This window comes from Crassostrea angulata, chromosome 5, assembly GCF_025612915.1.
Source record: "Crassostrea angulata isolate pt1a10 chromosome 5, ASM2561291v2, whole genome shotgun sequence".
NCBI classification, from domain to species: Eukaryota; Metazoa; Mollusca; class Bivalvia; order Ostreida; family Ostreidae; genus Magallana; species Magallana angulata.
This window is the reverse complement of record NC_069115.1, coordinates 19,174,537-19,246,625: the sequence shown is the minus strand read 5'-3', so window position 1 is coordinate 19,246,625 and position 72,089 is coordinate 19,174,537. Positions and strand designations below refer to the sequence as shown.

The 72,089-nt window shown below is 31.2% G+C and overlaps 2 protein-coding genes and 1 pseudogene across 2 annotated transcripts; all 3 read left to right on the top strand.

Annotated features, from left to right (window-relative positions):
* The window catches only part of LOC128183364 (uncharacterized), a 4,425-nt pseudogene extending 238 nt beyond the window's left edge, over positions 1-4,187 (top strand).
* Positions 4,188-12,478: 8,291 nt separating this feature from the next.
* On the top strand, positions 12,479-48,320 carry LOC128185192 (uncharacterized). Its single transcript, XM_052854851.1, has 5 exons — positions 12,479-12,725; positions 17,466-17,650; positions 18,420-18,681; positions 21,629-21,760; positions 47,806-48,320. Exons 1-5 carry the CDS (start codon positions 12,479-12,481, stop codon positions 48,318-48,320), a joined length of 1,341 nt encoding a protein of 446 aa, XP_052710811.1.
* Positions 48,321-50,002: 1,682 nt separating this feature from the next.
* On the top strand, positions 50,003-69,288 carry LOC128183495 (uncharacterized). The gene is made up of 7 exons (XM_052852516.1): positions 50,003-50,045; positions 50,140-50,325; positions 59,952-60,145; positions 67,706-67,967; positions 68,115-68,215; positions 68,412-68,518; positions 68,631-69,288. Exons 1-7 carry the CDS (start codon positions 50,003-50,005, stop codon positions 69,127-69,129), a joined length of 1,392 nt encoding a protein of 463 aa, XP_052708476.1. The 3' UTR covers positions 69,130-69,288.
* Positions 69,289-72,089: the final 2,801 nt, after the last annotated feature.

Below are 72,089 nucleotides of genomic sequence, written 5' to 3'. Positions count from 1 at the left end.
AGTGAATATCATTGTTTTAATTTATTTAAACTCTTTCATAAAACTTTTATATCGTCTTTTTAATAATTTGGATTTAAATGAATATATTTGTGACATTCAAATGAAAAAAATCTACATTTCTATATGAATTCTTAAATGAATTGATAAGGAAGTGAACTATTAAAACTATACTTTCGATTCATTTTAACCAGGAATACCTGTAATATATGTCGACTATGATGCTTTGTGGACATTCGAAGATGTTCAACCGTCATCATGTTACAATATTGAAATGCAACTCAACAATTCAGTTGATGTTATTGAGAAAGAATATTGCAATATTTGCCAGGAGTTCCCTCTAAATGCTATCGAAATGTTTACCTATTCAATGGTTGACTAAGATGTGTGTTTGAATTAAACTTTAAGACATTTTTTTTTCTTAATTGTGTCTTTATAATCTAAATAAAATTACAGTTTGCTTACAAAACAAAATTACCTCAGCGGGTAATGACATAAAAAATAGTTTGGAAAATTTATTTTTAATAATTGTTCTAATAATCCGTTTACAGGAAAAGTGATGTATCATGACAATGATTTATTCATGTGGGTGATATTGTTTAATTTTTTAATGAATTTAACATGCATCTTTTTTCTTTTCGATAATTGGAAGATTTAAAGTAGAGTATTAAAACTTTTCCAGTTGGTTTCATATTGAAACATGCATTGATTTCACAACAATATCCTTTAAAAATAAGCAAATCTACAAGTCTTTGTTTGATAATGTAACATGTGGGAAAGAAAACATGGAACTGAGATACAGTATCAGAAGGAATCTCTACAACATAAGTATCCATTTACATTGCAATAATACTTCGGAAGTCCATAACGTGACAAGGTCTACCGATGGAACTTTATTGCGGTAAACCGTATTTTCTTTTCTTTTTCCATGTTTAAACAAACGAAACGATAATGATTTGACGCTTCAACAGTGAAGGGACCCAACAAGCAACTCCAAGTTTTTTTTTGCGTTTCTTGGGATGGCTTTGGATGTGTTTTTGCGTTTCTTGGGATGGTTTTGGATGTGTGAAAAATGTACGTTTGCTTCAAGTTTACTTCCCGTTCCCCTGCGATCTGCTCTGTTAAATTGGAGTGCCCGTTTTAGATGCTCGCTTTACGCACTGAAAAGGCGAGGCGATTTAATTCAGAAAGAATTCATATAAAAATCTCGTCTACTTTTTTCTGATATGAAGAACTTGAACAAACATTTTGTTTGTCAAAATTCCATGAAATTCTCAAAATAAACGCGGCGTTTGAAAGGTCATAAAGATACACATGTGGCTAAATCTAAATATTGCCTTATTTCCAAATTTAGGCATTTTGTTAAAACAAACATTCTGTAGTTGATTAATAATAAGAGAGCGGCTTATATGTTGACATGTTCATTTTTTTTGGGGGGGGGGGGGGGTTGGGGGGTTAGAAGGGTCTAAAAACTGAATATATATTATAAGTTAATACATGTACTCCCTAATAAATTGGGGTTTTTTCTTCTTTTACATGTATATGTGGACATTTTTTAAAATAAAAAAATGATTAAAAAAACTAATAGAAATAAATATTCAGTCATGTAAAAAAATTATGTGATTCAAATATTTTTATTTTTTAAATCATTTTAAAATCAAAACATGTAGCAATATTTATATTAAACGGATGTTTATAATTTTTATAGTAATAGTCTTGTACATGTGTCACGGGCACCTGACGTTATGAGTTGTTGTCATAATAAAAATAAATACCCTTTGGCCTGCCTAATAATACACAAGGTACCCATCGCTGCCATCTTGGATGTTTTTCAGACTGTCACATCAGGTGCAATATTTGCTTAAAACTCATCGGGAAAATTATTTTGCCATCCTCTTCGTCTCTCGATCGGTGGTTCAACACCTTAGCTTACATCTGATTTAACTCTAACGGTGGGTAACACCTGTGTTTAATAAAATCCATCCATTATTCTGCGTTTACTGACTTTGTTATGCGATAATTGTCTAAAGGGTGACGGAAGTTGTCACAATATGCAAATGAAATTTTCTTGCACCGTGTGTTTGTTTCAATATTTCCAAATATATGGGTTTATAAACATGTTTTTATAAACTTTGTGTAATAAAAGTTTTAATTTATAGTTTACAGAATCCGAATCCCGTTTTTTTTAAATTTTAACTTGTATTGTGATAGATTTCAAAATCAACGCCTCTGAATATTTGTATCAGTGCAATATTTGGAAGGTATTACCCTGAGTATGACGCAATTATGTCAACTTTCGTCCACTCTTTAACCTTTTGTCGCATATATAAAGCAGTAGATGCAGTTTGAAGGAGGATTAATGACAAGTGAGACACACCGTTTTGGTTGAATTGGTTTTAATCTTGTTGTTAAATTACCGATCAGGAGACGGAGAGGATCTCAAAATAATTTTACCGATGTTTTTGTTTTGACAAAAATAAGGTGTCCTGTGTCCTGTGTCCTGTGTTTAATATCTTACAAATAAATGAAAATGACGATAGTAAATTTCAGTTTATACATGTACAACTCTCCATAGATACATGTAATAAAATAGTTCTTAAGCAGATTTTCAAATCAGAATAATTGTTCAGTTTCTTTTTTTCAGTGCAAGAAATAAATGGTACATGTATACCTAAAATGGCCTATAATCAAATTCAGCTAGATGTAAAAATAAAAACTGCAGCCATATGAATTTGCATTGGATAAATCGAACAAAAAGAAAAAACAAGACCTTAATTAATGTTTAATTATTCCCATGATACGAATAACAACATGAAAACAAACTATTTTACGTACATGCTCATGCAAACAACACTTTGTAATAAAACAATGTTCTCGAAAAGTTTTATAAAGGTTTTTTTTCAATTTTAAACCGAATCGAGCAATTGCTTTCTGAAACCGCCAGGGTTCGAGTTTTCGTCTGCTCGGGACTCGAGTCTTGGCGAATCAGAGGCGAACCCCAGATTGACACAGAAAGGGAACCTTATATAAATAGTTTTTTTTTTCTGTTACGTTGTGTGAGGTCAATACTAAAGGCATTTCTGCCTGTCTGTACATACAAGTTCTTTTTAAATATATATACTTATTTGGCATTTTACGTATATTTTTAGAAGTGATATCGTAAATAACGAATAATTAATATGTATGGACAATTTATTGTTTATTTTTTAGATTCTAATGAGTTTGGGTCATCGATTCAAAATGTTACAACCGAAACTGCATTTTGGACTACAAAGGGTACAACTTTCTTTTGATATCATTGTTAGGTTATTTTAATATTTAATTTTATTTGATACAATCTAAAGTATTTGATATAACATTTGCAAAATAAGTTTAGATAAAAATTGAGGATATATTCAAATATTAAGGTTAAGTTAAAAAATCAATCATTGCTCATGATATCTTTTGAAATATATCGTAAACCTGAAAAATATCACAATGATTAAAGTTCACTATGTATTTATTACTTGTTCATGAATTTTTAACTAAGATTAGCTGACAATGCGTTATTTCTAACAAACTACCGAGAAAGATTGTTAGAACTATATTTTATTTATCAATAATCGGAAAAAATATCATATCAATATGCACAAGGATAGTGTTAGATAATACTGTACAGTTGATAGTGGATCAAATGAAAGATGTGTTTTCAGTTTGACCATCTCTATGTAAACGACGGTCAATCAATCGAGACGTATTATTTATTAAACAGTCATACAATAATTGAAACCTATATTCATATTCTTAGTATATTAAATCATTATTTTATGTATATACATTTTGTTTGTTTTAGCAATTTACATCGCTACATCGTCTATTGGATCTTCCTGTTATCGGCATACTATTAGCTTGCTGTATTAAGCGGTATGGGGCTTGGTCTACGTAAAAACTTACTTACCGTCAATATTCTCTTTAAAGTATGCCAAATGTTTAGATATATTTTTGTTATTTTGGACTTACAGATTTAAAACGCCAAAAAGACCATCTGGAGAAAAAGAAATTTCTTGCAAGTGCAACGTAACACTCCAAGGACTCAAAGATGACTTCAGAGGAGAACTTATTGAAAACGAGCTTTACCAAAGCGCTGATAATATGATTTAGTAAACGAAGGATACTGATAGGTGTACTTATGAAATTTAGTTAAACTTTGTAGTTACACTACAGCAAAGATGACTTACCAAAATGTAAAATTTGAGAAGATAAATGGCTCGTATTAACTAGATTTATTACAAAAACTTGAAAACAACAAAAAGACACAACAAAAGGTGAATATATAGAGAGAATACAGCAAAATGTTTTTTGCTCTTTTCAAATTGCTGCAGATTACAACTCAAATCATAAAGCTGATAAATGACAGAAGACAATGAAACATCACTTATGCCTTTTGATATTGAATCTTTCTCTTTCTAATATGTTCGTTATTTTCTTATTCTTACTTAAATATTTTGAAAATGGTTTAACCTATCATGTAATAAGGAATGTCGTTAGGTATAATAAATAGTTTATAGCATGATTATCGGGATATATGGCGATTTATAACCTTGAGTTTCCCTCGGGAAATATGATTTTTCTGGAGGGAATAACTCTTCTTATCCTTCTCATCATCATGCTGTAAATGTATAGTATCAATAAATGTATGTGGTTAAAGAACTGGGTACGCTAAGTATAACATATCGGCCCTGTCGAAATGTGAAAAATCAAACACATGATATCTTTAAAATGTTCGCCGGAATAATTCATGTAGGACACCCCATGCATGAAAGTAACTTTCGTTTGCTAAAATCCACGTGCGTTTGGTAATTGTAAACTCCGAAACCGGACCTTGTTTACGGATTTTGTAAAATATATGGGTTTTTGTAATGTTTGATCTGATATTTTTATAAGGCCGCATTCGAGTACATACACCTATATTTCAGAATAGCATAATTTTAGACTGCTTATTAACATAGAAACGGAAAAAAATATGTACATGACTGCGGCCACTTTCGTTTTTTATTTTTTTCTATTTTCAAGATGCACAAAAAATGAATGTTTTCATTGGTTAGCTAAGACGTAAGATGAGTTTCTTTAATATGACAATGCCTAAATAAATACTTAACTGTAAAAATAGACTTATGTTGACAATTGACTTTAATTAAAGAAAAATAAAACCGTTCCATGGAAAAATTGGAGTATTTTTATTAGTTTATTAGTCCTGAGACACAGTGTATTTGAATTACTCACAATTACATACCGTTTATTGCAGATAAAATGGTCAACATTATACAGTTGTTGACTGGGGTCGAGGGCAACAGTTGATCTGTCGGACCGGCTCGCAAACTGTTGCCCAAGGCCGAAGGCCGCGGGCAACAGTTTGCGAGCCGGTCCGACAGATCAACTGTTGCCCGAGACACAGTCAACAACTGTTTTGTTATACCCCTTCTAATCAATAACACGTTTTCCCGGAATGTGACGTCACCGGTCAACAGTCTTTTTTAACAGTCGATTTTAACAGTTCTATCTAACAGTTCCAGTCCAACAGTCAAAATGCTGGACTTTTTTTTCGTATAGAGTTATATAGTAACTGTTTTACAGGGGTATAACAATGTTGTTTAGTAAAAACAAATATACAATATTGATTTCAGGATGGATATAAGAAGAAATATTTTTTTTAAAAACCTCAACATTTCTTTTAATTTGCTATTTAATGAATATAAAGTTATCTGTGTGTCGTTGTACTCTACATAAATGACGTAACAAGTGTAAACAAATGACTTCATAAAGTAGCTGAGAGAGAGAGAGAGAGAGAGAGAGAGAGAGAGAGAGAGAGAGAGAGAGAGAGAGGAGTTTATACAGATACATTTAAAATTTCAGAACAGTTTTATTATCAAATCAGAAGTCAGATTCAAAACATTATATTTGTGTAGATCTATATAGTTGGTACAAAGTTATTAGAAATATATACTAGTAAATCAGACACTGAATGGTTGCCGATCCTGTTGAAGTAATTAAATCAAACTTAAAAAAAAAATATTTTCACAAGAAAAATATGATAGTGATCATATTCCTATATGCATGCATTTTAAGCGCCCAGTATATTTACTAGTACATGGATGTCATTTAAGTCTCTGTAACGGGACATGTGTCTAGGGGTTAGTCGCGTACATATTCTACAGTATTTAAAAAAATACAACATTTTGCGTAAGAATGTAGGAATTCAAAACTAATGATAGATCTAGCTGTGTTTAGCTTTTTAAATGACAACTTTAATTCTAGAAAATACATTAAATACTGTTTTTTACATCGTTCACGGATGTCTTGCGTTAATTATTTCTTGATCGATCTAAACTATCTATTACGGTAGAATGTTGGTAATGATTGGTGTTGGGTTATCATTATTAACAAAAAATAATCAGTTTAGATTAAAACATTGTCAAATATATATTTATGTCGCTGGAATATTTACTGGAGGAATTAAATCGCCGAACAGGGGTATGTCCCGATTTTTGATCAATTGATCGATTTCATTCATCTTGAAAAGATATACATGTAACTCGCGTGTCTTTCTAAATGTACATTAACCAATTAGTAGTCAAGTGTGCATAGTGTTTCTTCGATAAATTTCTTCTAAAACATTCAATCTAAAGTATAATATATATAGTTGTTACAAAACAAATGTAAAAAAAAATCATTTGACCCCCTCCCAATGGATTTATTCAAAACATTGGAGATCTAATCCTTTGAGTGTTAGGTAATTTAAAAGCAGGTCTTCGCGCGATAACTTCACATGAATTCATAATGTGTGCGTGCCGATTAGTGGACGGGATCATGAGAGTACTCCAGAGCACACCGTGTGTACACATGCAGCTTTATAAATACTTGAATAACCAAAACTGTTTCTATTACTTCCCTATCGTTGGAAATGACAAAAAGGCCTTTGATTTTTCATCTTAATATAACAAATACAATTTAACTGCTTTATCTTTCAAGCTTACATGCAATTTTTTGATACATGTACACTTCAAAATAATTTGAAATAAGTAAATAAATTAATTTCAAATAATATACATGTACATGCTCCAGCTATTATGGTGTTCCGATGGGGCCACTTCGACTTTCGCCTTGAGGGCGAAGATGCGAAAGTGTGAAGTTGCGAAGGTGCGAAGGCGAAGGAGCGAAGATGCGAAGATGCGAAGGCGAGAGTGCGAAGGCGAAGGAGCGATACTACTATCGCTCTTTCGCCCATGCAACTTCGCACATTCGCTCCTTCGCAACTTAGCACTTTCACCTTCGTCTTTTTTTTTATTGCATTCAGCATGAGGTATCGGTCGATTCCAATATTTATGGAATCGAATTTGTTGCAGTCACCGTACACGCCCGAGGTTTGCCGATTAATCTCAGATGTTATTGATACCCATGCGCTATAGGCCATTGTGCTTACTATGAAAGTTTATTAATATTTTACTGTGTTATGTGACATATATGTTTACCGGTGCTCACTTTGCCTAATCATTATATACATGTACTCCTCATAAAATGTAATGTCCGCAATAATGTGTACACATACAATTCCAGACTCCCGTCACTTATCAGCTGTCTGTTTACCTTAAACTAACATCGTGGTTCAAACACATTACCATTTTAATTTAATTATGCGACATTCCTCTTTCATGCACGGATGAGCTGGAGAGGGGCCCGGACCCCACCCCCCCCCCCTTTCCCCCACGGAAAATTAATTTCACACAGTAATGGAGTGAGGGTCGGACACCTCCCCCCCTCCAAAATTTAGTATTATTGATTTCACATAGTAAAATTACCAAAAATATGCCTCGGACCTCCCCCCCCCCCCCCCCCGACTAGTACAATAGGACAATTATCTCTCGGATCCCCCCTCCTCACTAGAAATAATGAAAATATTGATCTGCGCGGGGTGATGAAAATAAATTCTCAAAAGTTAATCTTCTGCCAAAGATGTTATTTTATACAGCTAAAAATATCTTTAAACGATAGAGAGCTCAAAAACCATAAAAAGGCGAAGGTAAAAGTGCGAAGGCGAGAATGCGAAGTTGCGAGGGCGAAAGAGTGATAGTAGTATCGCTATATATCGAAGAAAAAGACCGAATTTTCTACTTCCGTTTATGAATTTATGAACAACAGCGAAAATTAAAATTCATGTCATAAGATACGGTAGCCCTTGAATTATTTTGTTTAGTCCAGCAAGCTTTTTGGAAGGCTATTATTTGTACAGCTTACACTTCTGTCAACACTGGAGAAATAGTATGTCACATGCTCAAAACAAGGATGACAGGCACGTGTTATTGCTGTTTTCATTCCCTTGTCTAATCATCTTAAAGAGAGGACAAGCATTGTGGGCAAGTTTATAAGATTATAGGAGTTGACACTGCTGCTGATTTCTATAAAACCGGCGATCAATCTGGAGCGGGCAAAACCTGCCCTTTCAATTTTTCAAAAATTCGTCAAACTAGATAATGTAATCATGCAGTTTATGATTTTAACCTCGGCTAAAAAGCTCTTACAGTAACTTTGAAAGAAAGATGTTCAGATGCATTAGACATTTAAATTGATTTTAGATAAAAAAAAAAATGATTTTAAATACATTTTGCCCTTCGTCTCAATTTGTACATTAATCTTGTACATTCGGCGTTGTCAGAGCTGCAAGCGAAAGTTTCGCAACACGACCTCTGTTGAGAGAATGCAAACTATTATGATGATGATGTATAAATTTATATAGCATGAAATATAATTAATTCCTTACTGCAAAAGGCAAAGAAATAATGGATTAAATATGTCTTTATATACATTATATACCAGAACATCCTTTCTATAATTATTATTTGAAGAACGTTGTCAATACATTTCATGACGTCATGACGTTTTTGGTTAACTGAATAGCTATAAACAATGCTATGTTTAGATAACTATTATATGGAAACCGTAAAAGATATTTTCAAAAATCAAACTGTTTTGAAACTGGTTAATTCTCCAAATATTTCACTCAAAATTTCATTAACTTTGAAAACAGGGCCGATTTTGCTGCTTACCGTACCCAGTTCTTTGCCTAAACTTGACAACAGTTATCTAATTATCAGGCATTTATACATGTATAAAGCACAGCAGAAGCGGAGTTAAAATTCATGTACACGTATAGGACCAACAGGCACATTTTTTGAAGCAATCGCAAGATTAAGAATTGTATAAGGAGATACGCATGTACATGTATGCACAAGACACTTCTTAGGTTGATGGGCAGTTTCCCAATCAATCATAAGTTAAGATATGTTCTATCAATTGCCTTAAGCTTATGATTATTTCTTAATAAGCTTATAGTAGTGCAAATTGCTCAATTCTGTAAGTCACGATAGATGTCACTTTTCTCATCTTCTTCTGTCGTCACACAAAACTATTTCTTTATAAAAGTTTTGTTGAGATGATATGTGCATACAACGTATTTAAATTTTTCCAAAAGAATTAGATATTATATATTTTTCCCAGACAACAATAAAAGACTACCTAAAACTCTTTGTTTGGTACCGGTGATGGTCTTCAAAGAAATTGTTACCAAAATTGTAACGTTTTGGTACTTTTACGAAAGAGGATTTGACACATACAATATATTGCTGTACCATTTATTAGTAAACAACTAAAATATGAAGAAACAAACTACTCATTTGACGTACTAATCTATTAGCAGTTTTTTTTTAGAGAATAGTTTCATAAAAATAAATGTTTGCTACAAGATTAATAGACTGACACTACGGAAGATGTACTCAAATTTCTTGTGACCTCATCTCCATTGTAAGGGAATCTTTTTTATTTCTATTTATTTCATTTTTGGCAAAATCACTCATTAAATGTAAGTAAAAATCAAAGACGTCCTCAATATTGTTAAATCTGTTAGGATAAATAAATGAAATCAAACTCTTATGAATAGATTTACAATTTAAGATTATATAAATCTAGAAGGAATAGAGGAAATAATGGTTCTTAAAGATGTATGCCCTACTACCATTTTACACGCGTGGTTATCTTCTAACATTGTAATTTTTTCTTTACGCCGTGCATTGAAAATAGATTTGATCAAATGGATTTCAAAGCGTTCAATCTTATTTCCAAAAACTTATAAACATTGTTTTTAAGTACTAATTCAATATTTTCACAAGATTCTGTGGACTATGTGTTTTTGAAAGTCCTGGCGTTGTTAAGTCATAGAATATAGATACTTTATTAATTTGTGTCATTGTTACATAGGCAAATGGTTGGACTTGATAACGAAATAACACCTGATATAACAGACTAATTCACACTTTGCAAACCGCGGGGATTACATTGTAAGTTGTTTTTATTTTCGGGATCAACTCTAAAGTCAACATAAAAGAAAAGTCTTCTTCTTTATACTACTGTCTACTAAATGTTTCGTATGATTTGAATAAATGTATCTAGCCCCATCCAAATTACAAGACAAAAACGTTGTTTTAATGTCAAATTTTACAAGCCCTTGATCTACAATCGCAACTGTAAGAAATTTATGTTTTCACACAAAGATGTCGACCAATGTACATACCTTTTGTAAAATGTGGATTGGTCTATTATCTATCTATCTGACATGCAAGATAGAAAAAGAATTGTTTGCAAACGAATGGTAAAAAATATTCAGCGTGATTGTTAATATTCTTAAAAGAAAAAAAATAAATCATGTGGGATTTATTGTAAGCCTTCATTTGAAAAGGTGTTTAAAATTGTTATTTCAGTCACATCAAACAAAGTCCAACATACTCTAAAATAGTGTTTAAAATAAAATGTTATCAGCGATTTAATTTGTTTATGATATATTTTAATCATTTTTATTGCTAAGTTATTACAAGTTTTAAACAACAAGAGTGATTTTTAATTTTCCGCAATTCAATAAATGTTTCCCTTACATGTATGAAATTTGAATATTATAGCTATTTTCATTAAATCGCTATACAAATTTGAAGCTGGGAAAAGCCTGCTCACGTTTCGAAACAGGAAAATGTGAAATATAAGAAACATTGTGGGCGAACTACCTATTTTAGAACACGTAATACAATAGTCTTAGGTGTTTAAAATTAATGATTTCATGATCAGTGTCTCGTTTCACAGTATTTTATAACAGATATAAATATTAAACTTTTTTTTAATATAATTGGCTTTTGACTTTAGCTACGTGCTGATAATATTCGTTATATATATATATATATATATATATATATATATATATATATATATATATATATATATATATATATATATATATATATATATATATATATATATATATTGTGCTCTTTCAGCTGCTAGTGACAAACCGCTGTTTAGCATTTAACATTGCCATTTTGATAGTTAGTGGTCGAACTGTTTCAAAATTTATGAGCCAGCACAACAGAGATGATCAAGACGTAAACAAATTAGATATGATAGTCTTTATTCAGATGAAAAGGTTTCCTTTCAACACCTATTACTGACACAACATAGTAGACAAGTGAAATGTACAAGTTTTCTACTTAATTGTTCTTTTAAAAAAACAATGTTTAATATATAATAATATCCTCCAATTTAGAAAGGAGTCGGCAAATATTTAACAAACTTCGGATAAACATCGTAAGCATGTTAGGGTTGTTATTAATATAGCTTGACGAGATTTGCGCGCCCAAGGCAAGCATGTAACAATCATTTTGTCGTATGGTCTATGTTTCTTGATTGAATGATTAAACTTATCAGGGTGTGATTGGTAAGATTGGTTAGATAAACAGTCAACAGTGTTCCGAGATATATTCACTCTGGTCAAATCTTATAGCTGACCCTAGTGATTTTTCAAATGATTAATAAGTAAACACTTTCAATTCAAAAAGATCCGTGCAAGCTTCAACAATATACATGTACATGTACATGGAAATTTGCAATTATTAATGTGGAACCATGCGACAAATACATGTACTTGAAACTTTTATATTTGCTTTTTAATAATCACAATTATCCCAACATGAAAAAGGTTTTGATATTCATGTTGCAATATAAAGGACAATAATAGAGAACATAAGAAACTGAAATGAACTACTCTTTAAAAACAAATTATCTGTAATATAGAAAAAAACCATGTGCTTAACGAATGCAAAATGAAATGAAAAGTATAAGGAAATAAACGAGTAAAGTTTAAAGATATGAAATTATATCGTTAAATAAAAAACAGAGCAGCTAACAAAAGACCTATATGTTAGGCGGTTTTAGAAGGAAATATTGCTTTACTTTTTTATTTAAGCGTTTTACGTGCACAAAATCGTTTAACTTACATGGCGACACGTTTCTAATGGAAGTTTTTTATGTTGAGAGATAAATTTTCCTTGTTAAAATGAGCGTACCCTATACGGTGATTTTCTGTTTGATCCAATCTACAGGTTATTTTTTTCAATTTTTAAAACGAATCATGACGCGTAGAAGTGTCGCCTTTAGTATGTGTATTTTAATTTATTGGTGTATTTTTACAGTCTTAGCCAGTAGTTGCTCAGTGAATGATTTCGACATTGCTGCAGACAACGCTGTTATAACTTGTATGACCAATGTGTCGTGTGAGGCTGGGTGTTATCGTGGTTACATATTTCCGAATGGGCGGACTAATGAATCATATATTTGTCAGGATGAGTTGTGGACACCGGTGATATCGACATGCAAACGTAATTATTTGTTTTTTTTCTTCAAATTTTGAGTCAAGCTCCTTTATAATCCGTTCAATTTTCCTTGATATTATCTAACCTTTCTAGATCAAGATCAACTGTTCACTGGCTGATTAAGACTTCTTCGCAAATCATATGTACTGTTGGTTTTGTTTTCAAAGTTGTCGATTGAAATATTGATCTCACTGTTAACATAGAAATGTTTAATAAGGTGTGGGACACCTGTCAAAACAGTTGCGGGTAAAAGTACATGATAATCAATATTCTTTGACTGGTTTTGAAAACCTAAATTTTACAATCTTTGAGCAAAAATTACGTTTTAATTTTTTTAAAAAGTAAAAATTTTAAAAGCCCCAATTGGATGACTTACACATTTGTAGTTAACACTCTTACACATTGCGCTAGCCGTTAGATAACCATTTTGGGAAAGAAAAAATTTAGAAAATTATATTGTTTTTTATGATTTTGATCAGAAGTACGTCAGAAAATGGAAGTGCAGCATACCACTTTAACGAATAAGTACATCTATAAAGGGATACTTAGGTTTTCTTGATTGGATGGAAAAGTTGGTTCTGTTATAAAGATCTGCTTAGGAGTTCTTCAAATAATATTGTCAACTGTGAAATATTTCATTAATGTTCCAAAGAATTGATTCATCTCAGTGACATTATTTACAGTTTGCAATTGCAATAAAAATAGTAATATTTAAAAGAATACAGGGGCCCGTTTCACAAAGATTTCCTAAGATGTTTCCTAAGATAGAACTTAAGATATGCCTAAGTTGTAACTTAGGAAGTTCCTAAGATTTGTCATAGCTGTTTCACAAAACTTTCTTTGCATAACAGTTGACTAAGTCTTATCTTAAGATACACTGTAAGCCACGTTCATATCATATTATTTATTCTAAATTAATTCCGATCGTGTAAATTCGTTTCAATATGAGACGAATATAGACTAAATATAATTGAATATAAAAACTCATTCCCTTATTCACCTAGAAACTTCTTAGAAAAAAGTAAAATGTATAAATAGAGTGGAAATAGTGTAGTGTCTTTGTGCATGTACTAAATTGTGAATATTAGTTTACTTTCACATGCATACACGAGAAGATAAGAATTACGTAATAACTTGTATATTCTTAAAAAAACGGTATTTTTGGAATTTGAGATAGTATGTATTGATCGTAGTGTCTTTCTTGTTTATTGCTACATAACGTTATACATATATTTCTTTATCTTAAATATTGTTTGAATATGACCGCATTTATCAATTGATAACATTGGTTACTGGTAGAAATTTTGTTATTCTTTATAAATGATCGAGTGCATTTCATTCTCTACTTTGGTTCATTATATAACCCGTGTAAACATATACAGCTATGAGTAAACCTAAGTTAAAAGGTTCGTTGATAATCTAAATTTTACGATTTTACTATATCATACTATATATTCCAAACGAAAAACAGTAATCACATGTAGTGACAAGTAGCATTTAAAGTGAAACTTTTAGACTTAGTTAAATGTAATTAGTGGTTTTTTTTGGTAATGGTTGATATATAAATGCGGTGGGTTTTTTTTTTTACTTAAAGAAAACATCGCAAATGAATGTATCTCTGCTAAGAGAAGAAACGAGGATAAAATGCAACAATTTCTGAATGAAACAGCATTCCCATGAAGGATTTAGCACCGACATTTCTGACCCACTTCCCGGTTACTACTACCCCCCCCCCCCCCCCCACACACACACACACACACGACCAAAAAATAAAATGAACAACCCACCAAACCCATCAAAGAAAACATCTAAAATTTCTCCCCCAAAAATATAGTTTATTTCGTGGAGGGATAGGACAAATCATCCAGTCATTATATAATTGAGTATTTATTTAGTATTTATTTCAGTTGAAGATATTAGTGATTCTTGCGCATGAATAATTTAATTATCATCTGTGCACTAGCAATAACTATACCTGCTATCCATCTGCGCGTGCGACCAGATAATCTAAACAAATCTTTACCATTGAAAGAAAGTAATTTAAGAAATATATGTATATTTTGATAGTTCTAAAGTAAAGTGAAAAAGGTCTTAATGATACGTGTATTCTGGTATTTTTGTTCAACTTTAATGTGCATAAAATTTATTTCAATACAAAACATAAACTGTCGCCATGTTAAGTTTGTTCCTAAGACATCGATTTACCTGTCTTAAAGTTAAGACATAACTTAGGAATTTCATAAGATAAGACTGGAATAGTGAAACGGATAAGTAATGAACTTAGGAAAAAGTTCTTTCCTAAGATATAACTTAGTCCTAAATATGCTTTGTGAAACGGGCCCCAGGAATATAAACTTGAAAAGCACATGATCAAATCAACTGAAAAAAAACCAAACTTTTATCTTTACAAATTTGACCACGTGACCACCAAAGAACTTTATACCAATAATATTTATTTTACTGTGAGACAATTAACCTGAGTAAGGTTTACCTACATGCATTTGAAATCACTTGAATCACTTGCGCTTTCAGCTGTTAGCAAACAACTTTTTTTCTATATATTTAACATTAGTCTGTTATAAGTATTTGATTTATTCTTTTTGACATAAAATAAATGAATATTTCTTTAAATGGATTTTATTACATGCAATTCCATCATGCTTTTATGCAGTTATCGAATTTCTTAGAAATAAAGTTATTGTAATACAACACCTGAGTTTCAAATAAATTTAATTTTTTTGAAACTCAGGTGTTGTATTACAATAACTTTATTTCTAAGAAATTCGATAACTGCCTAAAAGCATGTATTTCCATAACTTTAATATGCAGGGTGTCCCATAATATCTAATACCATTTGTAATTCATATGAATTAATTAATGTTTGACCAAATATTGTAAACTGTGACTACAACAAAAAGTAAAATACATATAGTTTGAATTTTAAATAAAAAAGTTTATGAAAAAAACTTGCCTCACATTGAATTATGATGTCTCAATATTGCATCATATTTCTTTGGTTGAATTGAATTTTATTTAAGATGAGCCGGACAAGAGTGAAGGCATCTTCCATGCATAATCTGTATTTTAAAACACAAACTTGAGAAATACTAGTACTTAAACTATTATGAACTAGAACTTTCCTAAGGGGACTAATACCCCGGTAAGGTTAATTTCAAATGGGACAACTAATTGAATTGAAAAATAAATGTTTGGAACACATACAAATAAAGAAAAATATAGAACTGTAAAAAAAATAAACAAAAAAAGTTAACAAAGAAAAATTAAAATAAAAGTTGTCAGAATTTCACTGTAAATGCATAAGTTTAACAGTAATACATTTACAAATTTATGTATCTGGTGATATTTTTTTTTTAAAATTGAATTGATTTAAAGGAAAACCAACAAAATGACAATAATCCCCTCCTTTGCAATAAATGGAAATACCGGTAGCCAAGCAATGCTCTTGTGTTGATAAAACTTTGAATATGAATATCTTTCTAATAGGAGTCTTGACAGATGCAATTAGTTCTTTCAAATTTTCCTCAATTTTCCCTATGGTACAATGGAACTCCATATCAGAAAATTGATCCCATAGGACTATGGTTTTCTTTGCTCAGCTTATTAAATTCAATAAACTCCCAAAACATTACCATAATTGCCATACTATGTAAAAATATGTAAAAAAAAATAAATATATGTTTTAATATTGTTTTAGTGTTGTAATAGTGTATTGTGATAGTGTTTTAATACTATTAATTAATTAATAAAATCTATAAGGATTGTCTCCCTTACTTTTCAACAGCAGTGTACGATATTTATAGAATAAGGAAAATGAAAACTCTCATAAAATCATTAATCTTCTCTGATCTAAAAAAAAATTGCAGGTGCACATCTTCAGATGGTGATCAACATATGTAAAAATTTTCAGACTGCTCAATGCAATAGTAAAAATTCTATAAGGGGGACAATGTTGCGTCTACAGACAGAAGGACAAACGGACAGACAGACAGACGGACAGGGTGAAACCAATATACCCCCTAAACTTCGTTTGCGGGGGTATAAATAAAAACACTTTGAGGAAAAACAACTCAAAAAGCAATAGGTTCTTTAAATAGTGAGATCATTTGAGAAAATATGATCCGTACAATGATTGTTGTGAGGAATTTTCCTCATCCAATTGACGATGTCATTAATAAAAAAAGGATATTAGACGCACTCTCCTTTATGTTATTTTTTTTTTAAAATGCTTAATTTGTCAAAAACTTACGTTCGTGAAATTTGTTGTGTGAAAATTTGCATTATATACAGTAATGTATATTCCTTTTATAATTTGTAAAATTAATTCGTTCAAAAGTTATTTAAAGAGTAAATGATAGCAGATATTCTGAGACACCCTTTATTTTGGGATATCTTGTTTATTTCATTCAATGACATACATCTTAAAATCATATATGAATGGTACCTTAGAAATTACAGTGCACTAAATTCAATTTCTTTCGATTCAAATTTCAAATATCATAAATCATATAAATATAACAATTTTCGACAAAAAGTTGTAATTCCTTTCATTATATCCAGAGGAATAATTAAACAGTTTATAGATATATAACTTACATTTATCGATGGCGTAGTAAACTTTTTGTGCAATGCTACACCTGTACCATCATAATACTATTGTAACAAAGGTTTGCATTTTTCGTTGTGAAAATAAGCTTAATATATAACATATCAATCTTTTACATTCAGCAATTCCTGAAGTTTCTGTAAAGTATGCAGTCACTTGGTTTTTTTCGGAAGTTGTGCCATACCAATGTGGGAATATCACAGCAAAATTTAATGATTCAAAAGAAATACTAGAGAAGACATTTGCATCCGTGTGCAAAACAATTAATAAGACTATCTTTTTCACGTATTCTACGCTGTCATTTACGGTATGTATTATTTAATGTCTTGGCCTTTTATTTAAACCTAGTAATGACTGTTTATACAGGTTTTTTTTTCAGGACACCCCTGAATTATTTGTGATATTATGTTTAGGCCTATACTAGTATCTTAACAAACATTTATTTAAACCTAATTATGACGATAACAAGCTTTGGCTTTTTTTATGGGTTTTTTTTTTAAATTTTTCTAATACATGCTGAATCCTTTTGGAAAACAAGACTGATATATAATTACTCAGGAAACAATATTAATCACGAAATTCATAAAGGATATGAAAATATCTTTTGTTATTTGGAAGGGACTGAATGGCGAAATTAGGCCACAATGACTGACAAGAAAACCTGAGGACAATATTAAGATGTAATGCTTCAGATTTATACAAAATTGATGATTAAAAAGGGGTAGGGGAAATATACATTATATATGTAAATATCTTAAATAATCACACCTGACTCTAATTATGTGCTAGTTGTACAAAACTACAAAAACTAAAGTTCAATTGGAAATATTAATGAAATTGAAAAAAAAAACAGATAAAAATTAAACTTAAAAATGTGAAAAATATGATTAAAACAAAAATAAATAAGGTTGGTATTGTTTATTTTCTTCATACTTTATTCCGAACGCCAACCATGCAAAAGTATCTCATAATTAGAAAAAGAATGAGTATGATTTAGACCTTTGAGGGTTCATAAACATAATACATTTACTCATTATGACAAAAGAACTGTTTTTGTTTTTTGTTTTTTTTTTTAGATTACTGCAACATTTACTGCAAAATACAACAATTTCTCAAACTGGAATGCACTTGAAAAGTGTAAAACTTTGACCATCATATCGTTTAAAAAACTATCAGTCATTAAGACAATATTTGACAATGTATCTTGCGGAAACTCCCACCTAAATCGCACGATTTTGAAAGAATTCCGTATTGAAGACAGTCATGAGCAATGTTCAAATGGAATGGAAATTCACAACGTGACAAGATCATCGGGTGGAACCTTTGGTGTATATTGTGGTAATACCATCAACATCATCATCTCTCTCTCTCTCTCTCTCTCTCTCTCTCTCTCTCTCTGTCTCATTTTTTATAAAAAAATCTTGCATGTACACGTGAGTTATCACATCATTTATTTTGGTGATTGAATTTGTGTTACTTAGTTTGGTACTTTCGAAGTTAACATCAGTTCTATATAAAAATCAATAATTTATAAGAGGGTCTGGCCACGCACGCATAGTGACCATTTTTTTTTTATATTTCATTCATGGACACATTCAGGTGTAAAACGCAAAATGACACTATGAAAGACATAAACAATTTTGGAACTATTGTCAATTCTTATTTTAGAGAACAAAATTGATGGAGAAATCAATACTTTTAAAATCTTACCATGGAAACCGTTAGACATTTTTGAAATTGGTCTTTTGCATTTTTTTATTAGCTGAAAAGGGAAATTATTAATTTTTATATCCTTATCAATGTCCATGCGAAATACATTTTATGTATGAAATTGACACCCGTTGCTATGGTAACAAGGCCAAGAAATCGAAAAAAAACTGAAAAATTGTAGATGATTTTGAAATACTGTAAATCCTAAATTTAGAAATTTTAGCAGATGCTTTTTGTTGGAACTTGTAAAGCTATTCATAAAGTTTTACTGTATACAATGTAAACTTTGTAATTCAGCATAAAAGCTTTATTGCTATGGAATGAAAGTTGCGTAGAAAATCACACAGCAATTCTTACTTTTAGAAAAGTCCATAGCAACGGCAATTATTTTCGGCAAATGTCAGATTTGTTTCAAATTGCTTTCAAGTCTAAGTTATACTTGATTTTTTCTCACCAATTCATATAATTTATCTATACTTTATATATGAGTATTACCCATTCAAAAATGCCTCGAATTAACAGAAAATACCTTATTTTTCAGTTTGTTACCAAAGCAACGGTTCTAAATTTTTATTTTTAAAATCTTAATTGAAAAAAAAACCCATAATAGTGTATGCCAAAAAACTCAAGATTTGCAATAATTAATCAAACTAAATGAAAAAATCATATTTTGAAATTTCCTTTGTGTTACAATGGAAACATTATTGAAAATATGTGTTTCTCAATAATTTTTTTTTTTTTTTGAAAAAAATGACAATTTTGTTTAAAAATATATTCTACTCTAACTTGAAGCCCCAAATTGTGCACATTACTCACAGTTAGTTCTCAAATTAGCATTAAGATGTCCTTTCTTTAACACCGAGTAGATAGAATAACATTGATATGTCACATTATAGGAATGGAATCTTTTTTCAATAGAATTAAGGCGTAATACTAGACTCTATACATGTATGATAAATTAAAACAATGATCTATTGTAAGAAGATCGTTATACAGCTTCTTTTTTTCTCCTTTACAAAATTAATACATTACACATAAAAAAAACCTGACAGTTAAACTGTTAAATGAAACATCGAAGATATAGTTCATTTAAAGACAGTCTACCGGCTTCCCTTTACTTTAAAACTCATTTAATATATTGACAATCTATTGCATTTTCTATTGGGAAATATGGTAATGAATGTAAAACAAAACAGTTTTTATCCATGAACCTATCAATTAACTGTATATAGAATCCACTAGGTTTAGAAGCTCATAAAATGTTAAGATTATATTAATTAGAAGCTAAACCTAAACGTATAAGTTCTGTGATTTTTATTGGTTTGCCTTTTTAACTTCATATTTTGTGGAAAGACAAGTTGCTTAGATTTTTGCACAACAATTATTATTAAAAAAATTGAATCATATCTTACCTTAGGGTCAAGATCTATAAAATAAAAGAAAGTTATATGCCTGGAGTAAAACATTTGAAAAATATGGTCTTTAAATCATGCTTCGTATTAAAATGCAAGGTGTATCCGAGGTTGAATTATAGGTTGATATGTTAGAGCACCGTGGTTTACATCTTGTCCTCTCAATGTCATATGTTAAAAAAACTGGTTACAAATCTCATATTTTTTCTGTGTCTGACGAATGAAATACAACCATCATGCCTACAACAGTATATATTATCTTCTTGACTTCCTCTTTAAATGATATTTCTTTATGTGCTTTTAAAAGAAATCCATATATTCCGGTGTAAAATATGTCAAAAATTATGACGTTACAAAAGGATCTAGCATCAAAAAGACACTTTGAATTATTTCTTTATCTTGATATAAATATGCATGACTTACTTGACAGTAAAATGTTAATTTAAATAAAATTGACATTGTTAAATTTACGTGCAGATCAATAGTGGCAATTTTTATGAATAAACATATACATGTACAGCATCACTCTAAGGGGTTAGTGTAGATGTTAAAAAAAAATTAGTGTCAATTTGATAAAGTAACGACGTAAGAGGTCAAATGTATTCAATTTTACAAAGCAAATACATTTTCCATATACTATTTCATAATTTATCAGCAAAAAGGTAGAAAAATCAAAAGACTTGCAAATGATTACATGTGTGAACAATTGCTCTACAATCTATCACCAATAATTTCCACAAAGTACATTTATGCAGTTACATCGGCAAATTTGAAGTTCATTTTATTCATATTATTTGAGTATACTTATAACGAGGGACCATTACAAAATTGATAAAAATATAATTACATTACAACATGACACTTATCTAATGATATAAATAGTAATTCGTCATCCTAAATCTGGTTCAAAATCAGACAATCTTTGTTACATGATTCTACTATAGTATAGGACTCATTTTTTTTATTTGAGAAAACTAGTTTTTAGGTAAATAGTTTGATTTTTTTTCAAAATATTATACAACATAAAACTGAGTAATTCGCGTTCTTCGAAACATTATGCAGTATTACTGTATTACATGTACATGTAAATAGAAATTGAAAGAGAATTGCTTAACATAAATGTATCTGTGTATTTATCATTTTATGTTGTTTTGATTATACAGATTGTATTGTGCCTGAGATGACTGAAGAAGTAAATACCACAAGTAGTTTGAGCATTCGTAAATGCACCACTTCTGTCACTGAAACTACAAAATTCAACACAACTACGAAAGTTGGTCTTTCATTAAGATCAAGTACGTTTAAGTCTTATGTTAAATTATGGTGCTACATTGTAAAAGATACAGAGAGAGTTTGGTCATAATAAAAGAAGACTTTTAAAGTATTGATAAAAACGATATATATATATATATATATATATATATATATATATATATATATATATATATATATATATATATATATATATATATATATATATATATATATATATATATAAATGCAACATTGTAATAGCAAACATATGCTTTTCGGATTTAGATATAAAATATGAATATGAATTTGTGATGATTATACTTTAATAGAAAATTACAGAAAATCAATTATTTTTTAAACTTTCAAAATTTCAAAATCCCAAGGCATTACATGTTTTACACTGCCTTCCCTTTTCGGCACTGTTATTTCTTTTACTGGAGATGTCACGCCTACCACAAAGATTGTCTGGGATTGACTAGCTGTATTCATCAGTCTCACTGCCACTCTCTGACGAGTTAACAAGTGATCTTGCTAACAGTGCTTTGCCACTGTCCTGAAATCTAGCACATGGTTTAATTAGCAGTGGTGTCGGCAAACTTTCGGGTATGTCCAACATTTGACCTGGACATATAATTTCGCTCCTCGGGGGGATAGATATTGTTTCACATAGACTTACTCTAAAGCAACCAATATTTCCTTGCAAATCCAATCCATGTTCTCTGTGTAACTGGAGGAAATTTATTTTCACCAGTTTTTACTAATTCAGCATGCAATCTATAGGAAAGAATGGTAAGGCTAGCACCAGTGTCTTACAATAAGGTACACTGAACGCCATTTACCATCGCACTTATAAACAACCTAAGTTCTGGCAAATGCATATTGCCGTGTTTCTCTCAGCATAGCCCGATATAGTTCTGTTTGATAAGCTTGCGCAAATCTTGACTCAAGTGCATCACAAAACTCGGTATAGGTACCATTTGAACCTGTTCTCATGTTACCAAGAACAGTTTGATCCTGTCCCCTTAATGATGATGCTAGGTGCAGGCATTTCCGTTGTGAATTTCACGAGTTAATGTCGTTGCATGCTTCAAAATAAGGTTTAAAATCTATCAAGACCCAGATCCATGGTTTCATTATCGTTTTCCAGTAAGAATTTTCTTTCGGCATTGTATTTTGATCATTATCATTCAAAGACATACCAGGGCTACGAAGTTCATGAACTGGGTTATGTTTACTTGACCATGTAACAGTGGACGTAGCTATTGACGTTACAGTGCTTCGAGTATTTAAGGAAGAAGTTGGTGTCAAATATGTATCTGTAAATACTGGCTGTCTTAATGTTCCAAAACTTGAACATCTATTATCTTCTTCTTTTGGAAAATCTCGGCCGTCGGTCTGTTTATCTTTGTACAATGTGTAACCGGGCTCTGGAAGTCTCATGTGCCCAAGTCTATCTCCTGTGTTTCTTGGTGTTCTGCACTCAAATTCATCCAAACTATTGTCAAAGATCTCTTGCCCGACATCTCCTTCGGAATCTGGTACCAATGAAGACTTGGTATTCTGTGGTGTTGTTTTTAATTTCTTTAACGCTTCTCTGAGTTTTTCCCTTCTGGCATCTATTGCATTGAGGTCGGATATCAAATCATCTTCTATGTTACTCATTCTGATTTCATTTGATACCAAGTTTTCTTTTTTTTAATAAATTGCAGAAAGTGTATACTTTGTAAACTTTACTCGGTAACTTTACTTGGTAATGCATGATAGCAAGACTCAGACTCTACTTAATACTACTTAATAGACATATACCTGCTAAAATTTGCAAAGCACCTACTTGGTACAATAACACCAGGTAAAATAAAATTACGAATGAATTCAAATAAACAATTAGACTACTGAATTAAATCACATTAGTATTTTATCGCTTAACCGGCTGCCACCAAAATGTAACGTGTTTCTCTAATTACAATAAATGTAAGGGTTCAATTTAAGTGATATATATATATATATATATATATATATATATATATATATATATATATATATATATATATATATATATATATATATATATATATATAATTTTCCTAAGATACTCTGAGTATTTTGATTGATCCTATTATAAAATACTGTCTTCTACTCTTCCTGAGTTCTATTAAAATGAATTATCAGAGACTTTATATTACCAGGTATTCTAAAGACGTAATTTTTCTATTTTTGTTTCAAGGTTAACGCAAACTTTACAGCAGTGTATCGAAATTATACAACCAGGTGAATACTTAACATTTGTTTTGAATATACCGTCCTTAGATATACACATTATCTAAACTTCACAACGACGTTTAACGATGTTACTTGCAAAGGTTCAAACTTAAGCAACACTATCTATAAATCAATGTATGTCAGTGAAAGGCTTGAATATTGCTTAAATGGTTCGGAGGTCCATAATTTTCAACGTCTAGCTCCCACGAAATGGAACAATATTGTGGTAAACTCTCTCTCTCTCTCTCTCTCTCTCTCTCTCTCTCTCTCTCTCTCTCTCTCCCCTGAGATGTATTGATTAGTTTCAAAGCAAGTTTTATATATGAAAAAAATCTTATATATGTATTATAATTTTTGTGAAATGAGGTAAAGTCATGGCATGTATTTTACATTTAATGTATTTTACTTTTTAAATATAGTTCATATAACAAAGATTTATTATTGAACTTCTTTTTGCTCCTCTGTGCTTGTTTGAAATTACGCCATCTGAATTTACATTTGCCGAATGTTATAATTTAACCCATCAACATTGATTACAGACTTTAAAGACAAAACAACAGCTATTGAAACAATAATCCAAGGAAATTTAACTTCTCTAAGTACTTCTGATTTTTCAACATGCATGAACATGCATCAAACTACAAATGACGTGTTTGTTAAACAAATCCCTTCAGACATATATAAAAGGAGAACCAGTAAGACGTGTTTCCTGTGGCATTCGCAATTCGTTTAAAAACTATTTTAGAAAACTGAGTAATGTTTTCTTTAGAGACTGAAATCAGTTTAATGATCAATATCTCGATTACTTTTGTTCTGAAATCTGGCCCTCGCACAAAAATACATGAAATTGAAAAGTCTATACTAAATGCAATCTTACATGGATTTGAGATTATTAGCAAACAAAACATTGAAATATAATTGTACCTTCTTGATACATAAGAAATAGTTATGTGATGATGAAAAAGCATTTTAATTCAATAATTAGTATTGAATTTTGCTGAGTTATTGTATACTAAGGAAAACAAGGCACTGATCATGTGTCTTTTGTTGATCATCTGACCGTTTTGATAGGATATGTAGTAATCGGTACTTGCAATAAATATTTCGGACTTCAAGTTAATTTTTTTTTTTCATATTGTTTAAATATTCTAGAAAAATATTAAGAAAGGACATATCAATTTTGATTTCTAGCCGAATAAGTATTTAATAAGTATTTATTTTTTGTAATGTAGATGTTCAGAATCATAAGCTGTAGATACATCATTGAAACGTTCTCATTATTCTAAAAAAAATTTTTTATAAAAGTATCTTTTTTTAATTTTTGAATAAAAGTAGCAACCGTCATGATTCCAGAAATATGGAAAAGAGTGATTCCTATTCAAATACTAGTATCTCCACTAAGTGCATAGAAAGTAGTATTGAATAGTGCACATTCATATGGTATAAAGCATATGTTAACGTTGATATATGATTGCACATTATCTTGAAACTCAGAATCAAAACTTCAAAATTTGGTCTGTTAATTTTTTCATAAAGTTATGACATCATAATGTACATGTAGTTCGGCCAATATCATGTGGAATAATTTATATATTTAAATATGTTCAATATTTAATTTAAATTACAGAAAACAAAAGTTATTCGAGTTTTAACAATTTTGCTAGAAAGATAGGAGTAAGTAGCTTATATCAAAATATGTTAACTGCAAACACAATAAACGTCACAAACAAAGTTCATGCAGAGAATATCGGAATTCTGGTGTGTTTAAAAGCATTGTACTTTTTTATTTGTTATTATTGAAAATTCTGTCCAATAATATTTTGAAGGTATTTACATTTTCGTCCCAGCTGCTGGTTTTGTTCTTATAACGGGCATCGTAACTCTGGTAGTTTGTCGCAGAAAGCGGTAGGATAACTTTTTACTGGTTTTTCTTTATTAACCAAAACGGCTTTTGATTTGTTAAAAATTTGCAACTCATTTTATAGAACATTTTCACAGATTTTGTTTTTACATTTTTTGCATAGTGCCCAGGCTCAAGAAAGAGAGAAATCATATGAGACGATTATACGGGAGGAACAGACACAGTATATCAACATGGCAGACATTACACACCATTATGACGTAATCGGATACAGGGATAAGAGGATACAGGAAAGTCGCTCATAAGACACAGTGATGCTGAACAGAAAACAAGGAAAATATAACATCCAGCAATTAAGCTTTGCAAACTTGTGAATACGTAGATGATCATATGTTACCTTGTTGTTAAGAATTTGTTTGTTTGAGGCACAAAAATATTCTCACTTTGAATTAAAAAAAATCCGCGCCGGTCTATATATAAATATATATATATATATATATATATATATATATATATATATATATATATATATATATATATATATATATATATATATAGGCCTTTTTGTTAATATAAAAGCCAAAATGCAAAAAAAAAATTGAAGCTATAATAATGATTTTTGAAGGACATAAATGATATTCAGATCAGATTACATAGCTGTAAGCTTATAAATTAAAGTTATTTGATAATATTTGACCTGCAATTTTACTACAAAAGCCCGATATATCTCATATAACTTGCCACGTACAATTGCATAATCGCAGTGTTGAGAGTCTAGTCCTAATTTCTAAAAAGAGCTCTTCACTAGAAATACGTTTTAACGGCAAATAATTATTATTTGGTCCAGCATGGTTTTTTATCATAATTAAAGTATGCTGAGTCTGAACAAATATGCTGGTCTTCATGAAAATGGCGTTAATTATGTCAAAATTGCGATTCAAAATGTCGGACAGCCAATATTCAAATTTTTCAGTTAAAGTCTCTTCAATGGGAAAAAATAATGACAAACAATAATGAATTGATCCAAAATAGTATTTCAGCATATCCAATGTGTGCTGAGTCTTACAAATTATGCTGGCTTTCCACAAATATCGTTAATTATGTCAAAGTGGCGATTTAAAATGACGGATAACAAAATTTTGTTAATTCGTCTTATATTTCTGAAATGGACATAAAGCATGAGACAAACAATAAATATTCAGCCCAGCTAAGTTTTTAATCATAACTTAGGTGTGGATAGTCAGGAATATTATACCATTGAAAATGTCGTAAATTATCTTTAAAAAAAATGGCGACTCATAACGGTGGACATCCAGATTTTATATTTTTCCCTATAGTTCCTTAAATGGTGATAAAGCGAGAAACAAACAACTATAATTTTTAAAATCATAGATAAGACGTGCTTAGTCTGAGGAATCATGCTGGTTTCCACTAAAGCGATGCTTTTTATGTCAAAATGGCGGACAGCCAGATTTCATATTTTTTTTTCTGTAAAGTTTCTTAAAATGGAAAAAAGGCATAAGACCAACAAGTTTAATTTGCTCCAGCAAAGTTGAAATTACCAATATAACTTGGACATGCTGAGTCTTAAGAAATATGCTAGCTATGACGGAAATTCCTTACAATAGGTCAAAATGGCGATTTTAAATGGCCTACAGACAGATTTTATCACTTTCTATAAAAGTTTTTTTAAACAAAAAACAAAGCATTAAAACAATTATAGTCCGGTCAAACAAAAAGTTTTAATTCATAATTAGGGTATACTGCGTTTGACGATATATGCTTACTTTTACAAAAATGGCGTTATTTGGGTCAAAATGGCCGACAGCCAGAATTCATAATTCTCTTTTAAGGAAGGAGTCTTTTCTGGTTTTGGCTTGTCAAAAGTAAATTTGATTAATTGTTCATTAAATCAAGATGAAAGGAAATTAAAATAGTATATTTTTCTTTCTTTTTTACTATCATACAACTTGGCATAGAAAAAGTAATCAATGTTTAGAATCTAAAAAGGACTGTATTTTTGGCGTAATATTGGCGTAGGAAAATATCACATGTTTCGCAATTCAGAATTGCTGCAGATTAATGAGTTTGTTTTAGCATTTTAAAAACAATATGATTAATGTTGGATTTTTTTTACTAATGTTAACTAATGATATGAAACTTGGGTTTCAGAATATGTTTTTAAAATATGATTTGCCTATCAAATTACATTTTTTTTTTACATTTAAAAATCCGAAATATTTTATTATTGGAAGCATAAAAAAAATAGTCAAGATTTCTTCAAAATTTAAATTTTTTTAGAGGAAATGCGAGCTAAGCAATATAAATTTTAGTATAAATATTTATCCCAATTTATTAGTATAAGCTGATAGACATTCTAATATTCTATCATTTCATTAAAGAATAGAATCTTAAAATCCTAAACAAATGTCTACAGAACTACAAAGAGTTTCACTTTTATTTATCATCCTTTACGCTTAGGAAAAAGGTTGTGACCTTGACCTGACCTTTATGCAAAAACAATAAGGTCAAATTTGATTAAACTGGTAGAATCATTTGGAAATATGATCTGTTTGACTGTGTCAACATTTCATGAATTTCTTATTATAAGAAGTATGTTTGATACCGAGAAGACTCCTTCCTTAAAACTGACAGGAATTCATAAAAGCATTTGGTCGCCATATTAGTTCCGATCGCTCCTCTACTTCCACTGGGGTATATATACCGGTTGAAAAAGTTACGGTCGGTTGCTTTCCGATCGAGGCATTCACGTTGCACGGACTTCTAAATGCATGAACTACACATTGTAGTAAAATGTAGTAATAGAGAATGAAGAAAACAACAATCAATGAAATACAAAATATATTTATTCTTTGAAAAGATGTCCAATGTACCCGTATTATTTTTAACAGACCGTGCTGCCTTACTTCGCATGCACATCGAACACGTGTGTCGTTCATACAGAGTGCATAACGTCTGCATCTTCTTGAAACCCCGGCTGCACTACATCCAACACAGTAGCTAAATGATAGTAAATCCAAGAAAGTAAGAACGTTTCCATCCCTTCCTACGAAAACGCTCCGTTTCTAAAATCCATGCGATAATTGACATTGCTCGATCTGCCACAGTGTGTGGTTTGCGCATGTGCGATGTTATAACATACACAGGAAAACGGTCTACCATTATCGAGAAGTTTTTGAAGTATCTGCGCCTGGATTTCAGTCTGTCTTGTTTCGTCGTTTATGGGATATATCTTAGCAGTGCAGTGGTTGTCATATTTTTTTTGTTCGAAACGCGTTTATACACGTCTTTTCGTCCAAGGTAACGTGTTCGGGTGCATGAAATTCCTGAATGCGGTGAAGCATGAATAACGCTCTCTGCCTTATATAGGGGGTGTGTAGCGATGAACAGGACAATAGAAATCGAGAACTAATATGGCGGTAGTAGGATATAAAAGGGAAATAATGCGTATTTATGAATTCATGTCAGCTTTAAAGCCGTTTACAGGGATGAAACGTGTAAGTATTACATTATGCAAATACGCACATGAAAAATTAGACTGGAACACTTTAACAAAGAAAAAGAACAGTTCCAGATTTTACTAAAAAATGTTAATTATTTTTTCCGTCTTGACTTTTTAAAGTGGAATGTCCCTCTGATAAGAGAGATAACTTCTGTAGAAAATAATATCACTTTGTTTCTGTAAACTCACAATTATTGAGGCATGTAACAACAAGGGAGGTGGTGCATGGTCCCAATTTATGTTGGAAGGCGATACACTTATTCAAATTCAAATATAGAAAAAGAAACTTTGAACAGAACGAACTGAACCCCAGGGCTCTTTTTTAGCAAAGGCAAAAAAGTAAGAAAAACTTTTACAAAATATTACAAGAAATGTATCATTATGATAAAGATATTCATGAAGCAATATCTACATGACCATTCCTCCCCCTCCCCACCTCCAGATGGATAAAAAAAATCAAATATACCAAGACAATTACAAATTCTAGACTTAGTTATAATCGTTTAAAACTTATAACATTTCAAATGTTTAAAATTGAATAAGGCTTTTCTATTCTGAGGGAGCAGATATGGGAACACATATTAAAAAACCCCACCTAATATCTCATTTGATCCAAGATAATCTATCCCTATATTGATATCATACAAATTACTGAAAGATTATTTACTTGATCCCCGTTTTGTGTTACATAACAAAATGCTCTGGTGTACATTTTTATGATTTCTTAAATATATATCCATTTACTATTATCTTATCCAAATTTAAAAATAGAAAACCTTTCCTGAAAATTTAGAAACTGTGGCAATTTATCATGCACTGTATGTAAAACATGTATGTAAAACCTTCAATAGTCTATGATAAACATAACTCTTGCTGATTGAAGCAAATTTTGTTGCAAACCTATACAACAAAGTACTATTCTGAACTAAAATGCAGCGCTTCAATATGTTTTGTAATATGAATTGAAAATGTATATAACTTTATATCATTTTCATATACATTTTAGATTTTTAATTTTATGCTGCGATGGTAAAAGTTTGCTTTTTCTAATCACTATGTCTAGTTTTCTTCATATCATGATTTGACATCTTATCAATTTTTGAAAAATTAGCAGCGCTTCATCATTTAAACTTTGTTTCATATGAATCGATTAATATTGACTTTGATGAAAATCAACATGCATTTTTTAAAAAATATATGGCAAAATTAATAGCAGAGGGATATTACACCTTAAGGTGTATACCGGTATCTTATTTAAACAATCTGTATTCATTCTTTTCAATATCCGTTTTGTTCCTACACCTTTCTGGGTTTTTTCTTTAATTATACTTTATGTACCGATTTCTTCGACCTGCAAGTTCGTGAAATACAGCAAATTCTTACAAAGCAAAGTTTGAGAGAGGAGAAATATTTCTGCACTATAAAACTTGTGTTAAGGCTTTAAAGACATCGATGTCATATGCTTACATGATAACAGATATACAATTAGGTACTTAGGAACAGTGTACGACATGAAGAACTATTCTAGTATATGTCTGTCTCTTCCCCAATACCTTTCCAGCAAATGAATCTAACTTATATATCATCATATACACTGGAAAAATGAGCCGAGATCAACATATCATCTACCTTTATATATAGTTATAAGTATGTGCAATATGTTTTGGGCAACACAAATAATTTTATTTTTTTAACATTACTAGGGACAATTAATGTATTGTATAAGGAATCAAACTGTCTATGTCTCCGTTAAAGATAAAAAAAACCTCTTTCAAAATTGTTAACATGTGTTTGCCCAAATGTGCTGAGGAAAGTATAGCAACGCGTGTTCCAATTGAGAGGAAAAGTTGAGGCTTTTTTATGCTAGACAATACCAGTGTTAATTTGCAACATATCCTCACAACTAAGTTTGCTGATGGATGCATGAACCTCTTTGAAGCCGATAAACATCCCTGTCAATGTTGTTGAAGAGAAAATGTTCCCCTTTTATAGAACTTTGAATTAGCACTTGGTTCATTAAGGTCTTCCGTTTTCAACGGAAGACCTTGTACTGATTCTGTTGGTAATTCTTTTATTCTTTTTTTTCTTCTAGACGTTTTTTAAAACTCAAATATCTTGCTTGTTTGTTGTCCTATAAAGTTCAAATTTGCAGAGCTTATTGGTAGTTACTATTTCTCAATATCTATGGAAAATCGTTGATATCGACACTTCCGGTACCGAGTTATTCCCCTTTTTCCCCAAAATATAGGCATTCTTGTGCACGCAAAGGCTCTGAAACCGCTCACAGCCTGTGTTACAAAGTCACAAATCTTCAAAATAGAGAGTTTGAACGTTGTCCTCCGAGTTTTGTTTTTACAATTTTCCTCCTTTAAAGTTTCAAAAAATTAATTTGAATTTGTGTTTCAAAAAATGCTGATTTTTTGTTGTGTTTTTGTTATGTAGCTCTTTAGTTTAAAATTTTCCCTAAACACATATAGAACAAAATATGTGCAAAATGTCAAGGGCTTTCACGTGACACCATTGAAAAAGGGCTGGCCCCTTAAATTAGGGGTCTAGAGCACTTAAAAGTCTTCGCTTTATAACTCAAAACTGGTTAATATTTCGCTATAGCTGTCGATAGAAAAGTTGTTCATTATTGTGTTATCAATGTCGTTACAAAACTATTTTGTACCGGTAATGCGTATTATGAGTGTAAAAAGCTTGTCTTGTTAACATGTACCTGTATTCATTTGGCAAGTAAGCGAATCGTCTTCGTGCGAATAACGTACATATATTAACAGCTGAAAGTGTTCCAGCATATACGGGATGCTTTGATTCATTTGAAAAAGTGTCTAAAAAGTATACGTGTACATGTTTTTCTTACAGCCTTTTTTTTTTGGAGTAACCTCTGTTTAGGTCCTATAGTGGACAACCGTTAAGAAAAACAAAAACGAGAAAATATAAACGTTCTTTTTCTTATCTAGTGAGATACATAAACTAGATTTAAAAAAAAAATAACTTCCATGAAATGGATTTGAGTCATTTTACTGCAAGCATTTCAAATCGACCTAAATTCTTAGTTGTGTGCGTCATTACATAACCCATCTCGCCCGCGGCCGAGAAATTCGATCGCCAAGGTCGCGGCTGGACTACCTAGCGGTCAGCGGTTATCTAATACACAAGAATCGCGTCTGTCATATGTGATTTTACTTAGCAGCAAACACAAGAATCGTACACAATGACATTAAAGCTTACTCTTCTTAATTTGAATTAAACGATAGAATAAGAAATCGTTCTGTTTAATCATAAACTCGAACTGAAGCAGTATCAGACAGAAAGATCAACTGTGGGATTAAAGGGGAAAAAAACTTATATTAATTAGAGTTTATTCATCATACTGCAAACATTGTAAATCTTCCTGGGTTCTGAGCTTTTTATGTGTGTTTTAACTTTACGTAAGTTATCCGATCCCTCATCCGCGGCCGAGGAAATCGGTCGCGGCTGCACTACCTAGAGGTCAGCGGTTATCTAATAACAAGATATATATACAAGAACTGTTTCAATTTTATGTTCTTTTTGCTCACCTTCAATTTATTGAATGAAACATTAGAATGTGAATTGAGAAGCCCCTCTAAAAATTGATAAAAGCGATATTGTTCCAAATCAGAAACATCATCAGACATAAATCGATAGTGAATTTGTAATTCTAAAATGTTCTAAAAACTATACATGTACTAATAATGTTATAGATAAACAACGAAAAACCACAAAGATTAAACCTTCAAATGATCACCCGTAGAACATAGCCAAGGAGATCCCGCGCGAGTGGACAAGTGATCTGCGGTAGCTCGTGTTCTTCTGCATGTACTTGATCACACGTGCATGTTTATTGATATTTTGTACGATTCCAACTATTTGTTTATTCGAGATTTTGACCGGTACATGTAAGATTGACTTGTGTTTCAATTTAAGATTTTTTTTATTTACCCACGAATATTTCCGCTAGATACTGCTGAGAGGTTTTATAGATATCGTAGAAAGTAGTTGACGTCTTCATAAGGTTGCACATAAAATGAGAGAGAGAGAGAGAGAGAGAGAGAGAGAGAGAGAGAGAGAGAGAGAGAGAGAGAGCGCTCAAAATTGGAAGCATTATTTAGCCGAATTAAGAAAATGAAACAGTCTCCAAGCGTTCAAGGCAGGATAAAAAAAAATCAAATATCAAATTAACACATGCGGTAGAGGCAATTGCAACTTCTCTGGCCTTTCTGGCAAGTTTGGAAAAACACCTCGAATGTATTAACATCACCGGATGTTAGAATATTATACAAAATGGAGTCGCTTCCCATTAAAATAAGTATCGGCAAGAAGTTTTGTATGTCGTTTCTGTGTTATATTTTAGTGTATATTGATACCTTTAATGAAATATAGCTCACATCTCAACAGATCATAAAATGTGTTGTAATTATATCAAGTTTTAAAAAAAGGGGGATCGTCATGGACGCCTAGGTAATACATTCGAAGTGTTTTTCCGAGCTTGCCAGAAAGGCCCGAGAAGTTGCGATTGGCGGTAGAGGCTGACACGATAGAATTGAGGGATTTAGTGATTATTTTTAGAATGTTCACATGAGTTTTTAAACAAGATTTGTTTAGATTTTATCGGTTTCATGATCACAGTGCAAGGGATTTTTTTTTTCAAAATGTGGCGAAGACTCATTTTTGGCGACTGCTTAACATGTGTACATTTTTCTCCTCAATGTATGTCACCTTCCCACCCGTGTTTATTCGGTGTTTATTCGGTCAGTCTATGCTAAGTCAAATGAATCCGCTCCACGTGCGACCGAAAATCTCGTGTCGCGTCAGCGCATATAGCCTAGAATATTGCCCCTGGGCTGCAGATAAGCAATTGATAAATAATTGAGTAACATTTGGAAGGATGCTTTCAATGCAGCGGTCAATTGTTAAACAATAAGTGTTTAAATATTCGATGTCAATCAACCTCACATTAAAGGTGCGATATCGTAATCTGAGAATGTGGCTAAAAAATTAACCTGTTGAACACGCTAAACTTCTATAGTTATGAACAAAATAAAATATATATTATCAGAGACTTAAAAAACTTAATAAGTTATTTATGTCTCTGGTTTTATAAGTTAACAGTTTTAAGTCAAATATTAAATAAAATTTGTTCTCAGGATTAGAAGTAATGATAAACGACTACATTAAGCAATAAAGTCGGTCGATCGTCATTAAATCATCAGAGTACTGCAAGTGTCGACAGTTTCTTATTTCTTTGAAATAATTGTAGTAGTTCAATTGACTTGCAGACTATAATATAGCGACTTTTCTGCCTCCCAAAAATGTATGCATTTAATTGCGATAGATATTTGTTCTTGGGGATTTTACTTATTGTTATATGCACATTGATAAAAAAAATCATTGAAGTTGTGTAATATGAGGTTGTAATGCAGATTAAAACTCAGCTGAATATTTTATTTTTTAATCTAGCTTGTCAAAATGGGAGATTGTTAACTTGTAGCTTGTTAACTCTGAAAAAGTCTAGAACAGAAGAAATAAAGTCTTTATAGCTTTCGCTACATCTTCTTATTTATGTGTACGCGTACATAAAGCTATTTTAGATTTTTTTTACTGTATAAGAAAGTGTTGTTTTTCCTAACCTTAAATTTAAATCTATAGAAATTCAATATCTACATGTAACATCTCAATAGCTTTGATAGCTTATTACCGCTTGGAAATCATTTAGTGATCAAATTGACAAATGCCCATGAAAAGACATTATTGGAACCCAAGGGTTTCTTATCCTTTCCGACTATGATGAGAAGAACTCAAATGTGCATACAAATTATACATTAACATGTATATTTATATGTGATATGATAGAAATAATTGAAAAATATAGGTCTTTTTTGTGCCGCACAAAACGGGCGAAAAAGATTTTTAAACCCCACGAAAAAAAATTGAGGGGGGGGGGGGTTAAATAAAAATCACCTTGTCCGTCCGTACGTCGTGTCCGGTCTATATCTTTCTGATGGAGAAACATTGGAAGTGTTCTTACTTCATACAAATAATACTCATTAACTGACGAAGCTTCATGACCTAAACCCAAGGTCATTTGGACAAAGTAAAGGTCACTGGCAGGAAAAGTGCAAAATTTGTTTCCGGTCCACTTTGGAATTTCTTACTTCACACAAAGATTGCTTATGACCTGAGGGTGTGTAATGATTTGTTCCTAAGTCATTTAAGGAGAAACATTGGGAGTTTTATTTCATGTAAAGATTCCTGATGACCGATGATGTGTCATGAACTTGACCCAATGTCAGTTGCGCAAGTTCAAAGTCATATTAAACATGTGTCATATCTTGTATTAATGGAAATGAGTAAAAGCTAGAGTTTGTCATAAAGATTACTTGTGACCTGTAAATATACCCTGCCTTGTCTGACTCACTTATTAAAGAAAACGAACCATCCATTATTCTCTAATAGAGAAATACGTGAGTAATGACTTCTTTCTTGCGGGGATATCATTTGTGAGCTTGCTAACAGTACCTTTTAGATGGTCCAGTGGGAGCAATGCCCCCTTTCTCTCAACCAAAATTTCCCTTAAGTTAACGCTTAGAACATTGATTTTTGGGTCATTTCCCCACCGCCACATCCACAGTTTTATTATAATTGAATTAATTATATACATGTACATAAATGATGTACTTTTTAAAGTTATCCTAAACTTGAAGTAAGTTAAACGAAGAACTTGCCTGGTATGAAAATAATACTTTGAAATTGAGTCTCGTTTTCGATTTCTTGAACTTACTACTATCATATTGATAATCCAGTATAATTAAAAACCATTTCCCTTCTCCTTACACTCGCCAGGTTCTGATAGACCTTTATCAATAACAGACTATACCCACTTGACCTCCACATTTGCATACAAATTAAATAAACACCTACTTAGCAAAGATATGCCTTTATCTGTTTAATGAGTAGTGCAATACTCAATCTAGAGGTTACATAGAAAACAGGTATGAATTAATTTTGTTTGTCTCCATTTGAAGAGTTCCAATCAATTTTCTAAAGCTCTAATTCGTAAGAAGAAATTGTCATGTAAAGATGACCTTTTATCAATACAGGGTCTGTCAGGCTCTGACAAGTGTCAGGAGAAGGAGGTATTTTAATGAGACTGATGGACAATCCTTTCGCGACACGAAGTTGCGACGGAGGACCTACTCGTTGCTTTGCAACGAACTCGGCTCTAGTTTCATTTACTGATGTAGTGTGACACAACTTCTTATTTTTACAGCATATCGAGAAAATCGACCTAATAAGTGAACAGAAACAAGAATGAGCAGGGGAATTAACCGACCAGAAAATCAAAGAGTTCGAGAAGTTCTTCATTTATATGGATAACCAAGACACATTGCCCACTGACACGGTTTAATTTGCTTTTTTCCTAAAATCAAAGCCCGGGAATATGTCCCAACGAAGGATTTGCCTTACGTTGCTTATGAAACAAACACACGCCAAGGTAATGATATGGAGACAGGCATGTATAAGCATGCCCATATGACTATGCCCAGCCGAGATGGGATAAAAAAAAATTAAGTGATGGTTGTTTGATGCTGGTGCTTATGACCTTAAGATCTTATACCTAAAGCTTTCTTAAATTTGATAGCTTGCAACTGCCCCACAGGTTGCAGAACCTTTATGTGTGGATGTAAACGTGCCTACTTCCCGTGTAAAGACATTTGCAAATTTCAAATCACAATCTTATCATTCAAAAGATGATTGTATAAATAACATAATTATATACTGTAGCTTAATAAGGAAAAACATATTTTTTTTTCCAAATAAAAAGCTGGTGAAGTATTTTTCTATTATTTAATACAAGTGTTCAAATTTGATTGTCAGTTAAATCATTAGTTTTGAAATGATGATATTCAAACATTTTCCCCATATAAAAGGCCTTTAGTAGTCTTTATAGAGATTAATGAAATTTGGCTACTAGTATACACCAATTTGAATTGCCATTTTGACAAAATTAACGTCATTTTCTTGATGACCAACACATTTCTTCAAACTTGGCACACCCTAATTATGATAAATATGTTTGCTAGACCATGATAAATATGTTTGCTAGACCAATTAGTGATTTTGTATTGTTATTTTTTTTTTCCATTAACGAGACTGCGAGACGAAAAATGATGAAATCTGGCTGTCCACCATTTTTAACTATTTATCGCGATCAACATATTTTGTAGGACTCAGCACACTTCAGTTATGATAAAATGCAATGCTGAACTAATTTATAATCGTTTGTTACCTCAATTTTTAAGACTTAAGAGAATTATAGAATTCGCCTGTCGACCATTTTGACTGCCATTTTGACCTACATAGCGCCATTTTTGTAATAGCAAGCATATTTTTCAGACTAAGCACGCCTTAATTAATATGCAAAAGTAACTTTGCTGGACTGAATTATCATTGTTTTTTATGCGTTTTCCCTAGTTTAAATTTTTTAGGATAAAAAAAATAAAATCTGGGTATCTGCCATTTTGAATCGCCATGATGACCTAATTAACGCTTTTTCGGGAAGGCCAGCAATTTTTTTCAAATTAAGCACCCTTTAGATATGATAAAATAATATGTTTTACGGTGTGACCGTTGGGGCGAGCGCAGAAAAAAATACTGACACATCTTATCATTGTTAATATGCAACCCATAGACTTGGCCCAACCAGAAACTTTGGCTTTTTTAAAGCTGTTTGAGTTTTTTTTAATGTAAATACAATCATGATTTATCCTTCCTTTACTCTTTGATAATGATCATATTAAATTCAGTAAACAATACATTGCGTGTCTTTGTTATTTCTCATTTTGTTCCTTATTGTTATCTGTGTTTCAATTATTTTCCTCTGACACATCAATTCTGTTTTAATTTTTTTTTAACCTGTGTACGCTATATCTGTATTTAGAAATGTGCCCTCACATTTTTTTAGTGTGTGATATCCAATATTTTTTAAAGGTTTGGCAACATATGCTGCTAACAAAAACATGTAGATATTTTAAATGTTTATTTTTTTTCTTTTTTGTTTTATTTATTTATTACAAAATGACGTGGCTGCACGTAGTTCTAATAATAATCAAACTTTTTAAAAATACATTTGTGTCACCTACCTATAACGTATGCATATATTATTAGATCAATATGACAGTAAATTAAGCATGGAACTTGCATGTATATTTAGTAAGCAAAAAAATAATCAGAACAAAACTAATCAGCCGAAGAGTTGCCGTTAACATTGAGTACTTACTACAAGTTACATCCAGCACAGATGCTTGATCCACCTCTATGTGTATTGCGCGAGATCACTGTGACGTGATACTTAACTTTCTTTTGCACTCGTAAATTGTCGGATAAATTCGGGGAAAGAAATAACGTCATATGTCAGCAAAAGTTGGCAGGTACAATTTTGTTCGTTAGCATACATAAGTGTTGTTTACTTTAGTGGCTTTAAAGGATTTTTTTTTATTGTTAAATGAAATAAATGTATTCGATTTAGAGGTAAGAATTTTTCTTAAAAACGCTTCCTGTTCCACCATGTTGCTATGTACCGCAAAGGATTATTGGGATATGTAGAACTATTTCAGGTGGATCCACAAAATTTTCTTTGAACAATGTGCAGATTTCAACTCGAATTTCCTCCGTTCGTACACGTTATCTATGGAGCTCGCTACGCGAGCGGCGCTTCGCACCGCCTCGTTGCACTCGCTACTAAGCTGGATCATTTCATTCTTGTTTGTCAATAAAGAAAAGACTTTAAGACTTGTTAATTGAGTGCGACTGACTCTCTCTCTCTTCATTTGCTGCTTGATTTCTTTCGATATGTACAGCTTAGGTAAATTAAATGTTCACATGACGCAACATGCATCCAATCAATTTTCCGATGGCAAAAGATATTGTTCAGTGGTGTATTATTTTATAACCTGGAGTTTACTACAGTACAGTGTATTGATATTAAAAAAATGTCACGAACAGCAACTCTACCACTCAAACTCACGAATCTAAATCAAAATAATTACAGCTCTCAGGAAGTTTAGCTCTGAGCTTCTTTTAATAGCCTTCCGTCAATTTTGTTTATCTCACGGTTTTTTTTACTATCATATCCTCATTTAAAAAACAACAACAACGTTCTTTCCTGCACAATCAAATTTAGAGGGTGTTGGGACAAATGCAGCGCAGGAAACAGGATAAAATAACTAATTTAGCCGTTCCCGTAATTTATATATTTTCATAAAAAAATTTGTTAGGTATACGGATTTAAAAATGAATATGAACACTAACACAATTACTTTAATACCCATGTGATATACATTTTGAAATCTGATTAAACATTGTACACTGTGTGATAACTATGCCAGGCCGAGGTGGCATTTTTGCAGCCGCTTAAGATGCAGTTTTGTAAAAATCAATGTATATAAATGATAGCTTATAGATCATTGTCTAATGTGTACTTGTATATAACTACGTTTTTTTAGTGTGTCTCTCCCGACAGTTGAGCTATTTACCTTTAGAATAAAAAGTCCATTAGAAATCGATAAAAAAATATTTCCTCCAAGAAATATTTAGAAAAGTCTTGTATAGTTTATTTTTTTTTAAATCCAATAGGAGTTATGTTTCATATATGGGAACAATATTTCCTGCAGAAATTTGATTAAGAAAGGTTGTTTTCCATTAAGAAGTTAAAATTTCTTATCGGATTTTGAAAACCCATGAGAGTTTTGTCCAAATCATATCGGATATTAATTTCTATAAGAAGTTCTTTTATTCCGGTAGTACATTCCAAATAGCATATAAGAAAATTGATTTTTCTATGGAAAATTTAATTTTTAAATGTGAATATCTCACCTGATAGGAGTGACTCATTCATGATATATGAGGTTCTAATCTCTTTAAGAAATGGCTTATCAAATAGTACGACGGTCGTTTGAATTTTTCAAAACATGCAGCTTAGACGGGTGTTCAAATGCCTTCTTAGCATAGGCATAACAATGCAGTGTCGTGTTATTGAGCATATTTAAAATTGAAACACATGCAAATATTAAGTATCCGAAAATAAAATACAAATATAAATCAACATGCAACAGTTTATACATGTATGTATCTACAAAGAAGACCATACATCGTCCTTTGCATTGTGTCCTCAACGTAGTAAATAAACGAGATAAATTACAAAAATTGCGACATTTTTATTGTGCACACTTTGTGTTTTTGTTTGCAAGGCATACAAGATTGAGGATTCATAACGCTAAGTTTAAAGTTATCCGTCCAGCTTTAAAGGAATATGGTTTTAATTTTGTGCAAAATCGCTCAACTACATATTGTTACCCATTTCTGTATGCAGGTTATTCATGTTGTTTATTGAATAACAGCTTCGTGATTAAAATGAAAGCAGGTTATTATATGAAGTTTTTGGTCGATCAACTGGTACGTATTTCGTCTAAAATTCATTACATTCATAGAATAATACCTTTTGATTATGTTATCAGTGTAGTTGTGTTTTTAATGAATACTAGTAATAATTCAAGTTTTGCCGGTTGTTGCTCTGTTGAGGACATCAAAAATGTTGTAGAGAACGCCATCATACCTTGTCCAGACAATTCGTGGTGTACAGCTACGTGTTACCGTGATTTTACCGTGATTTTATATTCCCTACGTGTGCTAAAAAGTGTCATATAGTTTTGAGGATGGGATATTGACGCCCCAGTTATTATCATGCATGCGTAAGGTGTTTTATCATATCCGTGAATGAGTCTTATCTATTATAAAATCTTACTTCCCGGTCTGTAATTTTTGCTTCAATCGCAGTTTTACATGCAAATCACAGATGAATTGAGTTATTGTTTAAAGAATGGCATTATACCAACTGTCTAGTTACATTTATTCAATAATACAAACATATCATACCCTGACAATTTTTTTGACAATTGAAAAAAAATATTAATCATTGTAACGAAACTGTTAAATCCGTAAAACCATTATATGGATTTATTTGTGGGTTTATTCACCTTAAACCTTTTAGTAGAATATCTACCAAAACAACGTTGTTATTTGAACCAAAGAGCTAAACAATGCATCAAGTGTTTAAAATTAAAAGAATGCGAATATTCTTACGCCTACAGTTAACATTGCGTACATCTCTGGTTTTGTCCTTAGTGTTTGAATTACAATCAATTTCCGTAATAAAAAGAGGGAAATATACCTACTTAATGTAAACATAAATCCATAAATATTTGTACATGCACTTTTTGAACAAAAACATATATGAATTAGACCACTGTAAAACTTTTGGTCAGATACAGAAGTTATAACTTTTTTTTTTTTTTTTATTTTGACAATAAGGTGGCGAAAATATTTATTCAAGATAGGGTCTCAAATAAAAAAAATTTCTGAGATTCATAGAAAATGTCATGTATTTTACTGAACATGTATTAAACTTTTTAAATATCACTTATATAACGATGATTTCTTATTGAACTTCTTTGTGCTTCTCTGTGCTTATTTAAAACTACGCCATCTGATTACACATTTGACGAATGTTATAAACATAATCCATCAAAATGTATTGCATACTTTCAAGAAAATATGACAACCATAGAAACAATAGTCCAACTGCAATTGAATACGACTTCTGTAAGTACTTCAGCAAGTGAGACGTTGATTTCTGATTTTTCAAACATGGATCAGACTACAATGGTTTGATTGTTAAACAAACCAACTTAGACATATCTAAAGGGAAAATTAGTAGGACTTTTTTCGTAACTTTCGTCTATATCGAAATTTGTTTAAAAATTATTTCAGAAAACTGATCAATATATTTTTTCAGAGATTGAAAAAAAAAATTAACAATTAGTATTTTGATTACATTTGTTCTGAAAAGTAGCCCTCGTACAAAATTCATGAAATTGATCATTAAATATGAATAATAAATACAATCTTACTTGGATTTGTGGTTTTCGGTAAAAAAAACAAAAAAAAAAAAAAACAACCAAAACTTGAAAATATAATTATACCATATTCTTGATACATAAACAATATTTAAAATATGATAGTGAAAAGACATTTTTGTTTAAACTTCTGTTGAATTTTGCTAAGTAAATATACATTTCAGGAAAACAAGACACTTATCACGTGTCTCTTGTTTATCAACTGACCGTTATTATAGAATATGTAGTAATGGGTACAGATACAGGTAAAGATATCACTCATATCATTATTACATTCTCATCAATATTTTCTTAATTTGGAAAAAAAATGGAAAATAAATGTAGTAACCGTCATGATTCCAGAAGTATGTGAAGGAGTGATTCCTAGTTATACTAGTATTTTCTTTAAATGTCTAAAAAGCAGTAATGAAAGTTGTACATGCATATGGTATAAAGTATGTGTAAACGTTGATATATAACATTTTTGAGAAAGGACTATCTACGGTTTGGTCAAATAAGATTTGATCTTTATACGATACTATTTAAAAAAAAATAGTATCGTATAAAAATTTAACCGTCATAAATCATTGTACAGTGGACGCCTATCTCTCAGTTTTTCTTTACATTTTGCATTTGGAAATATAATGCGCAGGTCTGTTCAAGTACGATTTTTACATATGTTTTTCTTCAGATAATTATACTAAAAAATGGCACTTGAGCAAGCCTGCGCTCGATTTTTCCCAGTCGAAAAACCATCGGAAAACACTCACATTTTGCTACAAAACATCAATTTATCAAAATAAGGCAATCTCATGACTTCATTACTACTTATGACGTCACTTGGTGATACCGTTTTACACCCTTATTTTCAATACGATTTCAACTATCTTCCATCTTATTTTTAAATCTTGCAGTAAAACTTTAATTTTGGGGGCAATAAATGTATAATACCGCACAAAGTCCTTTGCATTTAGCGTTTTACATGACGTCACATTATCTTGAAACTCAGAATCAAACTCAAAAGTGTTGGTTTGTCAATTTCTTTATGAAGTCATGACATAACCATAAATATGTAGGTCAGCCAGTATCACGTGGAATGATTTATTTATCTATTATTTTTATGTCTTTTATTTATAGGATCAAACAAAGTATACATAAACTTCAATAATTAGCGTACAGGCATATGGTGTAAATCCGTAATTTTATATTAATGGTGCATATAAATGTACATGCTCTCATTAAGATGACTTTTAAAAAGTTTTCTTTTGGTTGTCTTAAAAGCAACATATTATCCTGAACATTAAAATAAAATGTTTAATTTTAGTAGATAAGTTTGTATTTTTTATAAAATAATGATTTCTTTATTTAATTATATTCAATATTTTATTTAAATAACAGAATACTGCAATAATCCGAAATTTAATAATTTTTCAAGATGGAAGATAGTGATTTATATCATTATGATGATATCTTAATTGCAAGCAAAAAAGTGGCCACAAAAATAGTACATGTTGTAGAGTACATCACAATGTTGATGTGATTCAATAGCATTGTAATTAAAGGGGCAGGGTCCTGATTTTGGTCTAAAATGATTTTTCCTTTTTAAACGTTTATAATGCTTCAGTAAGGCATTTGTAATGGTCATCCCAAAATTTGAATGTCATTTGTCGTGTTATTAGCGAGATACAGAGCTTACAAGTCGTTGTCATGTAAACAAAGCTTTGTTTACATGACAAGTCGTTGTCATGTAAACAAAGCTTTGTTTACGTTTTGAATGTTGAAGTGAAAATCCCAGTTTAAGACCCAAAAAGAATGCAAACTATTGTTTATGCTTAAAACGAATTAGAACATGCAGAAATCAGTTTGAAAAAGAAAAAATGTACCGGTATATTGAACCAATGTAAACAAGAATAGGGCACAAGCCTCGTTCACATGACAAAGAATTGTAAGCTCTATATTTTACTTATTACTCTACGATTGACACTCAAGTTTTGGTTGATCATTAGAAAGTCATTTCTTAAGCATTTGCCCAAAATCTTGACCAAACGCTTTTTATTTGTGATAATTGTAAATACTGACAATAAATCGTTTCAGGGTATTTACATTTTGGTTCTAGCTGCTGGTATTATTCTTATATCGGGCATCGTCATTTTGGTGGTTCGTCGTAGGAAGCGGTGCGATATACTTTATACCTCGATCTTTATATTAACCTAAACAGTTTTTGAATTGTCAAACTTATGTTCTTATTGTACACACATACTTTCACGCATAATTTGGTTTTGCATAGTGACCAAGCTCAAGAAAGAGAAAAATCATATGAAACGATTATCACGGATGGACAGACACAATATGTCAAAATGAGAGGCAATGCAGATCATTAGGAGGTACCGGATATAGAGAAGAGCTGAGACAGGAAAGTCGCACTTAAGACACAGTGACACTGAACAGAAAACAAGGAAAAACTAACTTCCAGTAACTGATTAATGCAAACTTGTGAAAACGAAAACTATCATTCAGTTTCATCTTAGATAATAGTTAGCTTTGTTTGAAGCATAAAATATCCTCATTTTAAACTTAAAAAATCTAGTCTTAATAAAAATTCGAAAGAACAACTGCTTTATGAACATGACCAACTCAATACATATATTCTAAAAAATGAAAAATCTGAAGCTATTTTTTAATGATGATGTTTAAGGAAATATCTTATATTCAGATAATTATACAATAGTGTTGTGTTGTGCATGTACTATGTCTAAATAGTAGTCAGGTTTTGATACATGGTGCACGAGCAGGAGACGAGTGCACTTTGTATCAGACCCTACTACTATGTATGTATTGTTCATTCACAACACAACACTATTGTTATTATTATTTCGAGTGTTGTATATACTGATGTGCTTTTCTATAAGTAGCTGTGACGTTTGAGTGTTGTCTTGTCCCAAACAATAATCACCGGAAAAGCTAGCGTTTGTTCTTTCAAATGAATCAATTGATTTCAAATTGATTGACATCAAATCAACAAAGGTTTATGTTTTCAAGAAACGAGAGACGTTTCACCTTACCGAAAAAACTCGAAATGTTTAGCAGACGAAATATCATTGAATTTTGTTCTTGTACATTCTTGTACATTCTTTATCATGCGTCATTTATAAAATCTGTTTTGTGATTCTCATGTAGAATTTCTTTTAAAATTGTTAAATCCATTTGTTCAAAAGTTTATCAAAACTTTAACTTAAACATGCCGTGCTCTATTTCGGCATTGTATGCTTACGCCAATTTATACTATGCGAAAAAAGATTAGTATTGAATATAAAGCGAAAAACTGACAGGAGGCATAATAATATGAGATAGTTGTGAGCTTACAAATTAGTTGATAATATTTGGTTTGATAATATTACTTAAAACGTCTGATGTATGTCTTATGCATATCATTTATATCATGTACAAGGGCATGATCGCAGTTTGAATGTCAGCTAGTTTTTTCCCTGTTTATCGTATGAACATCGATTGTAGTTTAGATGCATGAGTAGGCTATTTAAATATCAATTTTAATACAAGTAGATGTAGTATATAATTTGATATTGTTGATGGATGTCTTCTTAGTGCATTTGCCAATAATTTTGTGGGGATTATTTTTTGATTCATAGAAGCTAATGCTGCACGGCCTAAATGAACTTGCCTTAGACTTTCACGTTTGTAGTAATTACTTTTACAATGGTTACTTTCACTCATATACTTAGTTTATCCTTCTTAGCATCGTTCTATTTGTCGATAAACAATGGTCAACGTACATATGTTGTACCTATTTTTTTTATTAATAAACAATTTTTAAAGACATATAAATAAACAGGCACCTGCTTCCATTGGTGCTTCGTTCGGGCTATAGTGTAAGTTTGCTTTACAAAAACGAACATATCTAATTAAAAACTGCTAATGCCTTTAACTGCCTTTATTGACGCATATCCCTATTCCTTAGAACCAAGTGAATTAAACGGGAATACATTATCAATGCTGATCCTTGTCTATTTTTGCAATAGTGCTGTTCATCAGCTCTCAAATCATTCGATAAAAATACAATAAAACATTTAGGTATACGTTTTCTCAGAATGAAAAAAAAATCCACTGATGATAATGAAACATCATCTATTGTGTTAAAGACCGATCATGGTAGTGCTATTCTTCATTTTCAAAAAAGTAGGTCAATGACCTACTTTTTGAGATAATGGCCATTGAATATTTTTTTAAAAATTTAAGAAAAATTCTTAAAAATTTTACACTATGATTGAGATTTTCTTAATTGTAAAAAAAATAAAAATTGCTAAACTCGATTATAAATGAAATACAGTTTATGACTGGCAGTGACACTAAACAGACATAAAACATTACGTTTTCATTCACAATTTTTATAAATATTCCAGTCCGAATTTCCTCTAACAGTTTTCAAATTCCTACCATTGTTCGATTCAATTGAACAAAAAACTGAATAATGATAACACTAAAAGATTTATGGCATTAAACTAGGTATATTGACCTTACTCTGCAGGCATAAAACTTACATGAGGTCAATAATCAAAATTTTGAGATATGGCGTCTTTTATCGTTTTAAGCATTTTTCAATATTTTTGTAATGTGTGTCATTCGATTAACTAAATGAAAAAGTGAGATAAAAGCAACAGAAAATTTGCAAAATTATGTTGACAAACAAATAAAACCCTAACTTTGAATATTACGGTACTACCAAAAAAAAATTCTGTTAAAAACAAAATCTGAAACTTTTCGTCCGAAATTCCTCTGTTTTGCTATAAGTCCAACTTTGTTAAAGCCTTATTTCATAATATAGTAAAAATATCGAATGATATTTCGTTTCATGAATATTTTTAGTGTTTTGAACAAATTTTTCAGCGGGGGGGGGGGGGTGTCAGAACCAGCCCCGCGGCAACTTGACTTACATACAATTTGATCTCCTTAGACGCAGTGAATCTGAATAGTGAAAGATGAGGATCATATTCATTTTAAGGAAACTTTGCCACTTTCTGTATCAAGGGGGTCAGAACCACCGAATTCCACCTGTATCTCAAGCGACTGTGTAGTGCGCAGCCAGCGCGCTAGATTCCGTTCGTCGTCGAAAGCAAGATTTTGTCTTGCCTAGATGGCCGAGTTGGTCGCACGAGGGCCGCTCACTGCTAGGAGAATGGGTTCCAGAGGTCGTGAGTTCAAGCCTCGGTCGGGGCGGAGGTGGAGCTCCAACAAAAGTGAATTTCCCTGTGCTTTATATATATCTACATGTATATCATTAACTATGGGCAGGTATATTTGAATTTGAGAGTTATTGCAATGTTTGTGCTTTTATATATATATATATATATATATATATATATATATATATATATATATATATATATATATATATATAGTCAGAGAAAAGCAAAAGCGCTTTGATTTTCAGATGTTTTACAACCAACCAAGGTAACGACGTTATTGTGCAGCAGCAGAGAAAGCACGGACCAAACAGAGAAACCTACATCATGAAGGTAGTAGGAGATTGTGTATTGGTTAAGATGGTTAGTTTTGATAGGAAACACACACTAGATGATAAGAAGGAGCAAGACCCTTACAAGGTCATAGCTCAACCAAATGAGGACATTCCAGTTTTCACAATTCGAAAGGAAAATGGTGAGGGTTGTATCCGAACCCTACACAGAAATCTCTTACTTCCAATCAGTTTCCTGAACAATTCTCCACTTACACCAGCTCCAAGGAAAACAAGAACAAAGTCTGTGACTAAAAGAGTCTGTGAGGAACCTAGAAATACCCAGCATGGAGAATCTAGAGAGAGTGCTTCAAAAGATGATTCTGTTTGGGGTATTGTTGTTAGTCATGAAGAGCAGGAAACCAGCAGTCCAGTAACCGCTGATGAGACTTTCATTGCTCAGGAGACTAATGGAGAGAATCAAGATTCTATCGCTAGAGATAGAGAATGAGAGATGACCCAGGAGGAGATTTTTGAAGCAGCAGCATCTCCAACAGAGACAGAACAGATACCTGTTACAAATGTTCCTCTAATGAGATCAACCAGACAGCGAAAACTACCTATTTGCTATCAAACTGGAGATTTCCTGTTATCAAAATCTGCAATACAAAAGGAAGGTTTGGAAAAGAGAATTTTCTACATAACTTCTTTATGTACTAAATCTAATTTGTTTTCTAATTAACAGGAAGAAGCAGGCAGAAACATCCTGGAAATTTTATCTCCAAAATAAGATTACTAGTATGGTGCAGTCAGTCAGTGTAGAAATGCCGAGACGTCATTTTGTGATGGGGGGGGGGGTTCCGTAGTATAGTGAAATTTTATAGGTTTTAATATTTTAATTTCAGAATCTTGATAGTGACATGTTCTAATCAACTTGTTACTTTTCAGGAATTTTACAATTACAGACTTTGATTAATTTAATTAAATAATAGAAAATGATTTATCAGTGGTGAATAAATACATTATTAATTTGAATCAATTTAAATTGATATTTTGTGTTTGTTTTTTATTTACATTGGTTATTCCTCTTTGGAGTACACCTGTTGACTCTATTTATAGCAATTATTTGAGAGATCACTTAGATCTGGTCGTGTAATTGGTTTATAGGGGTACTTGTATTGTTTTGATTCTGATTCCTGAATTTCATGCTACATGTAAGAGGGTAGCTATTCACTTTAAATTGCAGCATTGATATTTTGATATTTTAAAATCAAGGAGAAAGAGTGTGAGTGCATTATAATTATAAGTTTTAGAGTTTTATAGTGCTTAAAAAATGAACAAAAAATCAATCCATTTCGAAATCATATTTCTTTCACATTTAGTTTTGACATATACACTAAATTCCAAGACCTCTTCCGGTAGAAGTTTCCATGACATTCCACACCCAATGGGATGTACGATATGATATATATATATATATATATATATATATATATATATATATATATATATATATATATATATATATATATATATATATATATATATATATATATATTGTGTGTGTGTGTGTGTGTGTGTGTGTGTGTGTGTGATTTGTTTTTTGATATGAATATATTTTCTTCCCATTTATTTGTACAGTAGTCTTGTTATATTTTAAAAAATGTTGACAAATGAATTGAGTTTATATACATACAATGTAACTTGTTTATATGTTTTGTTCATTTAGTTCATTTGATTTGACTGAGATATGTGTTATCTGAAATTTATTCGATTTGTGGTAAACAGAAACTTTTTTTGAGTTGAGCATATTTATAAAAAGCTAATAAGAAAGTATATATATTTTTATTTTTTTTAATTCTTTTTTTTTTTTTGGGGGGGGGGGGGGGGGGGGGGCAAATGATGATGGAATAGTTTACGCAAAATATACAGCTAGTTGAGCAATTCTAGATCCCAACCGTTTTTTGAGATATTTAAAAATAACACTGTTTTCCTATGCACAATTTGTATTTTTGTTTGCAAGGAAATAAGTTTTTGATGAATAATGCTTTGCGCGAAGCGATACGTCCGGCTATAAAGGAAGTGGTGTCTACTGTGCAAAATCGCTCAACTAGCTGTATATTGTTAAACATCACTGTATGTGTGCTACAAATGTAGATGATCAACGTTTAAATCACACCCTTCCTGATTAAAATGAGAGCACTTTATTATCTGATGTTTCTGGTCCAATTCACTGGTAAGTTTATCATCACGAAATTTTTACATTCATAAAAAAAACGTATGATAATGTAAACATTGTAGTTGCGTTTTTAATGGTACATTTTTCACAGATTTTGCCGGTTGTTGTTCTGTTGAGAATGTCAACGATACTATAGAGAACGCCATGGTTTCTTGTTCAAACAATTTGTTGTGTACAGCTACGTGTCACCGTGGTTACATATTTCCTACTGGTCTCGAAGAGGAATCATTGAGTTGTCAGGATGGAATGTGGACGCCTTCGCTATTACAATGCAAGCGTAAGTTGTTTTTGTACTACATCATTAATTTCTAGCTATTTCAATATTCACTTCCAGTTCTGTTTAAAGCACATGCAAAATTCTCTAAACAAAGCAATTTATATTGATTTATATTTGTAATAGACTTTGGGCACATATTTGGCTATGTTTCAAACAATGTTTTAAAGGGTACCTGCAGTGCCTGTCAGTTTTTGATATAATGGAGATCTATGTGTAAAAACATCATCCTGAAAATTTTACAGCGATCGCATATTATAAGTAGTTTTCGAGATATTTGGGGGAAACCCGATTTCACACCTGATCGAGTTTTGAATCAAGCCGATTTGGCGCGAGATGAACTGTGACGTCACGGGGTCAACGCCGCTGTATGAGAAACAGGAATTTCGTATGAAAACTGTTTGTTTTCTTGCATTGTTTTATCGATATATGAACCGTATTTTATAGAACAAATATGCCTAATTAGGAAAATTGTTTGCTTCATGAATTTAGTCAAATGTGTAACACATTTTGCATATAAATGCACAGCATATGTAGCAAAATGACAATTAGTCAAAGCACTATTGCTATAAGAAGCATATTTTGTTAATATTGTCACTCTTTTGAATGATTTTTCCGTTACATTATTAGCTGATTAATAATATTGATAAATACATATTTCGTAAAAGGTAACTCGGGGACTATTCCTCGTATAAGGCATACAATTACAAATGATATCGCCCGATTATTCAATAATATTTTTATCGGACCAATAACAATTAAAATAGTATGCATTCTTCAACAAACAAACACGGGATTATAAATGGATCAAGGCGAAAGTCCAAGATGGCTGTATGATTGAATCTGTCTCGTTTTCTTTTAAAAATACGATAATGGGTATTTCATTTTAGATTTATTTACATCCTTTGTCAAAATGTTCAAGTTTATTCAGATTTCATAATGATTCGTTGTCAGAATAACAATTTCAGCTATATGGAGTTAAAGCATTAAATTGCTGACCATAGCGCTCGAAAGAAAGTTGCACTTTATTAGATAAGAAATTAAGACCAACGTAATCACTTCTGAAATAATTAGTAAACTTGATCACATAACAAAGCTTTAAATTGTTGAATTGTAAATTTGGTCATTATTTAAGTGATTAAATAAGTAACAATAAGGCTTTTACTTCGAACATCAGTTTTACTTTTTGAACATGCATGATTCTTTCATCACTGATTGACGGACTATACATATGAATGCTTGATTTTACACAGTCTAATTTATTTTTCTGTGTTTATCTTTTAACAATTGAGTAGCTAATTATACACAAATCAATTTACCAGTGTAGAGGTGTGAAACCCTCTCTTTGTTCACCAGACTCGTGTACCATGTGTATACATACCCCAGATGCATGTGTGTCTGGAGCAGTGGCTTCGTTACCTTACCTGTTTACCAGTGTCATTGTCTCTGTTCACTTGTGTGTGAAAGGATATTACCGGGTTTGTAATCAAACATTATAATTTTAATAATTGTAATCAAATGAATAATGAACATAAATCTGCCCATGCAAGCGTTTTAGGATATCGTATTCATCGGTAAAAAGGCGACGAGAATAGCAAATTTTAAAACCCTTTAAGGATGACGTTTACTCAGAATGAAAAAAAAATTCCACTGATGATAATGAAAGAAAAACTATTGTGTGGTATAGACCATACATGGTAGTGTTATTCTTCACTTTCAAAAAAGTACGTCATTGGCCTACGTTTTGAGTTAATGGCCATGGAATATCTTTTGAAAATTTAAGAAAAATCCATAAAAAAATTACACAATGATTGAGATTTTCTTGATTGTGAAAATAATACATATTGCTTAACTCTTTAAGAAATGAAATACAGTTTATGGATGGAAGTGATATTAAATGGATACGTTTTCATTAATAATTTTTATAGATATTCTAGACTGAATTTCCTCTATCAGTTTTCAAATCACTACCCATTGTTTATTCAATATAATTAAAAACTGAATGATGATAATGCTAAAACATTTATAGAATTAAACCAAGTATATTTACCTTTTTCTGCTGGCATAAAATTAATATGAGGTCAATGATCAAAATTTTGAGATATGGCGTCTTTTATCGTTTTTAAGCATTTTTCAATATTTTTGTAATGTGTGTGCCATACGATTATCTAAACGAAAAATCAAAATGAAACTAACAGAAAATATACAAAATTATGTTGACTAACAAATAAAATCTTAACTTTAAATATTATAGTACTACCAAAAATATTTCAGTGGAAAACAAAATCTGAAAAATTAAGTCCAAATTTCCTCTGTTTTGCTTAAAGACAAATTTTCTCAGAGATTTATTCCATAATTTAGTAAACATATCGATTGTTATGTAAATAATAATTCATTTCATTTATACTTTTTGTATCTAAGGCAATTTTAATTGAACTTTTTAACAATCCGGATTTGAGACCTCAAACCCTGAGTAAACAACGTCCTTAAAAAGAAATCTGACTGTAATGAAATAAATACGGATACAAATATCTAAATCTATAATACTTAAAATAACTAGATACGTCAAAACATCAGACCCATATCAATCATTTTGGCTGAAAAATTGAATTTAATTTGTATAGCTTTGTAAAGTAATTTCCCTCCTGTTGACCTCGTGATGTCACTACCGCCGAAGCCTCGTTATCGCCTAGATCTGTTTTCTTGATTAGATTTCCCAAAGCAGGTAAAAATAGCCACTTTGAAGAGGCGTAACTCCGTAATTTTTGCATTGATTTCAATGCGGTTTTTTGCATTAAATTTTGGTAAATAAACTCTTTGACATATGTTTTACATTGGCTTGGCTGCAGGTACCCCTTAAGATGACAGTTAATATGTGACACAGCTGTGATGAGATATAAATCTAAGCCCCGGTCACACTGTCACGATTTTGAGCTACAATAGTGTACAAATACAATAATCGTATAAATTCGGGGTTCATCGTAGAAATAGTAATAGGCTCTCTTCCTTTATCTCAGCAAATCGCCAAACGCAGCTATTGTTTTGAGTATGTTCAAAACAATCGTGTGCTCACAGTACGATATTTAAGCATTCGTAGACTTTCGCACAACGCTCGCACAATAGTATTCTTTTTTTTTTTATTGCTAATTACATCGTTTAGTAATTATGTACATTTATTTCTGAACCTTTTCTTTCGAAATATTACATATACTTGTAATTTCTTCTTTCTAAAAAATGAATTTTGTTCTCCATTGATCATTCAGGGAATAAATCGAACATTACTGCTGCCACTTTCATGACTATTTAAACCATTCATGAACTAAAACAATATAACATTCTTCTAGTTCTTTTATAAAAACAGTAATAAACGTTGTATCAACCTCTTATAATAAAACGCCGCTTAATGATACTAATATCATTAAGCGTTGCAATTGCAACCCCTAATGCTATAAATTCTTGCATTAACAGTTGACAATATCAACCACTTAATATAAATCGCCGCCTAATGATACAATTTTATCATTAAGTGTCGCGAATGCAATCAGACATATCGCTTAATTAAACAAGCAAAAAGCTACACGGCCAACCCCTAATGATACAAACATCATTAAGCGTTGCAATTCGCGGGGGTGTTAAGGAAGCATATGGATTCTGAGTTACATGTAATTTCGTGAAATCACAAATCTTCGTTATTATGTACATGTTCAATTATCTAAGCAACGAAACGTAGACCAAAAGCAAATAAAAATACTGAAGTCAATTTTTTTTTCTCAGAAATTAGTTTGTATTACGTAGATTTACACATTGATGACGTCATGACTAAAGGTTGAATGTCGTGTGAATTTGATCGGAAAGCATTGTAAACATATTCAAAATATAACTAATCTAAGAACTCTAATAAAATATTGTGGTGTGATTTATTGAGAATGGAACATAAGAATACTGGGAGAGATGTTAGTTTTATCAATCATTCGCTAAAAGGTATGTAAATTTGCTTTTATTTCTCGGCCAGGCTTTCCTCTGTCGTTGTTTACGATATAAAAATCCGACTAGAACAACACTACCCCGCATATATTGAACTTGGGAATTTTATATGTATCGTTAGTTTAATCAATGCTTAAATTGAAAAGTTCTGCTAGAATCCCATGTTGTGTGTTGTTTTGATGCAACTTGCCGTTTTCCGTACAAACTTTAATAAAGTTGGGAAGGTTTTACGAGAACCGGATGAATAACTATTGAATTAAGAAAAACATAGGATTCTAGCAGCAGTTTTGATTAAACTGAGATATTTTGCCTTCACATGGTATGTTTATTTTATTTTGGAAACCGCGGGGTATTGTTGTTCTATCTCATTTTATGTTAAGGAATATACGTAAGCTATTTATAGTTGTCACGTGATAATGCACTAATGTGGCAGTAATGTACTACCCGATTTTATTGCACTGACATCTATTTCAAAGGATAATACTAAGTTTTTGATCGTATTCAAAATAGTTATTGAATTTCACGATTTTGAATATAGCAGTCAAAATAAGACGCTAAATTGCCCATATGCTTCCTTAACACCCCCGCGTTACACTCTTAATGATATCATAACTAACCAAACTCATCCCATTTAAAACAAATATATAGGAAAGAAAGATGGAAGGCAGAAAAATTATACATACAGAAGGAAGATTTTATCATGACACATTATCAAATACAATCTTAAATCCTACGGTACAATACCATAATGTAGAATATTACACATTCCAATATTAAACCATGAAAGAATATCATATTATATGATATAAAAATAAGATTGTGGGATACATATCATACATATTATACTATATTGCATTATATAATACATTAATATATCATATTTAAAACAGAGTTAGCAAATCACAGCAGCAAAACAATGATATTCACGTAATCAGTGTCCTGTTTATTCGGTAGAAATCATCATTATGGATAGGAATTTATAAACTGTTTACATTTAATACCAATTTCTTTCCAAAAGTGAAATAACTGCAAAAATTAAACAAAAGTAGATCAACAATTCAAATTCAATTAAACTTTGTTTGAAACATCCTTATTTGTAAAGGAATATAACAAATATCGATTTAAAAAAATCCCCTTGGTAGGTGTTTGAAGTTAAACACATGATCTGTGCTGAAATAGAATGATATACATATTTTTTTTTATTTGGCAGTGAATTTTCGTGTTCTTGCCGGTGCTTTATGAACTTAGGTATGCGATGTGGTCCATGCGTATCTTGTTTTTATTTTCTTTATCAATGTCAGGGGGTTTGATGCACGCTCAGAATAAATCTATGCATGATACAGTCTACTATATTTAATCTTTAAAATTTTATTTTTTATGCGTGTTTTCTTTTAATATTTTTTACCAACTGATAAACAAATTTTTCCGGCACAAAATTGATTTTTCAAAGACATTTTATATTAGAAGCCAAACCTTTTTCAACAGCTTTTACCATTTTTTTAAAACACCACAAGATCACAAAATTAGAGGCCCAGGGGTCACATCGCTCATCTGAGCAACACTTTACAAATATGTAAAATATTGATCCCCTGTTGTGGCCCAATACTACCCCTGTGTGGTCGAGATTTGAACAAACTAGAATCAACACTATATAAAGATGGTTACACATAAGTTTCAACTTGTTCTTGGTAACAAGATTTTTAAAGATTTTAACGAAATACTACCATGTAACAGTTTGACCACATCCCCCACATCTGTGGCCCCAACCTACCCCCAGGGTCTTGATATGACCTAATGTTAACACAAAAATGCATATAAAGCTTCATTTTTACCTATTTATCTCCCTTGAAATAGGGTGTAATCCTTCTTTTGTACACACTTGAATTTCCTTGGCCCAAAGGTGATCCGTGCAAAGTTGGTTGAAATTGACCTAGTGATTCTGTAGGAGATGACGTGAATTCGAATAGTTTACAAACGACGACAACAACGACCATGACTACGACAAAAAGAAGAGAAAAGAAAAGAATTTTTATCAGAAAAACTCACTTGAAATTTCGGCTCAGGTGATACAAAATTGTATAACCTTAGATATGTGTTTCCTTTGTTTCTATATGTTATCTAAGCTTTTTGTATAATCTGTCACTTTTTTTATTAGGTCACATTCCAGTCACGAAGTTTGGTAGACTATGAATGGAAATAAAGTGCAAAATTACATGTAATATGTTATTATTCATGGTAATTACTTAGGGATAAATGAGTACAAAACAAATGTCTTCTTGGTATTCATTAATCATTTTGTTTCAGATACAATCGTGCAAAATGAAAATAATATATACAAAATACACATCATATGAATTCAAGATCTTTTTTGAATACTTTGCTTCTGAAGTTTTTCTTACAATATATATTTACGGTATATAAAGAGCATATGCTGCAGCCAATAATGCAGGTGTGAAGAATAAAATTGACCCCCGTAGAAAAATGACCTGGAGTCATCTTTCAGCGTAGAATGATGACCCTAATTGTTGTAGAATAATTGGATTTTTCTAAGGAAATTACCCAGGGGTTATTTTTCTTCATGTTAAACATGATGAAAAATGACCACCGCTGTAAACAAGAATAGAAAGGGGTTACACCGTATCAAAGAAGTCTTACTTTTAATTACTTGAATATTCACACTCTTCAGGTGATTTTGAAGTTATAAACACCGAACTTGTAAAGAAATCGATGGATTTACTTTTTTATATCTATTGCAAACACACTCAAACACACTTTCATTTCCAATAATTGATTGTTAATAACTACGTCTCTTCTCTCGTCGATTTATGGCGGGAAATGACGCTGCACTTGTGTATAAATCGGCTGAACTGTACTTGACACTTAACGTGAATAATTCTAAACAACAATTTATATACCTTTACTATTTAAAAACGATTTTTAGTCAAAAAAAATTATGCACAACCTGCTAAACACTTATAAATTATTTTATCGCGATTTTACAATTGCATCGGCAAATTTGCCAATCTAAATGTGTCCATTTTGGTCATTTGAACTTTGTCATTTTTTTTAAACTTTTCACAACGATGTTGTGGTGAATGATGGGCCTTTATCTCCCTTTTTAAAGTTTACATCAAACGAATTACAGGGCAGTGCAGGAGATCTATGGGCTATTATTTTCAGGTCTCAAATTGCAGCTGTATGGATACCACCAGGTGGTTTCGAGGGAATTATATATCACTTGGTTTTGATCACAGTACGCATTTATATTTCTTATCCAGGCGATCTTTACTTCCTCCGAAGTTGTCAATTCTCCCACAAATTATTTATGCATTAATCATCTTGATTATTAATTAAAGTATGCCGATGATTAAGTATAATATATTTTTCTAATCGAGTACTTTCAGTACTTTGATGATTTTCCTTACTGGCCGTTAGCTTCTACTAGCCTAATGGCTGCTGTTAGCGGCTGCTAACTTCAGCATGGTTATAATGTCTAACAATGGAGCAAACGTTTCATAATTTTGGTTTCATCATTTATTCTGGGTGATCCAATTTCATATCAAATAGTTAGTAGAAGGGGAAAATCGCCATTGCAGGTATAATTTTTGAACAATATCGAGTCTACTCTTTCATCGCTGATAAACAGAATGTTGTTTTCTAGGGTCTTGTATCTCGAAATAATTCTAATGTGTTGTGGCCTGTAATAATGAGATACATGTAAATATAACTCGTTAGCATGACAATATTAATATGTCAGTGTCTTGTTATAAGGAAGGATTTTTTTAGAGAGAGAAAGGAAGAGAAAAACCAGCTTGAAAAACCGGTATATTGAACCAATGCAAAATAAAAGATGGCATGCGCATTGTTCACAAGTAAATAATTGTGAGCTCTGTAATTCGCTTATAACTCTACGACTGGCACTCAAATTTTAGTTTATCACTAGCAATCTTTCCTAAAGCGTTGCAATCAATAAATATAAAAAAAAAAAATGTTTAAAGGTGAATGTCAGTAGCCAGAATTGTATGCTACAATATTATTAGATAAATGCTTTATGATGAATGTCAACATTAAATTCAGTGCTTTCTGGTCGCAATATAAATAAAAATGTATACAATGAATATCTAACTAAGACAAAAAATTTATTTTTTAGATAATTAATTTAGCCATGAATTGACTTTATCGAATGCCAACTGACTTTGTAAGACTAAAATAATTGAACCATTTATTACAAAGTAAGTCTGTTGATATAATTTATTTCAAAATTGAGGACAATTGGGGACACAATTTTACTTCTGAATATGACACTCACATCTACTGTAATTTTGGAAATCTAAGCAAATTTGTAATTCCGTAGCATATATCGCTATTTCGTAACTTTTCCCAGCATTTTTAGATTAAGAGGTTTTAAACATACACATTTGGTTTAAATATATCACTGATGCTATCGTTTAACGGGTATAAAATAATTACATCTCTAATCATTCTATTAGGGATAAAAAATGTTATTTTGAAAACCAGGATGCATTAAATAAAAAAACTGCTCTAACTTACGTAGAGATGTTCTACTATTTAAATTTTTGTTTTAAGGAATCTCTGTGCAAATATTTTTCAATATGAATATTTCAATTAGTCTAACGCATTTCAATGGCATTCATGTATCATTGTAATTATTTTAAAAAATGTTATTTCAATATCTCTTTACTAAATATTTTAGTTTAAGTCAAAAGAGGACGCATATACACGTGGATGTAGTCATGTATACAGTACCATTATAATGCATTTGATTTGGGTTTGGAGGAATTCTATAAATGATAAAAAAATGCGATTGTCATTGAGTTTTATAGATGTTTATGACGTTTACTTATATTTGATTATAACCACAATAGACATTAAAGACATTCACAAAGAGTCGGACGTCTTTTGCAAATCAATGTTCTACATTTAGATATATTATTATATCATTAAGAGTGCAATTGCAACGCTTAATGATAAAAATGTTTGTATCATTAGGGGTTGACCTTGTAGCGTTTTGTTTGTTTCATTAAGCGTTAGGTCTGCTTTGCATTCGCGACGCTTAATGATAAAATTGTATCATTAGGCGGCGATTTATCATTAGTGGTTGATATTGTCAACTGTTAATGCAAGAATTTAGAGCATTAGGGGTTGCAATTGCAACGCTTAATGATATTTGTATCATTAAGCGTATCATTTTACTTACAATTGCAAACATTGTCACAATATGTATTTTGTTGGTAATCTTAACTGACAAATTTACTTCTACTTGTACGTGTTTTCATACATCCTTTATAATCTATATGAATACTACTCTAATTGCATTATTGAAATTAAAAATTATTTCCAGGTAAATATTTTATGCAAAAATGTAATCAATTATTTGTTTAATAGCCACTTTATGAATTAACACACAAGATACATGTATATAATCGAAAAACTCGCATTTATTCGTAGTGAAATCGTGTATCAATCGTACAATTTTGTACTCCTTCGTACGAGTATCGTATAAAAATCCTCTTTCATCTAACCTGCTCGTAAAAAAATCCCAAAACGTTCGTTATATAATCGTCAAAATACATAAATGAATCTGATCAACACTGATTTGAATCATATCACTTATCTTATAACAGGTTTACCTGACGTTTTGGTTACATATGCAGCAAAATGGGCTTTTTTGGGAGTTCCAATCAGACTCTGTAACAATATTTCAACACGACTGGATGATTTAAAAGATAATTTAGAAGAGGCTTTTGCAGACCGATGCCATAACATAAGTGGCATTTTCGCAACAGTCCAGTTTAAATATTCCTCTTTGTCGTTTATGGTATGCATATGTTTGATAATATCTCTATACAATCTGAAATATTTATAATAATTGTATCGTACATTACACGATAAAAAAATCCATAAAAAATAAAAGTAACCCTACGTGACTTGATACGAAAGCTCAGAAGGCTTATTGGAGATTTGAGATTCAAATATGAGATTTAAATAACAATTCAAAACTCAAAATCTGACATTCAATATCTAGATTAATTAATTGAATTGTGGATCTGAAACCTTTAACTTACGACATCAAACTGTTCGAAATCAAGATCATTCGTACATGCTCTCGCCAACCAATAAATATCATAAAAACTTTATTATAATGGTTAAATTAACATTATTTAATTAACCCCACACAGTATAAAAAATTGAATTAGTGATACACCTGTAATACTGTGTGTTCCGCGAATCTAAGTGATTTTGTTTGCTCTGTATGACTGAGAGAGAGGGAGAGAGTTTAATTTTGATTGAAATACACGTATATATATAGACGATAGTTTAGCCTTTTGAAAGAGGGGACGTTGTTAAGGTGAAGCAGGCCTACTATTGTCTTCCTACAATTGTTAATTTGAAATTAAAAAAAAACTTCTATGACGTCACCCATTGCATTTAGTCAACGTTTATTTTCACTATCCAATCAACAGTTGTTGGATTTATAAATATCCAATTGATGAGCAGGTTGATATTTTTAATATCTAACCGCCCATCAGTTGGATATTCAAATATCCAACAGTGCATAAAACAAATAAAAATGACAAAATGTTGAAACCTGTACGCCGCACTTTGGAATTTCTTTTTTTCAAACAGCATTAAATTTTGGACCAAGTTAACCCACTTTGAAAAAATTGTTCAAAGTGCGTTTTCAAGGTACATACACATTTTTTTTTGGTATCGACACTCTTAACGCATTTTGAATTTTTTTAATATTTTTTTAACGGGTTTTTCATTTCACAACATATGTACATGTATGACATAATAGGTGATTGGAGCATTTGTAGAAACATATTACATATTGTACATAATCTTTAAACTACTTCTTAGAAGTATAATTACATAATCTTTAAGCTTTTTCTACTTAATAGTACAATTTTGTATAGTTCATATGAAGTGAAGCTGATTTTGAGAGAGAGAGAGAGAGAGAGAGAGAGAGAGAGAGGGGGGGGGGGGTATAATGCAGGTGGATAACCATACATGTATAGACGATACAATAATGAGGACAATTGAAAGGATATGAGGGTTCACAGAGATCAAAAAAAAAAAAAAAAAACCCAGAAACTTAATCTTGTCAATATAACTACAATTGTTCACAAATATTCTGCCAGTGGCTTTCATATTCCTTATATTTACATCTTGTCAACAACAAATATTTTTCAGTTAAATTCTTTCTGTTATGACCTTTTTCAAAGCATGTATATTTGATATCGGATTACTTTTATATTTACATGAAAAAATATATTGCTTAACAAAAATAGCTATCAGGTTAAAAAATTTATAACTTTTTATTTATATTTTCCAAAAATAACTGATTGAATATCAGATGTAATCGAGATTTCAAACTGTGTAAAAATCCACTTTTTAACATCACACCTCAATTCTTTTACTATATTACTTTCATAAAATAAATGACTAATACTTTCTTCATCTGTTTTGAAAAGGTGCATACAGCAGACTCTGCTTATTTTATATTAAAAAGATACTTATGTGTATGAACAATCCTATGTAGTATTTGATATTGCAGCCAATGTAGTTTTGATTCCTGTGTACAATTAAAACGGAGTTCAAAAATTTTATTCCAAGAAGTTTGTGAATAGTTGTAGCCCTTTTCTCTCCATTTTGATATACATGTTCATATTGCTCTTTTTTGTCTAATAGTATAACTTTTACATGTATTATAAAAATAGAATATGATTATGGATAATTGGTTCATATTGTATTGTGTTCTGTAAGTTTGGTAAGTGTATATCTTGTGTATGCAGTCTGTTCGAAACTGCAGTTCTTAAACTTGCATACTCTATATGAAATTTGTCTTTGGATTACTGTGTTTCAATTCATCAAAGTTTATGAATGTTCCATCTATATTAAGCAGATCACTGACAAATATAAATCCTTTATTAACATAACTTTTGATAAATATTGATTTATTGTCTACGGTGATTTTGGGATTGTGCCATATATTATCATTTATTGAAAAATTATTTTTATATCACAAATTCTGGAACTGAATTTCTAATTTGTTGATAGTATGAAGATTTGTTAACACTCGTGAATCTAATTTACCGTATTTAGAACGGGAATGGGGGTGGGGTTGACCAAAGATACAGGTAAAATACCAGTGCATCATTTAATTGATTACAAAAAAAGGTCCCTTACCCCTCATTTTTCCTTCCAAAACATATGATACTCAGTAACTTTGGGAAAACATTTAAGTTCGGAAAAAGAAATATGCTCTATATTAGTACATGAAATGTTATTTTAAAAAAAAGCTGGCCGAACAATAATTTCTCCATTGGTATGTGAAAGAATCAATGTGTTTCAACAGTAACCCTCTTTTCGTATTATAATCAAATAAATCACTTCAATAAATGAATATTAACATTAACGAACATTAAATTATTATAAACTTAAAAACAAGCATAATGATGTGGGCTAATGTTCTCGCACTGATCTTTTAAATGGTCATATTGTTGATATAAAAAGAACTAAGGTATCCTTTTTTCACATCATATTTGCAATAAGCCAGTTGAAATATATTATAAATTGATCTCCATGATTCATATATATAAATCATATTCGTTCGGGCAAGGCCCAATATACCAGATAAGAGGTAAATTTGATGCATACTTAAAAAAAAAGGAAAATGCAGTTGCTAAGCTTTGAAGTTTATGTCATTTTCGTAAAAAGTCAAACCTCCCGAATTTTTTTTTCTGTATAAATTGTCGATATTGTTTTGTGAGAAAAGAAAAAAAATTGTCATTTTGAAACTGTTTATCAAGTAAGATGAGAATGCAATGAGTTCTTTTTTAAATATATCACATTAAGCTAAACAATGTTTAAACAATCATTTATTGTATATAAAACCATCAACTATTTTCACTAAAATATCACCGTGTGAAATTTTCCCCTTGGACATGACACCTTTTCCCCTGTTACTGGCGTTTAGTGACTTTGATCGAGACACCCTTAATTGACTCAGAGTTTAATCTTAGTAATCCGTTAATTGAAGTAACTCTATATTTACTTTTCTATTATTCTCTATTGTTAAAAATGTTTTGTTATCTATACGTAATTGTTGGCCATATTAAATATTCGACAGTTGGAGTGCAACAGTCAACGCGCTCGTACCACCGACCTCGCAAAATATTGTGAGAAGTTTGTGGAGGTTTAATAAATCTTGTAAAACGAATACCGATCGACCTATTATTTTCCGTGGGTCACAAAACCATGAACATTTTTTTTTTCAAAGTGCGTTAATATCGACGATATCAACGCACTCTGAATTTTTTTTTTCAAACTGCGTTGATTTGGTCCCAAAGTTAACGCACTTTGAGAATTTTTTTCAAAGTGCGTAATTTTTCAAAGTGCGTTGTAACACATGTACTTCCAACGTAAATCCAAATTTATAACACAGAATCTTGTCATCCATAAATTTATATCCGATAATCAATGAATGAAATTTCAGCAGAGATATCTCCTTTTCTTAATTTCGATAGATTTGGGATCACTTATATATCAATTCCATAAACACTTGTAGACTTCCTCTTTGAACCTTGAACCATATCACTCCTTGTCCTTAGTTTTAACAATATAGGGAATAATGTCGCACTGTGACTTCATAAGACTCTTATTAAAAAAAAATTAACAAATCATCGTCTGTTAATTTTATTTAAATTTCTTAGCAATCCCTCTGAGGGTCTTAGGCCCTCGGAGGGAATGCTGTCTCTAAACTATTCAACACTACCTCGTTATTTATCCATTACATACAATCTGGTGGTTATGAATTTCCACAAATGTTAATATTTTTTTTAAATGGTGTTTTGACTTCTTATGTTGAAAGACACTACTAACAAGCTTTACTTTCCTTTATTGTTGGTAGCGCACGTGATTAACATGGACTTTTGGTAAGCTGTAACTATCTTTTTCTTGTGTTAAAAAAAGTTAAAAATGTAGCTGATGTCAAGTGAAATATAATTAGATTGCATTGCATAGTCATACACAAAAATCGTATTGATTTCAAAACAACATGGCTGAGTAGCCAGCAATGAAATAGCCAAGCCTACGTCACATTGCTGTTTGACACAACTACCCAAAGCCCACAAACCCATGCTCCTGTTAAAATAATTCTATATAAAACTTCAGAGAGTTACTTACATACAAAGTACACATTTGTATGATTTCAACGAATTGTAAATTTTGGCGGGTGTGAAGGTATTGGGATATTATGGAGAAATTCAACTTGGATGTAATAAATATACCTGTTTATTCATTCTCTTTTTTGTAGTTGATATTTCAATGAATAAATTGTAACAAGCTAAAAGATTTATAAAATGCATGCAGCTGAACAAATCTGTAAAGCTTTATTGTTCTGTACACATGAAATCGGCAAGGTGAACAAATCGGCACCGATTATATACCAAATATATAATCAAATCAAATATCTTTGATCGTAAAGGATATGTGTCTTTCTACATTGAAAAAAATGCCAAAAATTTGACTCATAATAAGCTGTTTATTTCAGACAAGGAGTCTTAATATTTTGAATATTTTTTTTGTATAAATTACTTCTAATGAGATAATATCTAAACAATAATCATATTGTATTTATTGGTGAAACTGGGCTTATGATTTATATTTAGATTCAGATACAGGGGCATAGCTTGAGATAATATTCTAATGAGGCAAATTTATTGGGAGTTTTAGAATGTAAAAAAAAAAACATTGTCCGGAACGAAATTTTGTTTTTTTACATTTCAGACCAGCTGCATCTATTCACAGTATTGTTGTATACAAATTTTTGAATTATAATAAATTCAAAAATTGATAACACGATTGTCGTGTGATCAATTTTTGAATTTATTATAATTCAAAAATGTGTATAGGACAGTATTTATATGTAATAAAATAATACTTCTAACATATTTTAGTTCAATGAACATTTTTGTTTTAATCGTTGTTTACTTCAAAATGTTAATGGGCCGATTCGGCATTTTTTTTTTTTGGAGTGTGCAAATTTTGTGAGAATATCGTCAACTGAGACCATTTCGTGCCTGTGAACAAAAAGTAAGGCAGGGCCTTATAAAAATAAAAGTACTGAAGTACTTACGGGAGTTGATTTTTTCGATTATCATTTATTTTAAAATCAACTTATCTAGCGTGGCAATTAGTTTCTAGTCTTTATCTAAATTACGCACTTTTTTATTATATGAATTTTAATTAGACTTTTCAGACAAGAATTTAGAGAAACCCAATAAAAATCGTGTTGTGTAATATTTACAGATATATTTTAAACTATGTATTAGTAATCGAAACAATTCCAAAAACTGTATGGATCCAAATACTATTGATATTGAACTCCAGTCTCATTCAACCAGACGCTCAGCTCTCTTCGTTAATCTCCGACAAGCAAGTAAGCCTCTCTGTTTGTCGAAGATTTCCGTAGAGAGCCAAGCGTTTGGTTGAACGAGACTATATTAAACTCTTGCGTAGTAATACATGAGACTACAAAAATATCTAAATTGTTCGTATTATATAAAATCTGACTATTTTCAAAGTGTTTATAGATAAGTTTCGTTGAAAAAAAATTCTCCAGCATACATTACATCGAATTTTTCTGTTATATTCAAGAACTTAGACTTGTCAGCGGTGATGATTTGTGCTTAGGTCCAAACATTGTTTCACTTTCGGTTTGCCAGAGTAACTGCATAGGTGAGTTGATTAAAATCAACTCCCAAAAAATAAAGTGAATTCGCTCTCTACCATAACCGCTGTGTTACACAACAAGGGAGAATAAACCCAGGGTTTTAACTGTTGGTCGTGAAATATCCCAGATTTCAAACGCATCATGTGAAAATGCACATAGGCGAGCAAATTCACTTAGATCCGCGAAACATCATGTATTATTACTAGTCTAATTATTAACTTTGTGTAAAAATTAATAAGAATATATATTTAGATAGGGAGAATATAAAATTTAATTGTACACAAGGACATGTACGGATGATCTTTATTTAGAGCAATTTGATGTCGTTAGGCTGCAGGTTTCAGAGCCTTCATTTGATTGGTTAATTTTGATACTGCAAAAGTGGTTATTTGCACGGGGGAAATTTTAAATTACCCGGTAAGTTGAAAATCGCGTAAAATACCCCCGCGCGTATGGTAAAATAATGAATACTTTAAAGTGGTAAATCACGTATCCGCGTATTTAATACCTACGCATATTGTTTGACCATATAACACGCGTTATTTACCATCAGCGTAAATAAATTCCCACTATACAGTATTGAATCTAGAATCGCCAATCTTGATTCTAGTATTATTAATCTCGTATTTAGAATCTCAAATCTCAAAAGCCTTATGGCCTTTTGTAACTACATGTATAAAATATGAAGATGTTCTGATTAGTGAGGCGATATATATATATATATATATATATATATATATATATATATATATATATATATATATATATATATATATATATATATATATATATATATTCAATCTGTAATATATATTTTTCAGTTTGTCACAAAAATTAAGAGCAAAAAGAATTAAGCTGTAAAAACACATAATGCCTGCGTATAAAGAATACCTTAATTAAAATTTTGAGTTTTCAATAAGACTTTAAAAAAATATATATATCCATTCAATTATATTTGAGGAAACTTCAAAGAGAGTCCAATTCAAAAGTGTTACGGCATGAGTCAGATTTTTTTACGAAATTTCAATGTTTTTTATAAATGTCCATTTAAAATTCATTTCAATTTTTGTTTATTTGAGGAAGGTATGCAACAACAAGAGAACAACGTGTTTAAAAAACATAGTAAATTTGGACACAAGTTTTTAAGTTTTCAGTTTCTTTTTATCGCTTATTTTGTTTTGTTTTAATAAGATTGCAAATTATAACCTTCAGTGGGTTTTTAAAAAAATATGTTTTTGCATAATAACAATTTATTTAATAGAAGATAATCAATTAATGATTTTTCTTATCAGTCAGACTTTTTTAAAATGATACCATCAAAAATGTCGACTCTATATAATGTAAAACTGAAAATTGGTTGACTCTTCCATTTTAGTTGAACTTGGACGTTCTTTTGATAAAAAAAGATAATCATTAAAAATAAGACAGTGAATCAATGTTAAACATTTATTCATTATATAAGATATTTATTGAAGATTGAAATCATCCCACAAAACGCAGATCTTCTTTAAACTTACATTTATAAATATATTTCGAATTTTCTGTTTAACACGTTAAATGATACATACATGTACTGTGCATATTTATTGTGTGTTGGAAAAATCTATAGTTATCAAACTGATCATGACTTATCTTTTAAAGGTTTTTACGGACTTTGAAGCAGTATATCAAAATTATACAAATATGAACGAACTCAACATTTGCATAAACTATACAATCCACACATTTCCAAATCTGCAAATCATCAAAACAATGTTTGACGGTGTTACTTGCGATGATTATAACTCAAGTAATACGATTTCTGAACTCCTGTATATCAAGGATACAATTAAATTCTGCTTAAATGGTACGGAAGTCCACAACGTTCAAACGTCTGGTCCCGGAAGAAATGAACAATATTGTGGTAAACACTTTTTTCCCTTTTCATCTTTATCTTTCTCTTTTTCTCTAACTCATCATGTATCATTGCAAGTTATATAAACATTTAGTGTGACATACAACAAGATCACATTTTTCAACAAGATAATTCTAACGATCCTGTTTCGGTCAGATTTTAGAGAAATATCTACATCCAAAACAACTTCAAAAATGTCCACAGAAGCAACAACTTCAAGTGCTCTGGAAACCAATTTTTTTTCAACTGAAGCATGGGTTACAGAAGAAAAAGATTATTCTTATACCAGTGAGTCTATAGATTTTTTGTTTTTTACGAAGACGATCCTAAGTAGAATCAAGTAAGTATGCAAAAATTTAATAAAAAAAACAACAAAACATTTGCTACAAGCAATTGTTAAATAAAAAAATAGATTGATGTAGATTGAAATTTCAAATTAAATCAAATAATAAGGCTTTATCTTTAGAATTTATTATTGTAGCTATCTACATCGCTGCACTAGCTGGTGGAGTTCTTTTAATTTCCGCCATTATCATCTTGGTAGCTTGCGTTCAAACGAGGCATGATACTTTATGATTTTTCAAACATTTAATAAAATTCAGACAGGAACTTATATATTATTATATAATTATATGCTAACTAACACTCATGTTGCATTTCTATTTTGTACAGAGAAGTAAAATCCCCGGAAACCCTGCCAGCAGTAGACAATGAAGTATTCGACAATAGCTTTAAAGGAGAGCTAATTGAAAACGAACTTTACCAAAGTGCCGATAATGCTACTGACCCTACCGGCAATAAGGTCAATACAAAAGTCAATATGAGTGTTCCTTCAGCAGCACCTAGCTTTAAAGGAGAGCTGATTGAAAACGAACTTTACCAAAGTGCCGATAATGCTATTGACTCTACCGGCTATACTGACAATACAAAAGTCAATATGAGTGTTTCTTCAGCAGCACCTAATTGTAAAGACCTAACACAAACAGAACAGGAATTGGAACAAGACCAGTACTCGTATCCGTCTAAATGTAAAGAGACTAACCTCAGTGTTGATGGGTTTAAGGATGAGGAAATAGACAAATTGTATTCTAACGCCGCTCAAAAAGGACACCAAAAGACACCCAACTTTGATCCTGACAGTGATTGTCAGTATGCTGTTGTAAGGGAATAATACAGACATATGACAGAGAGCGACTTAAAAAGTTAACAGCGCCTTGATATGAAACAAAAAGAAATGATTCCTGAAGTGGCCTTTAAAAAATAACGCATCTTGTTAGCTGCAATCTGCTTCACCATAAATGGAACAATATATTGCTCCGATAAATGTTATAATCGCAAACATAAAAATATGTAGTTAAAAATAAATAAAAAAAGTTTTTACTAAATAAATGCTGTTTGTAAATAAATGTCACTCTTTGGTTGGTTTAAATTTAAATCATTTGACAAATATATTTTAACTAGATTTGTTAACTACATGTATCAGATACTGGAAACAAATGTTAGGTGTATTATTACTTTGGGATGGCCCCGGTACATTGAGACTTTGGGATGGCCACGCCTGGATAGAGGGACGAGGTTGTTGCACATAGTTCTCAGCAGCCTGGGATGGTCCGTGCTGCGCTTCCATCATGTTTCTCTTTAGCCGCGTGGTTCCGGTTGACCGTGACCCTGTCGGCCCCGCTTGATTCCTCTTGTTTTTTTTCTTAGGTGGCATCTCTCGCTTATAAACAGAGTTTAATATATTTTATAATTATAAAATATTTCATCATTTTCTTAAATTTTTGTCACATTTTTTTTGTTTGCCGCCATGAGCATGCAGACGAACTGTAATTTAAATTTGCACAATCCAAACCATTCTTATAAACAATTTGCTTTAGATATCAAACTTTTATAAAATATGTATAGAAATAAGATTAATTTAAGATGTTACACTATTATATTTTAACAGATGCAGAAAACGTGCTTAATTTTTTTTTGGAAAATGCATTGCCCATCTTTTCTAGATGTTTTCAGCTCAAAGTGATGATTTGAAAGGATGAACCCGATCCCAATAAGTTGAAAGGGGGACCCCCAACCGATCCCGACTTAATTTTTGTTTTGCATACAAGATACAGTAATCCAAATATTCTTTCGTGAAATAAAGGCACTTTTTCTGTGGAAGAAAATAAATGCTATTATTATTTAAATCAAAGATGTATTTTACAGAAATACCTGTTCGGACGGACCTTATCACTACTACTTATATGCTGTTGTTAATAGAATATGTCAAACAGTTGCGCTTATGTAGGTAAAACATATCCCTGTAGGTGTTCCAAACTTATTAGCCAAAATGCTCATTTTATATTGAAGTTATGGTGTCATGTTATTGTCGCTAGAAATGAATCATTGGTAGACAAAATATTACTGTAACATCGCATTTCCGTACTTCTGCACTTTCAATTTGCGATTTTTGATGTGTACTTAAAATATATATTGTACAAACTATCCAATGTAAATGCAAACAAGTTGATACAATGATTCGAGTGGTTCTTTGGTATAAATAAAAAAAACTATTCATGTTACATCCATTTCAAAATACGTTTATTTGTAATCAATTTCAAGAGGACTCTTAATACAGTTTTAGATAGTATACAAGAATAAATACAAAAACATGTGATACGTAATATTGCATGCATTTATGTATGCGAATCTAGCATTTCATTTGCTAAGTGAGCCTTTTTTATGAACTTTCAGAGAAACATCTCAGTTCATGTGTTATTTTTACATCAGTATAATTATATCATTTAGCTAATGATGATTTTTGAAGCTGCCAAACCTAAGATATTCACAATAGTACTTTCTAACTATACTTAAGTTTTTTTTAAAACCTAGCTAAGATAATAAAAATGAACTTATTTTATATAATCATTTCTTCATTTTGAAGGCACTGTATTTTTAAATATGCATGTACATATACACGTACATATACAGCATTGCGAAAATTATGATGCGCTTTCCTACTAGCCTAAATCATATAGAATACTTCCTCCCGGAAGACTGCTTTTAAACCTACTATTTTTCCGGAAGACGAACTATGTCAGAATCCTTTAAAAAAGCTTCCGTTAAACCATTAGCTGAAAAAAGATTCATCCACTGATATTAGTTATTAAATAAGATTAAAGAAAAACAACTTTTAAACCTACTATTTTTCCGGAAGAAGAACTAATAGTATGTTAGAATCCTTAGAAAAGCTTCCGTTGAACCATTAGCTGAATAAGAAAGATTCCTCCCCCGATATTGGTTATTAAATGAGATTACAGAAAAACAAAGTACTTGAACAACAAAATGTACCAGTCAAAAATTAATTTATGAATGCATTTACTAGATGGCAGTAAAACAAATTGGCCATTTGTATTTTATCTTTTTTGTCTGTCACCTTTTCACACATTGTAATGATGTTGTTTGATTGAACTTCTTAACACACCGTAACACATATATTTATTTATTTCTCTTTGACATTCTTTATGAGCAAAAATGGTATACATCATGTTAACATCTTCAAAAAAGTAATATAAGTCTCATTACATTTAAAGGGGTTACCATCTTTATCTTCACAACAGATAACATTACCTTGGTTTAAGGCATTATAGCTTATTAACATTTATCAGTGACCTACAATAAGTGCTTAAGCAAAATGAATGAGGAAGATACACAGGATTTTTCTTTAAGACTGTCCTACGCCGTAACAGCAAACTGAATAATTCATGGTGATTAAAACAGCAAAAAAATAATGTATAAACATACAATCGATGTAAACATAGTATGTATGAATAAATGGATTGATGGAGTAAACACTTTCATTCAAAGGAAGAATATCTGCCATTTAGTCAGTTGAAAGGTAACTAAATGACATAGCCATTTAGTCATATTTTCTGACCGTGTTTTACTGTATGTTCAGAGTTTCTTCATGAGATTGAAAAACCAAATAAGACAGAACGTTAGTAAAATATGTTTATCTTTCTAACATTATCTTTTCTAATATTATTCCGTGTAACCCGTGTAGATCAAATCAAAAGAGCAAATTGAAGTAACCAGAACTTTTTTCTGCTTAGTCATTGTTTTTACACTGCATTCACTCACTTAAACTGATTA

What these genes read in the sequence shown, in the direction of transcription:
- LOC128185192 (XM_052854851.1), top strand. Translation starts at nt 12,479, where the DNA reads ATGACGCGTAGAAGTGTCGCCTTTAGTATGTGTATTTTAATTTATTGG. An exon ending in AACCTTTGGTGTATATTGTG is followed by an intron (nt 18,682 to 21,628) that starts GTAATACCATCA and finishes TTGATTATACAG; the next exon opens with ATTGTATTGTGCCTGAGATG. An exon ending in TGGTCTTTCATTAAGATCAA is followed by an intron (nt 21,761 to 47,805) that starts GTACGTTTAAGT and finishes CAACCAACCAAG; the next exon opens with GTAACGACGTTATTGTGCAG.
- LOC128183495 (XM_052852516.1), top strand. Translation starts at nt 50,003, where the DNA reads ATGAGAGCACTTTATTATCTGATGTTTCTGGTCCAATTCACTG. An exon ending in AAGAAATGAACAATATTGTG is followed by an intron (nt 67,968 to 68,114) that starts GTAAACACTTTT and finishes TGTTTCGGTCAG; the next exon opens with ATTTTAGAGAAATATCTACA. An exon ending in GTAGCTTGCGTTCAAACGAG is followed by an intron (nt 68,519 to 68,630) that starts GCATGATACTTT and finishes TATTTTGTACAG; the next exon opens with AGAAGTAAAATCCCCGGAAA.